This window comes from Oryx dammah, unplaced genomic scaffold (genome assembly GCF_014754425.2).
Source record: "Oryx dammah isolate SB20612 unplaced genomic scaffold, SCBI_Odam_1.1 HiC_scaffold_1, whole genome shotgun sequence".
Lineage (NCBI taxonomy): Eukaryota > Metazoa > Chordata > Mammalia > Artiodactyla > Bovidae > Oryx > Oryx dammah.
This window is the reverse complement of record NW_024070185.1, coordinates 92,064,809-92,136,897: the sequence shown is the minus strand read 5'-3', so window position 1 is coordinate 92,136,897 and position 72,089 is coordinate 92,064,809.

The window sequence follows — 72,089 nt, the reverse complement described above, 5'->3', positions numbered from 1 at the left end:
CTCTTTGCATGAGGTGGCCAAAGTACTGGAGTTTTAGCTTTAGCATCATTCCTTCCAAAGAACACCCAGGGCTGATTTCCTTTAGAATGGACTGGTTGGATCTCCTTGCAGTCCACGGGATTCTCAAGAGTCTTCTCCAACACCACAGTTCAAAACCATCAATTCTTTGGTGCTCAGCTTTCTTCACAGTCCAACTTTCACATCCATACATGACCACAGGAAAAACCATAGCCTTGACTAGACGGACCTTAGTCGGCAAGGTAATGTCTCTGCTTTTGAATATGCTATCTAGGTTGGTCTTAACTTTTCTTCCAAGGAGTAAGCATCTTTTAATTTCATGGCTGCAGTCACCATCTGCAGTGATTTTGGAGCCCCCCAAAATAAAGTCTGTCACTATTTCCACTGTTTTCCCATCTATTTCCCATGAAGTGATGGGACCAGATGCCATGATCTTCATTTTCTGAATGTTGAGCTTTAAGCCAACTTTTTCACTCTTCTCTTTCACTTTCATCTTAGTTCCTCTTCTTAGGGCCAATAAAGAAACCATAGCTCAGTTGGTAAAGAATCTGCCTGCAGTGCAGGAGACCCAGGTTCTATTCCTGGGTTGGGAAGATCCCCTGGAGAAGGAAATGGCAACCCACTCCAGTATCCTTGCCTGGAAAATCTCATGGACAGAGGGCTGCAGTCCATGGGGTCTCAGAGAGTCGGGCACGACTGAGCGATTAACACTAACACTAACACTAAAGAAACCATAATATAGACTGTTGACATTCAGATGTACCATGGTGATGATGCATTTTGAAACCAGCATTTTAAAAGGCTGTGATATTCTCTTCCTTTTTCATTTGGCCCCAACTGTCTATTATTTTGGATACCACTGACTACTTTTAAAAAAATAATTGTATTGCCATTAAATGGGCAGATGTAGCTGTATATGAAAACATAGTCAGAATGTGTTAGATTATGCTTCTGAAATGAACACAAAAGGAATGACCAATCAGGTGCATGCTAAGTCCATTCAGCTGTGTCCAACTCTGTGTGACCCTATAGACTATAGCCCACCAAGCTCCTCTGTCCATGGGATTCTTCAGGCAAGAATACTGGAATGGGTTGCCATTTCCTTCTCATAGAGATCAAATAATTATTTATGTGCACTGTGACTGGCTTTAAGATGCATGCCATTATATGAATTGTGACTCTGATGCTGGGAGGGATTGGTGGCAGGAGGAGAAGGGGATGACAGAGGATGAGATGGCTGGATGGGATCACTGACTCGATGGACATGAGTTTGGGTGAACTCCAGGAGCTGGTGATAGACAGGGAGGCCTGGTGTGCTGCAATTCATGGGGTTGCAGAGTCAGACACGACTGGGTGACTGAACTGAACTGAACTGATCTGATGTCAATTTAAGTGAGCTAAGGTCAAACCCCTACATGTGCACATGTGCTTTCCCACATTTAAACATAAGAATGCATTACTATATCAATCTATGCCTCTACGTTTTTTGCAAACATAATTATTGGGTTTTCAATACATATATTTTTTTAGCATCTAATCCTAGATACTTCAGAATGCTCACTGCATAGAAGCACTTTACTGCCTTGAGTATTCTGTGGGCACCTGATGCTAAAGCCATATTGGAACCATGATATTATCATGTCTCTTCTGGGCCAGTGCAATAGATGGACTGAAGGTTATTATATGAGTCTGGACAAGGAATTAGCAGTGAGGATAGAATGGGTAGAATAGGTTCCAGAAATATTTACTTGATTAATATTGAAAGGAATTGATAATTGATTTGATACAATGAGTGAGAGAACAGGAGTTGTTGAAATGAAATGAGGTTTCTGCCTTGGAAACTAAGGAGTGATCAATCTATTAACCAGGATAAATAAAGGATAAGGCTTAGTATGTCTTTAGATGTCAAGGTACTATTGCCTAGAAAACAGCTGAGCATGGATTCAACTCAGGTGGATTATAAGGATTAGAGCCAAAGTTATGTATTCAGAACCATTAGTTTATAAATATTATGTAAAGTCAGGTATAAATGAGATTAGAAGATATGGGAAGTTTTTCTAAATTATTCTTTATATAATTTTTTCCTTTTTATCATTTATTTGGGTGTTGAAAAGCCCAATCTATTTACCATGTATCCAACTGCTACTGAATATCTTTTTACTTGTAAGACTTGTGGGTACCTCAGAGACAGAATATCTAAAATTCACCTCCTATCTTTACCAACCTCCATCCTGTGTTTCCATTCTTTATTTTCAAACAAATAAAAATGAAGTCATCCTCCTTATCACAGAATTAGTGAGTCATGTAGAACCCTGCTTTTTATTTAGTATTTCATATATAATCTGACATTCTAGTATATCTTCAGTTTATTACATTTTCTCCATTCCTATGATGATTTTAGCTAGTGAATATAGCATTCATTGACTGGATTACAGAGATAGTTTCCAACTTGACTTATGTGCTTCTGGTTTTGACCCCTCCAATTTACTCTCCATCCAAATTGTTGTTGCAGTGGAAAACTTACAGTGTAAAATTAATTGTGAAACCCTCATGCTTAAAATCTCTTAATGATCATATTATTCAGGATAAAACAATTTTCTTAGCTTGTTATACTGACTCCTCACTGTTTTCCACCTGACTACATACTCACCTTTCCTCCCTCTATTTTTCCTATACATGTACAGAAACACACACACATGGGGTCAGACATTCTGGAGTGTGAAGTCAAGTGGGCCTTAGGAAGCCCTGCTGTCATCAAAGCTAGTGGAGGTGATGGAATTCTAGCAGAGCTATTGAAAATCCTGAGATGATGCTATCAGAGTGCTGCATTCAATATGCCAGCAAATTTGGAAGACTCAGTAGTGGCAAAAGGGCTAGAAAAGTTCAATCCTCATCCTAATTCCCAAGAAGGGCAATACTAAATGAAATTAAAAGGTGCTTTCTTCTTGGAAGAAAAGCTGTGCAAACCTAGACAGCATATTAAAAAGCAGAGAGATTACTTTGCTGACCAAGGGCTGTCTAGTCAAAGCTATGGTTTTTCCAGTAGTCATGTATGGATGTGAGAGTTGGACCATAAAGAAAGCTGAGCGCTGAAGAACTGATGCTTTTGAACTGAGGTGTTGGAGAAGACCCTTGAGAGTCCCCTGAACTGCAAGGAGATCCAACCAATCCATCCTAAAGGAAATCAGTCCTCACTATTCATTGGAAGAAGTGATGCTGAAGCTGAAGCTCCAATACTTTGGCCACCTGATGTGAAGAACTGACTCACTTGAAAAGACTCTGATGCTGGGAAAGATTGAAGGCAGGAGGAGAAGGGGATGACAGAGGATGAGATTGTTTGATGGCATCACCACCTCGATGGAAATGAGTTTGAGCAAGCTCTGGGAGTTGGTGGTGGACGGGGAAGCCTGGTGTGCTATAGTCCATGGGGTTGCAAAGAGTCAGACATGAATGAGTGACTGAACTGAACTGATGAAGACCAGTTACTACTCTAGGGTGTCAACCTGACCCTGGTGTTTCAGGTAGCTAATCTTCCTCTATATCCTCTGTTCAACTGTTTGTGACCCCATGGATTGTAGCCCAACAGGCTCCTCCATCCATGGGATTCTCCAGGCTAGAAAACTGGAGTGGGTTGCCATGCCCTTCTCCAGGGGATCTTCCCTACCCAGGGCTCAAACCCACATCTCTTATATCTCCTGCATTGGCAGGTGGGATCTTTACTATTAGTGCCACTTGGGAAGCCTCCACATTCTGCAGGTAATAAGAAGTTTTTTTCTAGAGAAACAGAACCAGAAAGTCTCTGAGCCAGTCAGTATAGGGGATCTCAATGGTGGGTGTAACATAGAAGAGAGTTTAAACCAAGCATCATCAAATGAATTGCCTTCCTCAGTTGTTTAGTAGATACTGGAGCTAATTTTGGCATAGACATGGCTGTTCAGCCCTGTGTAAGCCTGACCCCTTCTCTTTCCTCTAATTTCACCCTAGTGTGCCAGTCAGTTATTGTCCCCAGATGCCTTTCTATTTCCCATCTGTCTTTGGCTTGCAACTATTTTCCTTGTAGAATTAAAGAAAAATGTGAGCAAAGAAAGATTAGTATGAATAACCATTTTTAGTAGAAAAGTTCATTCGGTGAATCTACACACCAATGAGTAATGTCATATACAATTACATTGTAGAGTTAAAACACAAAAACTAAAGGCATCACACTAATTACTAGGACAAAAACTAAAGACATGGTTTTTCAAGCTCTTTCTTCAAACAATCTCATACAAAGTAGATAAATATGGAGAATTTCTGACTGAAATAGAATCATATTTGGAGAGAGGAACATAGCCACACAATATTCAGAAAGAGATGCCTTTCAGCACCAGCAATCATCAAGACAAAAATACATTAGTGTTTGCAGTATGAAATAAGAAATGGAAATACCAATGGTCAGACAATGAGACACTTCGAGAAAGTCCTTCTTCTGTTTGCTCCTTTATCTCTAAAGGCACAAGATTCCTTCAAAGGCTTGCTTTACATGCCTATGGCTCCCCTCACTGTGCTACGGCCCATGAGGAAGCTCTGAGCCTCTGGCTTAAATAATATGCACTCAGTGCTTATTTGTTCTTTTCAAACAAGGCTATAAAACTTCTTCATGTTGATGAAGAAATTTCTTCATGTCGAAGCTTACAGCATTGGGCTTTTGACATTTTAATTTGGGGATGTTGCTTCTTGGCTGGTGAATTCACTTTTGGCAAACCTCATTGATTGGATGGAAGCAGATTTAGGGAAGAATCTAAAGTATTGTAATTTTAAAAAACCTCTTGTTTTACTATCAAGGAAGCTAGATGATAGAATATGAGAGCATAGTTTAAGAGAATGCTTTGGGAAATAGGCTCAATGAATAAATAAAAACAATTGTAATTAGCCTATTACATATAGGTATTTACTTATAAATGTAAATGATGCTTTTAAAGCACTCAAGGTTGCTTGAAAGTAATTTCATCTCTGAATTAGTTATATACTTTAAGCATTCTGTTCACAATGGTTTTCCTCTATTAATTTCCTTAACAAACCTTTTCTTCATCATTAGAGCAAAGGTAAACTTCAACACAATTAAGAATATTTCCAAATTATGGCAATTTGATACAAGCAAATTTCACTGTCAGGGCACAGTAGGTGTAAACTTAAATGTCAGAAACAGACATTGGTTAACACTTGAACCTTTATTATTTATATCTGATCACCCAAGAACTAGAATACGTGTCAGTACTGGAATAATCTTGATTGTAAGACTGACTAACACACAGAGTCAGAGAACAGAGTTCACCTCTGAAGATTTTGCATCCCCAAGTTCCACCCAGCATGTACGGTCAGAGGAGAATCCTGTGATATATTACAGCAGAGGAGTGAGTCCAAGGGAAAGCAGATCCCTGAGTTTCACAGTGATGGTGAGAGGACTACTGAGTAACTGGGAGCTGTCAAGCAGAATCAGCTCCTGTGATAGATGCTCTCAGTTTAAACAAGTAAAGGCAAAATCATAAGAGAAATAACGTTTTAGCACAAAATCCTAGAGGCCCTTGAGGATAGATGATGCCAGAAAAATGTGAGATTATTGTGCCTGCCAGAGTATATTAATGCTGTAAATATAGATAATTTCCTGAGGAAAAAGATCCTTGAAGATGTATCAAATGTATGGTGTTGAATATCAAGTTTAATAGCAAAGACACAGAGTGCCAGCTGAGCATCGATTCCTGCCCTTCCTCCTCCACCGCTGCTGCTGCTAAGTCACTTCAGTCGTGTCCAACTCTGTGCGACCCCAGAGACGGCAGCCCACCAGGGTCCCCCGTCCCTGGGATTCTCCAGGCAAGAACACTGGAGTGGGTTGCCATTTCCTTCTCCATCCTCCTCCACAGGGTACTGAAATAAGGCTGGGATGTCTCCTAGGTACCTTCAATTCAATGGGGTTCCTATCTGAATTCATTAATTCTTTTCTCATATTTTTTTCTCTTTTCAGATTCTCCATCTTCAGTAAATTTAGGGATCAGTTCAGTTCAGTTCAGTCTCTCAGTCATGTCCGACTCTTTGCGACCCCATGAATCACAGCACGCCAGCCTCCCTGTCCATCACCAGCTCCCGGAGTTCACTCAAACTCACGTCCATCGAGTCGGTGATGCCATCCAGCCATCTCATCCTCTGTCATCCCCTTCTCCTCCTGCCCCCAATCCCTCCCAGCATCAGCGTCTTTTCCAGTGAGTCAACTCTTCATATGAGGTGGCTAAAGTACTGGAGTTTTACCTTTAGCATCATTCCTTCCAAAGAACACCCAGGGCTGATTTCCTTTAGAATGGACTGGTTGGATCTCCTTGCAGCCCAAGGGACTCTCAAGAGTCTTCTCCAACACCACAGTTCAAAAGCATCAATTCTTCAGCGCTCAGCTTTCTTCACAGTCCAACTTTCACATCCATACATGACTACCAGAAAAACCATAGCCTTGATGAGACAGTCCTTTGTTGGCAAAATAATGTCTCTGCTTTTCAATATGCTATCTATGTTGGTCATAACTTTCCTTCCAAGGAGTAAGCATCTTTTAATTTCATGGTTGCAATCACCATCTTCAGTGATTTTGGAGCCCCCCAAAATAAAGTCTGCCAGTATTTCCACTGTTTCCCCATCTATTTCCCATGAAGTGATGGGACCAGATGCCATGATCTTAGTTTTCTGAATGTTGAGCTTTAAGCCAACTTTTTCACTCTCCACTTTCACTTTCATCAAGAGGCTTTTTAGTTCCTCTTCACTTTCTCCCATAACGATGGTGTCATCTGCATATCTGAGGTGATTGATATTTCTCCCAGCAATCTTGATTCCAGCTTGTGTTTCTTCCAGTCCAGCGTTTCTCATGATGTACTCTGCATATAAGTTAAATAAGCAGGGTGACAATATACAGCCTTGACGTACTCCTTTTCCTATTTGGAACCAGTCTGTTGTTCCATGTCCACTTCTAACTGTTACTTCCTGACCTGCATATAGGTTTCTGAAGAGGCAGGTCAAGTGGTCTGTTATTCCCATCTCTTTCAGAATTTTCCACAGTTTATTGTGATCTACACAGTCAAAGGCTTTGGCATGGTAAATAAAGCAGAAATAGATGCTTTTCTAGAACTCTCTTGCTTTATCCATGATCCAGTGGATGTTGGCCATTTGATCTCTGGTTCTTCTGCCTTTTCTAAAACCAGCTTGAACAACTGGAAGTTCACGGTTCATGTACTGCTGAAGCCTGGCTTGGAGAATTTTGAGCATTACTTTACTAGCGTGTGAGATAAGTGCAATTGTGCAGTAGTTTGAGCATTCTTTGGCATTGCCTTTCTTTGGGATTTGAATGAAAACTGACCTCTGGTCCACTGGAGAAGGGAATGGCAAACCACTTCAGTATTCTTGCCTTGAGAACGCCATGAACAGTATGAAAACGCAAAATTGTAGGATACTTAAAGAGGAACTCCTCAGGTCAGTAGGTGCCCAATATGCTTTAGGGAGTTCCTTTAGGGAAATCTAAATTCAAAGAGTTCAGCATTTCAGTTCTGAATTCCTTATGGTCTTATTGGATTTTTCTTTATAGTATATTATTTATGGGCATTTGTCTCATTTATTAATCCTAACTTGTTAGTTCCTCAATTTACATCTTAAAAATTCTATATTATTAAATGTAGCTTTTGACTTTTAGTTCAAAATATTATTAAGTTACCAATATATCTAGTTTATAAATTACCTGGGTTCTAAATCTTCATTCTATCATGTAATAACTGTATTCATGGGCAGAATTCTGGGCTTCCAGTTTCTCTTTGGTAAACTGGAGATTAAAATCATCTCCCTCAGATGATTTTTCTGGGGCTAAAATAAAAGAATGTACGCAAAGTTCTTAACATAGTATGTGGCATACATTAGGCACTCAAGTCCTTTCCTGCCTCTCGCTGCCTTTCACTCTCTTGCTTAGTTCAATTTTTTAAAATAAAAAACCATAGCAGGAAAAGAATCTCAAGTCTGTTTGAAATATATTAAACCAGAGGCATTTAATCTGAATAAGAAGTTTAACTATGAACTGATACATTTTTCTATATTTTCCCCACTCCTTTTAATTCAGTGAAGAATTTGACATCATGTATGGCAAGCTTCCCTATATCTCTTTAAAGCGTCTGCTATATATTGCAGAAATACACTGCCAATAAAACAGTTACTTTGGCCAACTGGTTAGCTAGGGCAAATGTGTGAAAACTAAGTATTGCATTATCTGTAGCATGTATTTGCCAATCAAAAAAGAAAAAAACAAAACAAAACATGTTGATCATTAAATACCCATTTTTTTCTATTCTTTATTTTTAAATAGTGATTTGAGCACAAGATAATGATTTAAGTGTGGTGCCTTTCAAATTATAAGAATATATTATTTAACTTGTTATAACTGGAGATAAAGAAATATTTTCAGAACTTCAATTTAAGAAATATTTCCTGCATATGCAAAATTCTGTGTCATGTCAACAGAAAAAAAAAATACAACTTAAGAGCTGTAAGTTGAGAAGCAAGAATCTGGTTTCATAAAAATTTCTCCTGAAATATGTCTAACTATCTGAGGGCCTTATTTTGTATTGTAGGTCAGTGACTACAGCGGTTAATAACTTAATCTTTGTAGAACCAGATGGCAAGTCATATTCCTTTTGACTAAGGCAGTCAGGTGCTTAATACATACAGAGAAGAGTAAGTGTAGGGGTAAGATTTAGAATTGTATATAATACTATAGAATGGGATCAAATCTATGTCATGAGAGAAGTAGGACCTCATTATGACAACATGGATTCAAAACAGTGAAGGATAAGGTTTATTTCAGAAATCAGAAAATCTTTCAGAAGAGATACATTCTGAGATGAGTGGGCCCTGAGGATTTTCATATGCACAAATGAACAGAGAGTGTTTCTGGAATGGGGGGCAGCCTATACAAAGATATGGTCATGGGAAATCAAAGAATGTATCCTAAAAGAGATTGCAGCCTTCCAGTTTGGCTCAAAAGTGAAGTGTATTGAAACAGGATATAGATGGGGGAGGACACAGACATAAGGTGAAGAATCCTGAAAGCCAGAAAAAAAGATTTGTATTTAGCTGGCATCAAATGCAAGTAACTGAAAACTCTGCCTTAATTCATTTAAACAATACGGAAAATTTGTTATCTCACATAAGCAGAAAAATACTCTGCTTTTGTATTCAGGGTATCCTGGGTTTGGTTAATTAAGTATCTCACCAATATTATCAAAGAGCCAAGTTCTTTTCATTTTTCTCTCTGCTAAAGCTAGGATATCAGCTTTGTCCTCTGCCAGCTATCTTGTGATCACAAGTCACCTGCTGTAGTTTCAGGCATCAAATGCAGGTAAGACCTGACCATCAGAGGAAGAAGAACTGTCTTTATATGTGTATAGAAACATCTTTCAGAAATCTCCTTCTCTGAACAGACTACCTCTTACATTTCACAGGCTAAAATTAGATCACATGCTTCTTTCAAATCAATTACTGACAAATCATGTTGGCTAAGACAACTTAATTTGTATCATCTAAAACATGTTGAGAAGGAGTGAATGTCAGGAAAAAAAATGTTTTTCTTTCAGAAAGAAGAAGGGAGGCATGATTATTGAGTAGGCAACCAAAAGTCGCTGGGAAATTCACAGTGACCACAGTCTTCTGAACAGTTCTGGACCATTCCTGCTGTTCCAGTGGATAGAATGATGAGTTCATTTTTGACATGTTGAGTTTGATTCTGTTGGGAATATTGGGTAAGGATATCAAGGGGTTTATCAATAGCTTCTGAGAATTTATTAAGTATATAATCTTTTGGTAGCCTTTCATGGAGCTAAAGCTTATATCCCAACAAAAGTAAACAACTACACAAAAAGCATTTTAGTCATCACTGACTCAGTAAATATTGCTAAGTGCAAGGCATGGTTCTAAAAGCTGAGGAATCAGCAGTAAGCAAAGCCATCCAAGTCTCTTCCTTCTTGGAGCTTAAATTCCAAAGGAGGGAATCACACTAAACACATAAAAGTAATATTAAGGCACACTATGATAAAGACTATAAAAGGAAATAAAAGTATTTGGGGGGTGATCATGGCAGTCTTTTCTGATCAGGTGACGTCTGAGTAAAGAACTGAAGGAAATGAGCCCTGCAGACATCCAAGCAATGAATATTGTAGCCTGATAGAAAAGCAAAGGCTCTTAAAGATTCTTAGAACATAGAGGAATAGTAAAGAGATGAATGTGTCTAGATTCTAGGGAAAGAGAGGCCAGTGACTGGTTAACAAGGTTAGACAGATAGCGAAAGTTTACACTGGATATGATTGGGATCACTTTGGATTTTGCACTGAATGAAACAGAAGGCCATGGGAATTAATGCTGGCAAGGTTGGAATAGGGATACTAGTTAGGAGGCTATTGAATTTTTAAAAATAAGAAATTATAGTACTTTAAACTAGGGAAACAGCAGTGGAGATGGTAGATTCAGAGTGTATTTTGAAAGTAGAAAGAGTTGCTGATGGATTAGGTGTCGGGTGTAGGATCAGAAAAGGGTCAAGACCATGCCAAGATTTTGGCCAGGGACATGGGAAGGACTCATGGAGAGGCATATTTGAGAGAGAGTTTGGCTTCCCTAGTAGCTCAGCTGGTAAAGAATCTGCCTGCAAAGCAGGAGATCCTGGTTTGATTCCTGGGTCGAGAAGATTCCCTGGAGAAGGGTGGGGTACCCACTCCAGTATTCTTGGACTTCCCTTGTGGCTCAGGGGTAAAGAATCTGCCTGCAATGTGGGAGACCTGGGTTCAATCCCTGGGTTGGGAAAATTCCCTGGAGAAGGGAAAGGCTACCCACTCCAGTATTCTAGCCTAGAGAATTCTGCAGACTGTATACTCCATGGGATCACAAAGAGTTGGACATGACTGAACAACAGTCACTTTCACATACTTTGCTTCTGGAATATTAAGTTTGAAATGCTTGGTTAGACACTGGTGTGAAGATGCCAAGGCCAGTGGATAGATGAAATTTGAGATTCTGCAGAACAGTCAAAGCTAGTGATGAACATTCTGTAGTCAACAAAGAGTAGACATAAGTTTTGTAGTCATTAACAACTATGAACCTGGATGAGATCCACTGGAGAGTGAGTATAGCTAAAGAGAGAGAGAGAGAGAGAGCGAGAGAGAGAGAACAGGTCCAAGAACTGATAGCCCTGGGTCACTGGTTGAAAGATCAGGACAATGTTGCAAGGTAGGCAAAGAACTAAAAGTGTAATGTTGTGGAGTCAGTGGTGTGATGGTAAATATTTAACAAATGTGCTTTTACCTTGGCCAAATTTAAGCTATGAACTATTTAATAATAGGTTTGCAAAATTCCAAAAAAATTAACAGTTGTCTTTTGCAAGGAGGGTTCCAGTGTACCACTCCTTGAAGGATAGTAAGATGTTATATGGAAGAGGAAGTGATAAACTGTGCCAAATACTACTGACAGAATGAGCAAGAAGAATATTAAGAAATGAGCATTGGATTGACCACATAAAAGTTAACTGATGAACTTGACCAAAGAAAATGACAAATGTTTAGTCTTTGGACATTTCTAGTAAAGATAAACATTTCTGCCACTTCTCTCTCAAAAAAAAAATTCTACTGTACTCTTCATCCTCATCAAAAGTGAACTTATACTGCATTCTGCTTTAGAATTTCTGAAGGTGGACATCATGTATTAATCTTCCATTTATTAAGTTTATTTTTATCATTTAATTTATTATAAAACTTCCTGGCTTAGTGGCTGGCGCATGAGTTAGGGTTCAAAACCGCTTGTTTGTCTGAACTAAAAATTGGGTATGATACTGCAGTGGGAGTTTAAGTGGTCATGGCTCTGGGCTTAGAGCAGAATTAAATCTGGAGGCTTTGACCTAAAGCCTCAATAATGCCTGATGATTTATGGAGAGGGATGCTGTGGGCAACACTGTCTCCCAGGTTGTTCTAATGACAGTGGGTGCTAGGAAAATGGTGAGCCAGTTGAGTATGGGGTTTTCTTTGACTAACACTTGAGGACAGGTCTTTCTGAGCAGCACAGGCCAATAAAAGTGAGACAGTGATTCTTCTGTGCTTCTGTAGCATGGTGGCTGCACCACCGCTGTGGCTGTTATCTCTCATCATAGGGAGAGAAGGAGACAAGAGATGGCTCACATCCTAAATCTACCTGTCGCTTCCTAGGTCTAGTATAACCTTTAATAAGTGAGCTCTGTGGATTTCACATTATTTACAATGTATTTTCCTTCCAGGGTTGATATGATATTTCAATGGGAAAATAGTTATGTACCTTGTAAAAAAAACCCCTGAAATTCTGTTTATTACTTACAAAATGTTGACTAACTGGTAGTTGTTGATATTGTCACATTTTTAGACTGACTTCTTTAAGTCAGGAGTTACACCTTGTCTACCTCCATGTCCCTGATAACAAACCTGAGCCCAGCTTAGAGTAGTGAATCAATAAGGAGTTAATAAAAGTGATAACACTGACTTTTTGGAAGCTGAAGCTATGCATCAGCAGCTTTTTCTAATCAACTGTTGAAGTCATCAAGAAAACTGCAAGAAATATGTAATTGAATAATTGAAGATGGATATTTATATTTTAATTATTAATAAGATATATTTAGTCAAACTGACTCTTTTTTGTTTGCCACTGTCAGTAAACATAGTAATTCTCATTATAAACTAGTTTAAAAAGTTAATTTCTAATTAATACTTACATACTAATATAAACTGTGTTTTTATGATAAGACAATTATAATAGCTGCTAACAACTTTGGAAAGAAAACAAAGGCATTTGTTAGTGGTAAGAACTAATGAGAAATCTGATGGGCTAAACTAGAAAAATTGACAAGCACAATTCCTCTCCCCGAAGAACAATTTGTTACTGATGATGAAATTGAGAAATAACCAGAATGAAAGTTGTGAAATTCATAGTGAAAGCCCTTGGGGTAAAATTGATTTTTTATAACACAGTTGAAAGGCACACAAAAGGAAATTGCTTGTGCCAGATGGGATAGGAAAGGCATTGTGAATAAAAATTAGCATATCTTTTCTGCTTACAAATATTTGAATTAAGATGATACCAGTGTGTCTAGTTAATGGGATAACAGTATTGGTGGTTGCACAACTTTCAAAGATTTCCTCATTCTTAAATGGACTTTGTCAACACAACCATGCACTTTAAGCAATATATTAAGCCTGACGCTTACCATCATAACACTTTTACTTTCTTTGAATTATTGTTGCAGGCTAAACAGGAAGAACACAATGGCTAAGGGGTTGGATTTAGAGTCAGAAGGACCACCACGTAGCTCTGGTCCTACCACTGAGTGGAAGGAGGCCACACAAGTCCTAGACTCTTACGAACAGTTTCTTCATTAGCAGAATGAAGATAGGAATACCTGTCCTTCAATAAAGTAAGTTCCATGAAGATCAAATGAGAAAGAGAATGAATGTAAATATTTATTGAAAACTATAAAGCATATGCATGTAAACTTTGATTCTGTAGCTTCTTTTTCTGGAAATGGTCTGAAAATGATCTCCAGTGCTGTCCTGTATCTTATCTGAACTGTAGGTTTGCAGCTGCTAGGTTTCTTCTTATAATCTCATGTATCTTTATGCATAACATTTCATGTCTATTCATTGAGGAGGGGAGGCATCTGATGGTGATCACTCTGTTCTATGCACCTATAATTATTATTTAGTATTTATCATTCATCACCATTTATCTTCAAATTCATATGTCTTTTCCACTTGGGTGTAACATAAACTCTTGAATGTTAACACTGCTAATAACAGCTAACATTTATTATTTACTGTATGACAGTCACTGTGCTAAGCATTTTAAATAGATTACCAAATTTAACAAAAAATTGATAATGAATCTTATTTTTCAGTGGGGTCACATTATGCATCTGTTATGTAATGTGAATTAACAGCTCATGCTCAGTAGCTCCCACACTTAAAAATATGAGTTTAAATAGCTATAGAAATTAACATCTATATAGTATAAACGTTTGTCCTGTCATTTCATCCTATGAGCTTATGCTCCAGAGCAAGAGTCAGCTGAGGTCATTTCCCATATAACTTTCATTGAGTGGGTATCTAGCTACAGAAAGGATGATTATAATATCTAAAGACATATCTTTTGGTACAATATGGACTGTGAATATAGGCCATATACTTTATCTGATACTGAACTAAGGAAAGTTTCAATGCTAGAGAGAAAAACTGGTTTTATTAGACTTCTTATGAGAGGATGTCTTAGTCTCCAATGAGGAACATTCCAAGATATTTCAACTCTATGTAGTTTCTGCTGTACATGCTGTGTTATCAATGAAGTGAGAAGTAAGAGCATCTGTTGAAAGGGAGAAGGAGAAATCTTGAGCAAAGAGGGAAGGAAGCATGGGAAAGAGAAGTATGGTAGAGTGGGAGAGTAAATGAATTAGGGAAATGTAGGTTTGTCCAGCAATGGTAAAAATCCCCAAGGGCTTTTTATTTTGAATTTAAGGTATAACAATTAACATGATTGTGCCTTTTTTTCTCATTACATGTAGCTGCTCAAGAACAGAGGAAGAAGAAGTAAATTTTGATTAACAGGAGTAGGGGTTTTACATTGTAAGTTCTTCAGAGGGAAAGAAGGAGAAAAAAATGCAGATACTTGAAAGAGGATTACTTTATGCTGGGTCATGGCATCTAAACTGAGTAAGAAAAAAGTGAGGACATGGGTTGGGAGAGTGAATAATGAAAAAATGATAGTCAATATGTTGAAAGACTTGGGGTAGTCAAATAGTGTTGGAGTGGGAGTACAGAAGGAATATGCTAAGAAGACATGATATATTTGTCCTAGACTAGGATGCTAGAAAATAAAAATTTCAGTGCTGATGATATAATTGATAATAGCAACTTTGAGAGTATGATGATGGGAATGTCTGGTTGAGTTGTGGTAGATAAGAAAAGCCTACGTTTATGACTATTACTTTATTACTCTAATCTTTTCCCTCCAGAGATAAACTGGTGAGTCATAAAATTAAAAAGAAAAAAAGAAAACTTTCTCACCAACTGTCTATTTGAAATCTGGAGCAAAGATTTTGAATTTTGGATCAAAAGATCTTGTTTACTTGCAGTGAACTGCAAGTAAACAATTTTTCTAGACCAACACTGTCCACTAATGGGGTTTGGTGCCTCTTTGCCCACTGGCGTTAAAAAACAGGTAAAAACCAAAGTATGCAGTCTGACTGTCTTTGTTACCCCTAGCCAACACCAAAGACTGATACTGAATCAGTTTGTACATCTGGTCCTCTGCCCACACAGGCAGAACCTGTGGATATGGAGAGCTGCCTGTACTACATCATTTTATATAAGGGACCTGAACATCTGAGAATTTTAGTATTCATTGAAAGTCCTGGAATTAATACCCCTCAGATATGAAGGGACCACTGTAGAGTTGTGAAAGTGAAAGTGAGTTACTCAGTGGTGTCTGACTCTTTGCAACCCCATGGACTATACAGTCCATGGAATTCTCCAGGCCAGAATACTGGAGTGGGTAGCTGTCCCTTTCGCCAGGGGATTTTCCCAACTCAGGGATCAAATCCAGGTCTCCCGCATTTCAGGTAGATTCTTTACAAGCTGAGCCATGAGGGAAGCCCAAGAATACTGGAGTGGGTAGCCTATCCTTTTTCCAGTGGATCTTCCTGTCCCAGGAATTGAACTGGGGTCTCTGGCATTGCAGACAGATTCTTTACCAGTTGAGCTACCATGGAAGCTATGACCATACCAATAGTCAAACTGATGAAATAAATGCAAATAATCTGAAAAATAACTATTTCAAGGCTCCCCCATGCCTACGGGCTTAACTAGCCAAGCTAGTAACTGTGGGAGCACTCTGGACCTCCTCAAGATACAAGGAGAGGTTAAAATTCAGCCCAGAGAGTTTCTAGGACCCAATTCCAACATCTCAGTTGAGGGCTGTCCACTCTAATTGACAGGATCCATGCTCTATCTGGTATTTTTAACATCAACTCAGCCAACATTTAAAATGAAGACCCTCATCTTCTCTTCCTCCTTATTCCACCCACTCTATACAGCTCTGTGCTTCTTTTCCACCAATTCATTTCCTTCTTGTTTTACTTACTGCTGAATCCTTTCTGTCGTACCTTCAATTTTACTGAGAACTTTGAGAGCACCAGGCAGGAATTTCCTCTGCTATCTCCAACAGATGTATGACATTGAGTATTACATTCAACGACTTTCCTTGAATTTCACAGTCTTCCTACTCAAAACAAATATCTCTATATGTAATTTGGATTGTATCCATTCCAAATTCTTTAAGGATCTTGTTAATTCAATGGTTTTCTTTCTTCTAGTTAGTTCTTCCCCCCAGCTCACCACAATCTCTGCTGCAAATACATACACTCTGTTCTAGCATATTAAAACAAAAGACCCCTGCATTTGCCACACAGTCCTCAACAGCTTACTTCTCACCTTGCCTTTACAGTCAAACTTTTTGAAAAGTAATCTCTTTTCACAGAAGAACTGGCTTTCTCACTGCCAATTCCATATCAACCCACTGAAATCTACCTGCTGTATCTGTCACTCAATTGTAACTGCTTTAAAAGTGGTTACCAATAATTTCCTAATTGTCAAATTCAACCTCTTTATTTTCCATTCTGATGTTATTTGAATTTATATTAGCACCTAACACTGTTAACTACTTCCTCTTTCACACACTCTGTCCTCCCTTAGTTTGGGTGTCAGTAGTCTCATCAGCTTTTCTTCACATATTTGAGCCAATTCTTCTCAGTCTCTTCTAGTTCTGTTCAAACCATAACTCTTGGTAGTTTTCAGTTCTGTTCTCATCTTTCTGATCTTCTCAAACTACATACTGATCCTGTATGACACTCTAAAGTTTCCATTGAATGAATACCTTCCATGTGTTGATGATGTTCAAATTTTATTTTCACTCTTCTTGCTCTACTTTGTATCAATCCTTTTGCTTATATGGTTTATTTATTTTTTTCTATTTTATTTTATGTTTTAAATGGAAAGAGACACATGTACCCCAATGTTCATCTCAGCACCGTTTATAATAGCCAGGACATGGAAGACACCTAGATGTCCAGACGAATGGATAAGAAGCTGTGGTACATATATATACACAACGGAGTATTACTCAGCCATTAAAAGGAATACATTTGAATCAGTTCTAATGAGGTGGATGAAACTGGAGCCTATTATATAGAGTGAAATAAGCCAGAAAGAAAAACACCAATACAGTATACCAATGCATATATATGGACTTTAAAAAGATGGTAATGATAACCCTGTATGTGAGACAGCAAAAGAGACAAAAAAAAAAAAGAGAGAGAGAAAAAAAAAGTTCAGTTGCCACAAGGATATCTACCATTGCATTTTCACTACTACCTTGTTTCATACACACACACACACACACATGCACACACACACACATATATATATAATATATATATATAAACTGAATGGTTTATCCACTCCTATAAATTTATGTCTTACAGTTATTTTTTATTTTCAAATAAATGGAACCATCTCTTTCCAACCTCTAAAACAAGAATTATAGGACTTATACTTTATTTCTACAACATACTCACCTCCTTCCACCTCATGGATTCACTCAAATCACTCAATTCGCAAGAATTGTAACTTCTATATTCTGATGTCTCATAGCTATATTATCTAGAATACTCATAGCTTATTTCCTATAAGTCATTACTACCCTAATCTATCCCATTCTAGCATCTACATTATTTCCAAGATGACTTACTAATGAGAAAATTATGCCATGGCTTCCAATGGGTTTCAAGATTATGAGAACATAAGGGTCTTCATGATCTGTTCATTGCCTACCTCTCTATCACTGTCACCTAATTCCCACTCCAAGCTGCACTGCCATCCACCCATTAGTTGCCTCAGACATATGTGAGGTTTCCACAATTAATTCATGATTTATTCTGCTTCTGTTTGGCCTTTCTCATGAAACTGCATCTAAAAACTTCAGTCTTTAATGGATGCCTAGCAGGACTAATTCCCTGCACATTGCTTTTGGAAACTAATCATTTCTTATCATCTTCTATTTTAAAAAGTGACATGTTTTTCTAGTCTCTTAAAATTGATTATGAGGACCCTGAGATAGGGACTGCATATTATGCTTAATTTTATATTTTCTGTAGCACTTAATTGGTTTTAAATACATAGGAGATACAAAAAGTATTTGTTAGAAAATAAATATATAAATAATTGAATAAATGAAAAAAATTTATTAGAAATAAACCTTTACTTTTATTATTTGTTAGTGATTATCTGTTTCTTTTGGATGACTGAGTTTAAAATTTTGAATTCTGGCTCAGTGGGAGAGCATTTTAAAAGTCTGATGAGATTGCATGATTTTTCCGATCATGTATGGACCCGAGATAAAGTCCTTTAAAACATGGGAAGAGCTACAGATTTGGAAGTCCATATTCACTTTAAAAGTTTGGTGCTTTTTTGATGTTATTTCATCAATAATGGAGAGTATCACTTCATTCATTTATTCATAAGCTATCATTGAATCCTTATACTAAACTAGACTGTGAGAGGTGCTAGAGGTTACAATGGTGAGCAAAAGAAACACAGTTCATGCTCCACTGAAATGTACAACCTTGAGGAGAAAACAAATTTAATATCTAACTAATCATATAAATGAATGAAAACTGTAAATGTTATAAGCACTATGAAGGAGAGGAACATGGTATCATAAACACTCATATTAGAGAGATTCGATTTAGTCAGGGTGGTTGCAGAGGAAGTGGGGCTTGAACAGAGATACATTTAGCTGCTCTGAACCTCTTGTTCATCTCTAGTGTAGAAATAGAGAACTATTGTGGAGTCTGAATACAATTATACCTATGAAAGGGCTTTGGAACTACATATTATTATTTCCACTGGATTTAAATCTACTCTGTATGTCGTGTTTCTTTCTCTTCCATAAGAGAGTAGGACTTTGTGCTAAGTAATTAAGTCATTAAGCCTCAAAAAGTCTTTGTTCATTGAACAAAATTCTTTATAAATTTGTATTTTGAAGAAACATATACTGCCTGTGACATTTAAGTCTTTAGTTTTTGACCTATATGTCAAGTTTTCCTGAGATGGATCTCAGATCATTACTGAATAGATTTTAATCAGGTTAATCAGCAAAAATAACTAGCCAGTGAATGGATTTAATAAACTGTCATATACGGTTCCATCTTAGATCATACCTGTTTCTGGAAAAACAGGTGGTTATGTCAAGCCTCTGTGTCACTACCACCACCACGACAGGCTTCTTGGGTATCTTGCTCTGTGTCCATGCAGAATCTCTTCATACTCTCTCCAATATGGTGGCATGACTAGTTGGACTTTCATGTGGCAGCTTGGGGCTACAAACGTTCATGTCATGGAGAAAGAGAGCGCCAGGTAGAAACCATGTCAACTTTTAGATCTAGCCTTGGAAGTCATTCTACTTGTTAGAATGTGATTATGTATTTTAATACTGGTAAATACTACATACAGTAAATATATTTTGTGTGTATTTTTCTCTTTGACATATTATTTTAGAGTCATTCTCTATAAAAGGAATAGCCTTAGCTCCTTAATTCTAAATAGGGGCTTATGGATTTAAAATGACATTTTCTCCTTAGTTATTTATTTGTCATGCAGTGCCTTACAAAGGAATAACAATTTAATTACATTTAATCATTAACCTTTATTGAAAGAATACATGAAACTTGGATGCCTTAACTAACCATATCACTAGAGTCTGACTGTAAATTGGAATTGTGGAAGGAAGAAAATATGAAGGATATGAGCATAGCAAATTAACTAAATAATGTAAAACCTCAAAATAAATTTTAAAATTTTAAGTAATTTCTTTCCACACTTGAAGAAAAATTTCAAAATTTCATGGGGAAGTATAGAAACAGAACAATTGACTCTTCACAAGAACTGGAAAATATTACTTTGTTTATAGCTTCAAAAAAACCGTCTAATTTTTGTGATCCCAGACAAATGAATAAAGGATGGGTTATGGGGAAAATGAGTATTAATTGTCTATAGAAATATCATTCTCTTCTTTTTCCTTAGTAACAGAAACTCCAATTTGAAGCTTGAAATAACATTCACATTTCTGGGACTTCTTTACATCTACATCTAGGTTTGGCCATTTGACTAAGTAAAGTGTACAACTTCAGGGAAACTGACTAATGAAAGAAAGTACGTTTTTCCTTATCCCATACTTCCAAAGAGTGGTTGGAATATGGACTTGGTTGAAGAGCATGTGAGCATCCATCTTGGACTATATGGCACCATATTACGGTGGGTAGGGCAATATGACCAAATGCGCCCGAGTCACTGATGGCTGTGGCTAGAGCTGTCCTGCCTGCTTAGGTTTATATGTGAGAGAGAAATGAATATCTATTTTGTATCAGTTCAGTTCAGTTGCTCAGTCGTGCCCGACTCTTTGCGACCCAATGAATCGCAGCACTCCAGGCCTCCTTGTCCATCACCAACTCCCGGAGTTCACTCAGACTCACGTCCATCGAGTCAGTGATGCCATCCAGCCATCTCATCCTCTGATGTCCCCTTCTCCTCCTGCCCCCAATCCCTTGCAGCATCAGAGTCTTTTCCAATGAGTCAACTCTTCGCATGAGGTGGCCAAAGTACTGGAGTTTCAGCTTTAGCATCATTCCTTCCAAAGAAATCCCAGGGCTGATCTCCTTTAGAATGGACTGGTTGGATCTCCTTGCATCCAAGGGACTCTCAAGAGTCTTCTTCAACACCACAGTTCAAAAGCATCAATTCTTTGGTGCTCAGCTTTCTTCACAGTCCAACTCTCACATCCATCCATGACAACAGGAAAAGCCATAGCCTTGACTAGACGGACCTTAGTTGGCAAAGTAATGTCTCTCCTTTTCAATATGCTATCTAGGTTGGTCATAACTTTTCTTCCAAGGAGTCACTGTTATTTTGGCATTTTCTGTTATCTTCAGTAAAACCTAATCCTAAGGATAACTATATTCTTTCGTGTTTTTAAATACATGGTTCTTTCCTCTCTCTCTTTCCTGCTTCTCAGCTGAATCTCTCCTCTGCCTTGACCTTCATCCTCCTATTTAACTCATCTCTCTTTTTCTTTTGCCTCTGTTTCCCCTCATTCCATTAAAGGTCAGTAAAGTAATGTGTTTATTTGGTTGAATCATCCCATAACAGTGAGAGTTAAAAGATACAGGTTATATATTTCCTGTTCTTATTCTTATAAGCCAGAAAATATAATATTTTGTACTTCTTTTCCTACAAACAAATATAAAAATACCTCATTACATGAAATTTTTTTCTTGGCCATGATATTCTATTGAAGGTTTTTATCTTCCAATAAGTCAGTGTTTCACGATTGACCAGTGTTTCTGCATCCTCAATAAGGTCACACAAAGCTTATATTTCAAAAGTTGCAACAAATTGATGTTTTCTTAAGTTTATGATTTAAAACTCCCTGCCTCAAGGGTCTGTTCTGAAGTGGGAAACTCTTAAATATGAGTCATGGCTTGGGAGTAAAATGTCTGTTAAAAACAAACATAAAACTCTTCACAGCCGAGAGTTGCCTTTTCATTTTTAGAAATTCATTCTAGTTTCCATAATGTTATAAAGATTTAGCCTCTGATCTCTGGTCATATCTCACAGGTTTTCAGTAAAAAGTAGTTGGCAGAAAATACACTCCTTATGATTTCAGCAACATTAAATTGTCATTTTAAAGTATTCAAAATGCAATAAACAGAATGTAATAAACCAGATTACTTAACATCCATCCCTGCTGAACACTTAGCCATTATCCTAGAACTAGCCCAGATTCCTGTTTTGCATCTTTATTAAAAGATGACTCCAACTACACAGTCAGGTCATGCACTAAACCCTAATGCACTGGGACATTTTTATAGAATAGGAATTTATGCTGATTCTCAATTCTCAAAAAATGTTCTTTTTTGTTTCCTCAATAATTAATTTGGTATAAAGTCTCATTTAACAATTTTTTGAAGGCATAAATGAAACTCTTCTGTTATATTTAGAAAAGATTGAAAGCATGGTGTACCTCATTCTTCCAAGCTTATTTCTAAATGCTTACGGATTTTAGTTTGTAACTGAGAAGTCTGTTTAATTCTATAAAACAACTCCAGATTCTGCCTACTAAGGATATAGAAGGTGGATAGGTAGATAGCACTTCATAACTCAACTCTTAAACCTAGGTATTTATAACATTTTATACTAATTATTCCAATTTTTGTGTGTTACAGTACAGATCAGCCTTAATTATTGTACCTGTTAAATGGAGGTTTAAAAAAAATGTATGCCATTCTGAAAGATAAGGTACAACACATTATAACACAGTGTAAGCTCTTTGAAGGCTTATCCCAATCTTCAGTGTCCACTTGATGCCTGGGATATTGGGACATGTCAGATGTGTGCATGCTCAGTCATTCAGTCATATCCAACTCTTTACAACACTATGGACTGTAGCCCACCAGCCTCCTCTGTCCATGGAATTTCCCAGGCAAGAATATTGGAGCAGGTTGCTATTGCCTTCTCCAGGGGTCTTTCTGACCCAGGGATTTAACCCACATCTCCTGCATTGCAGACAAATTCTTTACCACGGAGCCCCTGAGTAAGCCCAACATGTCAAATACCCTACCCCAAATATTTGCTATAGGAAAAGCGTGCTCCTGCTGCTGCTAAGTCGCTTCAGTCGTGTCTGACTCTGCGCGAGCCCGTAGAGGACAGCCCACCAGGCTCCCCCGTCCCTGGGATTCTCCAGGCAAGAACACTGGAGTGGGTTGCCATTTCCTTCTCCAATGCATGAAAGTGAAAAGTGAAAGTGAAGCCACTGAGTCATGTCCACCTCTTAGCGACCCCATGGACTGCAGCCTACGAGGCTCCTCCGTCCATGGGATTTTCCAGGCAAGAGTACTGGAGTGGGGTGCCATTGCCTTCTCCGTAGGAAAAGCATAGGTGACAATATTCTGTAAATACTGAAAACTTCATATGGAACTGTTATCTTTGGATTTCCTTCCTATTATTGTGACACCTTTGTCCTGCTGTTTTTTTTTTTTTTCTGACTCCATGATCTTTGTTCATTTTGTCCAAAGACAATGATAGTAATAATGGGAAAATTATAATTATGGATTTGGGGTAATTTCTTGGCTCAAATGAGTAGGAAATGGAACGCAAAAATACAAACGCAAAAACCACAACAAAATTAAAACTAAAACCCTCCATGAGATAAGATTTTACAAGATTAAACTCCAGTTATCAAGCAAATCCACCACTGACTCAATTAACAGGTGAGTGTTGAGGAATTATAACCCACTCAATCACAATCTCAGGACCTGATGGGGCATGCATTTCTTTATATTTTCTTCCCCTTAGCTTGCTTCTTGGAGTAAAAGGATAAAAGGAGGAGAAGACAGGACTCTGTTCTAAATTTTCTTTTTCTATACTCTCTCGTTAGGTGACAGCATTCACTACTAAGAGCTTAGAAACCATGTACATGCTATTGACTCTACAATGAATGTCTTTCTTTCATATATGAACCTCAGGATTGCTTATCCAATGAACTACTTGGCATCTCTGCTTAGACATACCAGTATTAGTATACCACCAATAGAACCAGTCACCACTTTTCCTACCCTATTCCCACAATGTCTTCCATCTTCCCATCAAATTAAATAACACAATCCATTCAGGTATTCTTACTAAAAACCAGAGAATCACTTTTAGACATTCTATTATATTCATTCTGTCCCCTGATATATATGTCAGTTCTATCTTCAAAGGACATTCAGAATCTAAACCCCTCTCTCCACCTTTGTAGGTACCATCTTAGTCCTCGCCATCATGCTCTCTCAGTTGGAGGGCTGCAACTGACTCCTAAATGTTTCTTCTCTTGCCCACCTTCCTTGTCTCAATACACAGTTTACTGTATACATGGAAGCCAAAGTACTATTTTTAAAACCCAAATCAGATTATGTCACTGCCTTGTTTAAATCCTCCCTGTGTCTGAGTCTTTAACTTAATCTTATATTACTTTTATTCTTGCACCTTATATTTCTGTCACCCTGATTTTGTCTATTATTCAAGTGCATTAAATGTTCTTCCACCTTGAGAGCTTTATCCTCTGCCTGGAATGTTCTGCAAAGACAGTTCCACTACCAATCCTCTTCCTTTCTCTCATGACACCCTTTGTGCTTTCCCTAAAGGAGTTATGAAATTTCAGTGCTGAGACTTCTGTTAGTTTTTTTATAATTTTATTCTAGAGTATTTTTCCATAAAATCTATTCTGTTACCTAATGTTTCCTTCCATAGTTATGTTTTATGAATACTCCAACCAAATACTCTTGGGTATTCACTCTTCCTAAGAAAACATATCTCTTTTTCTGGTTCCATGCAACTAGAATTTTTGAAAGAGAAACAAAATCTCACATAATTGAAGTCAAAATAGTTGCCTGTGAGACAAGCATTATGATCTTATTTGCACAAGTCTATTCATCCATCTTCAATATCCTTTAATAGAGGATTTAAGGTAGACTACAATAATGGTTTAATATTATTTAACTTGTAATAACTTAATATTATTATGATTCAATAATAATAATATTAAAAAGCAGAGACATTACCTTGCCAACAAAGGTCTGTATAGTCAAACCTATGGTTTTTCAAGTAGTCATGTATGGATGTGAGAGTTGGACCATAAAGAAGGCTGAGCACTGAAGGACTGATGCTTTTGAATTGTAGTGTTGGAGAAGACTCTTGAGAATCCCTTGGACATCAAGGAGATCAAACCATTCAATCCTAAAGGAAATACTGAATATTTTATGGAAGGACTGATGCTGAAGCTCTAATAATTTGGCCATTTGATGAGAAGAGCTGATTCACTAGAAAAGACCCTGATGTTGGGAAAGAGTGAAGGCAGGAGGATGAAGGGGTGACAGAAGATGAGATGGCTGGATGGCCTCATGATTCGATGAACATGAGTTTGAGCAAGTTCTGGGAGATGGTGAAGGACAGGGATGCCTGGCACACTGCAGTCTATGGGGCTGCACAGAGTCAGACACAACAGTGACTGAACAACAACAAAAATAACTAGTTCAATAAAATCACAATAAAATAGGGAAAAAATTAGAGGAGTGAGAAACAAAAGATAGATATGGCTACAATGAGGGCCCAACTATTTCATATATTTGTATTCAGGTTGGGCTCTGAGTTTTCTGTCAGAGACGATGCAAGCAGAGCCTAGATGTGTTACACTTCTCTTAATATCAGAGAGAAAAAAACAAACATCTGTGGTTCCTTAGAATGATTAAACCTTTTTCCTGAACTAATTTCATGGTGCTCTTTCTTGGAATGACCCTTTTGCTTAGAGAGAAACATAAAACAACAAACAACAAAAGCTATAACCATAAAACAATAATAACAACAACAATAACAGCAGTAAAACTAAAGCAGTGACACTGATTCTGTGGAAGGCTAAGGTAATAAGTTTAAAATACATAAGCTGCTGAAAATGGTTCATTTGTCCAGGTCACATACAAAGACACATTCAATGATTGCATCCTGTGGTAGTAATCTTTTGACCAACTGTTGGCGATTCGTGCTGTGTGCAGTGGGAGCGCTTATATATGATAAATGCTGAGCCAAGATTTCAAAGCACTCAGGCTGCTCCTGGATGGTACGTATTGCCCTTTTGAAGGCTGCTATCTAATAATCTAGTATTTCATTGCGCTTAGTCTGGTTCAGTGTTGATTAAGTTCTCAGCCCTTCAGAGTTCACCACTCTTTTCTGTCAGTTGAAGATGATTGCCTCCATTTCTGTGCTTTTTCCTGGGAAGTGTATCCCTTTCAAAATGTTGCCTGAACCAATTTCTTAGCATCTGAAGGCAGAGCAAAGCTATGCTATAATGAAAAAAAGGATCATCTACAACACAATTTCTTTGACTCAACAAGAACCTGTGGATTTATAGGTTTTAGATGGAGAAAACCAGCACATAAACTTTTCCATAGAAATATACCTGAAGCCCTGAAGAAAATTCAGTAGCTGTTATCATCCATAATCAGAATTACATAAATCTCTTACTCAACTTCTTACCTTCTACAATGAAAGAGGAAAAGGACAAAACAACTATGTTGTTTTTATTCTAGTTGTAGGATCATTGGATTTAAAATTGGTAAACTCAGATTTTATATAGCTTTGGGTTTTCACATAAATATATTTGCTTTTTACTATGAACCTGCATTTTCACAAAAATAACAGGAAGGATTGAACTAGGTTGGTGTTTTCAGCTTTATTACAGCCAACATCTCCTTTTATAACAAATATTTCTAATGCCCTCTTGATCCCTGAAAAGAAATTCATATAATAGAACTTACTACATATATGATTACCAGCAAAACAGGTTGAAATATCTTTAAATAAAGATAAATTGTAAGAAAGTAACATAATAAATTAACCAATGTATTTCAACAGCAAATGTTCAGGTGTGATTCTACAGAAGGACATATTGGGGAACAACAGACTGGTTCCAAATAGGAAAAGGAGTAAGTCAAGGCTGTATATTGTCACCCTGCTTATTTAACTTCTATGCAGAGTACATCATGAGAAACGTTAGACTGGAAGAAAAACAAGCTGGAATCAAGATTGCTGGGAGAAATATCAATAACCTCAGATATGCAGATGATACCACCCTTATGGCAGAAAGTGAAGAGGAGCTAAAAAGCCTCTTGATGAAAGTGAAAGAGGAGAGCGAAAAATTTGGCTTAAAGCTCAACATTCAGAAAACAAAGATCATGGCATCCGGTCCCATCACTTCATGGGAAATAGATGGGGAAACAGTGGAAACACTGCAGACTTTATTTTTTGGGGCTCCAAAATCACTGCAGATGGTGACTGCAGCCATGAAATTAAAAGACGCTTACTCCTTGGAAGAAAAGTTATGACCAACCTAGATAGCATATTCAAAACCAGCTATGGTTTTTCCAGTGGTCATGTATGGATGTGAGAGTTGGACTGTGAAGAAGGCTGAGCGCCGAAGAATTGATGCTTTTGAACTGTGGTGTTGGAGAAAACTCTTGAGAGTCCCTTGGACGCAAGGAGATCCAACCAGTCCATTCTGAAGGAGATCAGCCCTGGGATTTCTTTGGAAGGAATGATGCTGAAGCTGAAACTCCAGTACTTTGGCCACCTCATGCGAAGAGTTGACTCATTGGAAAAGACTCTGATGCTGGGAGAGATTGGGGGCAGGAGGAGAAAGGGACGACCGAGGATGAGATGGCTGGATGGCATCATGGACTCGATGGACATGAGTCTGAGTGAACTCCAGGAGATGGTGACGAACAGGGAGGCCTGGCATGCTGCAATTCATGGGGTCGCAAAGAGTTGGACACAACTGAGCGACTGAACTGAACTGAACTGAACTGAATAAAATGGTACTTGCTTACAATAAATGTTTGTATTTATCCAAACACCTGGTATATATCAGGTGATCAGAAGCCATTTTATAGAAGACATATAGAAAAGTAAGAGAGAACTGTGCACATTTAAATAAGAAAAATAACTTAGACAGTAAAAGCAGGTCAGACTTATCTGTACATGATAGAAAAAAGAGAGAAGTGAAGTTAACCAAAAATAAGTTAACATGCCAAGGCGAATTAGAAAGGGAGAAATAAATACAATGAGGGAGTGTTTTATAATTGCAAATGAAATTAAACTTATCTTTTAATAAGTACCCAAATAATTCTTTATTTTATGATATAGATAAAGGTACTAACAGAAAAAGTATTCCCTATTTTGAAATCCTTCAATGGGCCTCTAATACTTGAAAGGACCTAGAAACTGTATATTTTGACATGTGGTGGAAAAGAATAGACTGGAAAAATAAACATTAACATAGGATGTACAGGTACATGACAGATCTCTGAGGACAATATTAGATTAAGATTAAAAACCAGCTAGCATACTCAAGTTAATGGTTTCAATACATACTTTGTACATCTCTGCTGTAATAGGGCATATATAAATATTTTGAAATAGTTTACATTAATGAAATGCATATAAATCTCTGATTTTTATATCTCTTTACTAATTTAATAATATTTGGTTCTATATTAAAAGAAGTTTCAAATCTCTTCTGTTACATGTTTACTTGTGAAAGCTGTATTGGTGCTGGCACTGACTCTGGTAATCACTAATTTTTGGTGATAAGATTTTGAGGATAAGATTCTTATGTAGGCTAAGGTTTGGAGAGGTAAGAAAGCCTCCCTATTTGAACAATGCAGAGAAATAGAGGACAACAATAGAATGGGAAAGACTAGAGATCTCTTCAAGAAAATTAGAAATACCAAGGGAACATTTCATGCAAAGATGGGCACAATAAAGGACAGAAATGGTATGGACCTAACAGAAACAGAAGGTGTTAAGAAGAGCTGGCAAGAATACACAGAAGAACTATACAAAAAAGATGACCCAGATAATCACGATGGTATGATCACTCACCTAGAGACAGACATCCTGGAGTGTGAAGTCAAGTGGGCCTTAGGAAGGAAGCATCACTACAAACAAAGCTAGTGGAGGTGATGGAATTCCAGCTGAGCTATTTCAAGTCCTAAAAGATGATGCTGTGAAAGTGCTACACTCATTACACCAGCAAATTTGGAAAACTCAGCAGTGGCCACAGGACTGGAAAAGGTCAATTTTCATTCCAATACTAAAGAAGGGCAATGCTAAGAATGTTCAAAGTACTGTACAACTGCACTCATTTCACATGCTAGTGAGGTCATACTCAAAATATTCCAAGCTAGGCTTCAACAGTGTGTGAACCAAGAAATTCCAGAGGCACAAAATGGATTTGGAAAAGGCAGAAGAACCAGAGTTCAAATTGCCAACATCCATTGGATCATAGAAAAAGAAAGAGAGTTCCAGAAAAACATCTACTTCTGCTTCATTGACTATGCTAAAGCCTTTGACTGTGTTGATCACAACAAACTGTGGAAAATTCTTAAAGAGATGAGAATACCAAAACACCTTATCTGTGTCCTGAGAAACCTGTATGCAGGTCAAAAAGCAACAGTTCAGTTCAGTTCAGTTCAGTTCAGTCGCTCAGTCGTGTCCGACTCTTTGCGACCCCATGAATCGCAGCACACCAGGCCTCCCTGTTCATCACCATCTCCCGGAGTTAACTCAGACTCATGTCCATCGAGTCCGTGATACCATCCAGCCATCTCATCCTCGGTCGTCCCCTTCTCCTTCTGCCCCCAATCCCTCCCAGCATCAGAGTCTTTTCCAATGAGTCAACTCTTTGCATGAGGTGGCCAAAGTACTGGAGTTTCAGCTTTAGCATCATTCCTTCCAAAGAAATCCCAGGGTTGATCTCCTAAACAACGGACTGGTTGAAAATCGGGAAAGGAATGCGTCAAGGCTGCATATTGGCATCCTGCTTATTTAACTTATATGCAGAGTACATCATCAAAATGCCGGGCTGGATAAAGCACAAACTGGAATCAAGATTGTTAGGAGAGATTTCAAAAACCTCAGATATGCAGATGACACCACCCTTATGGGAGAAAGTGAAAAGGAACTAAAGAGTCTCGTGATGAAGGTGATAGAAGAGAGTGAAAAAGCTGGCTTAAAACTCAGCATTTATAAAATGAAGATCGCAGTATCTGGTCTGATCACTTCATGGCAAATAGATGGGGAAACAATGGAAACAGTGACAGACTTTATTTTCTTGGACTCCAAAATCACTGTGAATGGTAACTGTAGGCATGAAGTAAAAAGATGCTTGCTTCTTGGAAGAAAAGCTATGACAAACCTAGACAGTGTATTAAAAAGCATAGGTGTTACTTTGCTGACAAAGGTCTGAACAGGCAAAGCTATGCTTTTTCCAGTAGTCATGTAAGGTGTGTGAGTTGGACCATAAAGAAGGCAGAGTGCCAAAGAATTGATACTTTTGAACTGTGGTGTTGGAGAAGACTCTTGAGAATCTCTTGGACTGCAAGGAGATCAAATCAGTGAATCCTAAAGGAAATCAACCCTAAACATTCATTGAAGGGCTGATGTTGAAGCTGAAGCTCAAATGTTTGGCCACTTGATGCAAAGAGCCAACTTTTTGGAAAAGACCCTGGTCTGGGAAAGCCTGAATGCAGGAGGAGAACGAGATGACAGAGGATGAGATGGTTGGATGGCATCACCGACTCATTGGACATGAGTTTGAGCAAGCTCCAGGAGATGGTGAAGGATAGGGAAGCCAGGAGCACTGCAGTCCATGAGATCGTAAAGAGTTGGATGTGACTGAGCAACTGAACAACAATAACAACGTTTGAGAACCACTGATCTCTAAAGCACAGGTCTGCAACCTCCAGGATCTAATGCCTGATGATCTGAGGTGGAGCTGTTGTAATAATAATAGAAATGAAGTGCACAATAGATGTAATGTGCTTGAATCATCCTGAAACCATCCCCTTATCCCTTACCCTGTTCCGTAAAAAATCTGTCTTCGATGAAGTTTGCTCCTGGTGCCAAAAAGGGTGGGCTCCTGCTGCTTTAAAGGATATTTGCAAGTGACAGATGATGAGCGATGTCTTCATTTTTCACAGCTGTCCCACACATTGTAGGGCATCCAGCACCTCTGATTCCCACCTACAAAATACCAGTCAGATCCCCAGTAATGGCAACATAAAAATTAACCCTAAATTTCTAAAATGTTTCCTGGAAGGTGATATTACTCTTACTGAGAAATGCCAAGTTAACTAATGGCTGAAGTCCCATCTTTGATTCTATCAATATCACTTCCATGTAGGCAATAGGAACCTAAGAGGCAACACAATTCAGAGTTGACAAGTTCAAAAACAAAACATTTAGTAAGACAGCCATAGGTCATCTGCCTGGAGTTGGCTAGAATTGTGTTCAAATGAAGAGGTTGCTTTTTGGTAATTCTGCAGTGTAATTTAGCAGATGGAAGTGGAAAGGCATAAAATGAAGCAGAAATAAATTCTAATTCTAAATGTCCTAGGTTAGTGGTTGTTCTACTTCAGATTTCTCCTGAAGGTTCTAAAACATGGCTGGTTCACACAATTGATTAGTTACAATTGAGCAGACAATTTTTATGACGTGAATTTTGGTGCCATGAAGGAGTGAGAGTTTGTTAACGCTTATTGTTTTGTCAGCCTTCTAGAAACCCAATCTACAGAATTCCTCAGTGCTGACTAGTGCAAGAACTTCAGAAAGTTCTTTAGTATAACTGTAAAAAATACTGAGATACTCAAGATTTTGTAAAGGAGATCCATTAGTAGAAGCTTAAACTAGCAATCAACACACGAGTTTAAAATAGATAAAAGGACTACATATTGAGAAGTGAACTGAAGTGAAGTCACTCAGTCGTGTCTGACTCTTTGCAACCCCATGGACTGCAGCCTACTACGCTCCTCTGTCCATGGGATTTTCCAGGCAAGAGTACTGGAGTGGGTTGCCATTTCCTTCTCCAGAGGATCTTTCTGACCCAGGGATCGAACCCAGGTCTCCCAGACTGTAGGCAGACACTTTACTGTCTGAGACACCAGGGAAGTTCATATTGAGAATAAGAACTAAATCCCAGATTATGTTTATTGTATTAGTCAGGATACAGTCTGATAATTAGAGTTTTGAAGTGAAATATTAATGAAAGCCTAATATGAATTCTTAATAAATGACAGGAATAAATGGAACTTGGAGTTTCAAGTCCAATGAGCGGTGGCTGTGCTAGTGCAGGAGGGCCTAGAGGAGCTACTCCACATTCCAGGTCAGGAGGGGTGGTGGTGAGGAGACACCCCTCATCCAAGGTAAGGAGCAGCAGCTGCACTTTGCTGGAGCAGCCCTGAAGAGATACTCCATGTCCAAGGTAAGAGAAACCCAAGTAAGATGGTAGGCGTTGCAAGAGGGCATCAGAGGGCAGACACACTGAAACCATACTCACAGAAAACTAGTCAATCTAATCACACTAGGACAACAGCCTTGTCTAACTCAATGAAACTAAGCCATGCCCTCTGGGGCCACCCAAGATGGGCAGACATGGTGGAGAGGTCTGACAGAATGTTGTCCACTGGAGAAGGGAATGGGAAACCACTTCAGTATTCTTGCTTGAGAACCCCATGAACAGTATGAAAAGGCAAAATGATAGGGTACTGAAAGAGGAACTCCCCAGGTCAGTAGGTGTCCAATATGCTACTGGAGACCAGTGGAGAAATAACTCCAGAAAGAATGAAGGGATGGAGTCTGTTGGAGATTACAAGTGAAATGACACAAAACAATATACACACAAGAGACAGACGACACACACTCTCCGGCCAGAGGAATGGAACTGCACCCACAATAATGGCGGTTTATTATTATATAGCCCCCCAGGAAGAATTCCAGACTGCATGAATAAGCCTTTTCAGTACAGCACAGATGCATACATGTTATCATACAGCAAGGGAAGTGAAACCTCTGTTTACTGCAGAGTCTGTCCAGAGCCCTCTTCTCTCTTCTTATCAAAAGAAAGGAATGCTCCCTCGTTTGCAAGGGACCATTAAACTCAAGGCTGTGTCCAGACCCCTTGGCAGAATGCCTCGCTTGCAAGCACGTTCAGCCTTGAGCAGAGAGACACGCTTGTAGGCATATCTCCACTCTCCCTATTGTGGCTGCATTAACCCTTCAGAGTCAAAACAAAAACAATACCCAGTTGTGGATGTGACTGGTTATAGAAGCAAGGTCTGATGCTGTAAAGAGCAATATTGCATAGGAACCTGGAATGTTAGGTCCATGAATCAAGGCAAATTGGCAGTGGTCAAACAGGAGATGGCAAGGGTGAACATCGACATTTTAGGAATCAGCGAACTAAAATGGACTGGAATGGATGAACTTAACTCAGATGACCATTATATCTACAACTGTGGGCAGGAATCCCTTAGAAATGGAGTAGCCATCATGGTCAACAAAAGAGTCCGAAATGCAGTACTTGGATGCAATCTGAAAAACGACAGAATGATCTCTGTTTGTTTCCAAGGCAAACCATTCAATATTACAGCAATCCAAGTCTATGCCCCAACCAGTAACGCTGAAGAAGCTGAAGTTGAACGGTTCTATGAAGACCTACAAGACCTTTTAGAAGTAACACCCCAAAATGATGTCCTTTTCATTATAGGGGACTGGAATGCAAAAGTAGGAAGTCAAGAAACACCTGGAGTAACAGGCAAATTTGGCCTTGGAATGTGGAATGAAGCGGGGCAAAGACTAATAGAGTTTTGCCAAGAAAATGCACTGGTCATAGCAAACACCCTCTTCCAACAACACAAGAGAAGACTTTACATATGGACATCACCAGATGGTCAACACCAAAATCAGATTGATTCTATTCTTTGCAGCCAAAGATGGAGAAGCTCTATACAGTCCACAAAAACAAGACCAGGAGCTGACTGTGGCTCAGATCATGAACTCCTTATTGCCAAAACAAGATTGAAATTGAAGAAAGTAGGGAAAACCGCTAGACCAGGTATTACCTAAATCAAATCCCTTATGATGATACAGCAGAAGTGAGAAATAGATTTAAGGGCCTAGATCTGATAGATAGAGTGCCTGATGAACCATGGATGGAGGTTTATGACATTGTACAAGAGACAGGGATCAAGACCATCCCCATGTAAAAGAAATGCAATAAAGCAAAATGGCTCTCTGGGGAGTCCTTACAAATAGCTGTGAAAAGAAGAGAGGCAAAAAGCAAAGGAGAAAAGGAAAGATATAAGCATATGAATGCAGAGTTCCAAACAATAGCAAGAAGAGATAAGAAAGCCTTCCTCAGCAACCAATGCAAAGAAATGGAGGAAAACAACAGAATGGGAAAGACTAGAGATCTCTTCAGGAAAATTAGAGATACTAAGGGAACATTTCATGCAAAGATGGGCTTGAAAAAGGACACAAATCATATGGACCTAACAGAAGCAGAAGATACTAAGAAGAGGTGGCAAGAATACACAGAAGAACTGTACAAAAAAGATTATCATGACCAAGATAATCACTATGGTGTGATCACCTACCTATAGCCAGAAATCCTGGAATGGGAAGTCTAGTGGGCCTTAGAAAGCATCACTACAAACAAAGCTAGTGGAGGTGATGGAAATTCAGTTGAGCTATTTCAAATCCTGAAAGTTGATGCTGTGAAAGTGCTGCACTCAATACACCAGCAAATTTGGTGAAAGGCAATGCCAAAGAATGCTCAAACTACCACACAATTGCACTCATCTCACATGCTAGTAAAGTAATGCTCAAAATTCTCCAAGACAGGCTTCAGCAGTACATGAATCGTGAACTTCCAGATGTTCAAGCTGGTTTTAGAAAAGGCAGAGGAACCAGAGATCAAATTGTCAACATCTGCTGGATCATCGAAAAAGCAAGAGAGTTCTAGAAAAACATCTATTTCTGCTTTATTGACTATGCCAAAGCCTTTGACTGTGTGGATCCCAATAAACTGTGGAAAATTCTGAAAGAGATGGGAATGCCAGACCACCTGACCTGCCTCTTGAGAAACCTGTATGCAGGTCAGGAAGCAACAGTTAGAACTGTACATGGAACAACAGACTGGTTCCAAATAGGAAAAGGAGTATGTCAAGACTGTACATTGTCACCCTGCTTATTTAACTTATATGCATAATACATCATGAGAAACGCTGGGCTGGAAGAAGCACAAGCTGGAATCAAGATTGCTGGGAGAAATATCATTAACCTCAGATATGCAGATGACACCACCCTTATGGCAGAAAGCGAAGAACTAAAGAGCCTTTTGGTGAAAGTGAAAGAGGAGAGTGAAAAAGTTGACTTAAAGCTCAACACTCAGAAAACAAAGATCATGGCATCTGGTCCCATCACTTCATGGGAAATAGACGGGGAAACAGTGGAAACAGTGTCAGACTTTATTTTTTTGGGCTCCAAAATCACTGCAGATGGTGATTGCAGCCATGAAATTAAAAGACGCTTACTCCTTGGAAGGAAAGTTATGACCAACCTAGATAACATATTCAAAACCAGAGACATCACCCTGCTGACTAAGGTCTGTCTAGTCAAGGCTATGGGTTTTCCTGTGGTCATGTATGGATGTGAGAGTTGGACTGTGAAGAAGGCTGAGCGCCGAAGAATTGATGCTTTTGAACTGTGGTGTTGGAGAAGACTCTTGAGAGTTCCTTGGACTGCAAGGAAATCCAACCAGTCCATTCTGAAGGAGATCAGCCCTGGGATTTCTTTGGAAGGAATGATGCTAAAGTTGAAACTGCAGTACTTTGGCCACCTCATGCGAAGAGTTGACTCATTGGAAAAGACCCTGATGCTGGGGCAGGAGGAGAAGGGGATGACAGAGGTTGAGATGGCTGGATGGCATCACTGACTTGATGGATGCGAGTCTGAGTGAAATCCGGGAGTTGGTGATGGACAGGGAGGCCTGGGGTGCTGTGAATCATGGGGTTGAAAACAGTTGGACCTGACTGAGCGACTGAACTGATTGACTGACTGGAGTTTCAATGAATTGTCTCTTTACCCACTTTTTTTTTTTTTTTTTTTGCTTGTTTTGACTAGTTTTCTCCCCTCTAGAAAATTAACAAAGGAAAAATAATTCAAGTGAAATGCAGGTTTGTGACTTTAATGCTAACCAAATAATTGGCAGATAAGAGCAGTTCTGATTTAAGATAAATTTCTAGTGTGACAGCTCTCTAATTAATCAATTGAAGTCTTGACAGTATACAAGAAGGAAAGATACCCTCCTTCAAATCCATGTTCAGAGCTTCCACGGCATTTTCTGAGGTTTCATTTTATAAATGTTCAATAAATTTGTGTACCACTTCTGAAACCAACGTCTATTTTCCTTTTCCTTTGTCTGTTCTTAAGAAGTTTTAATCAATATCAACAATTCCCATTTAAGATGTAAATATCTCAATTAACCAAGAAACTTGTATTGAATATGTGACCTAAAATCAGATCCCTGTCTCTTAATCCTAGTGCTAGTGGTTCCTGATACAAGATAAGGAAGACACAAGATTAGAAATAAGACAATGCTGCAAGTGTAATGAAACCTAAGTGCAAAGCAGAGATGAAGCACAAAGGAGAGTGATTTTGATTCATTCTGACTGATAATCAGTGAAGAGGTGACTTTCATGTATTGAGAAGGAATAAATATACTTGACCTAGATAAGTAAGACATATATCTTCGCACGTAAAAGTAGCAGTTCACAGCTTTACAGAGCATATTATGTTGAACATTCTACTATAGTGCCAGACTGACGTACCTGAGAGGTTTTTTCCACTGTTAAACTTTTTTTTTGAAGTTCTGAGTTTTAATAACTGATAATTCACAATTTCATAATTTACTTCATTATTCCTCTGTATTTGAATGGTTAGGGTGTTTCTATTTTTTCATTTTAGAAAATCTACTGTGTATCAGTTCAGTTCAATTCAGTCGCTCAGTGGTGTCCAACTCTTTGCAACCCCATGAATCGCAGCACGCCAGGCCTCCCTGTCCATCACCAAATCCTGGAGTTCACTCAAACTCATGTCCATCGAGTTGGAGATGCCATCCAGCCATCTCCTCCTCTGTTGTCCCCTTCTCCTCCTGCCCACAATCCCTCCCAGCATCAGAGTCTTTTCCAATGAGTCAACTCTTTGCATGAGGTGGCCAAAGTATTAGAGTTTCAGCTTTAGCATCAGTCCTTCCAGTGAACACCCAGGACTGATCTCCTTTAGAATGGACTGGTTGGATCTCCTTGCAGTCCAAGGGACTCTCATGAGTCTTCTCCAACAGTTCAGTTCAGTCACTCAGTCGTGTCTGACTCTTTGCGACCCCATGAATCACAGCACTCCAGGCCTCCCTGTCCATCACCAACTCCCGGAGTTCACTCAAACTCACGTCCATCGAGTGAGTGATGCCATCCAGCCATCTCATCCTCTGTCATCCCCTTCTCCTCCTGCCCCCAATCCCACCACAGTTCAAAAGTATCAGTTCTTCTGCGCTCAGCCTTCTTCACAGTCCAACTCTCACATCCATACATGACCACAGGAAAAACCACAGCCTTGACTAGATGGACCTTTGTTGGGAAAGTAATGTCTCTGCTTTTGAATATGCTATCTAGGTTGGTCATAACTTTCCTTCCAAGGAGTAAGTGTCTTTTAATTTCATGGCTGCAATCACCATCTGCAGTGATTTTGGAGCCCCCAAAAATAAAGTCTGACACTGTTTCCACTGTTTCCTCATCTATTTCCCATGAAGTGATGTGACCAGATGCCATGATCTTTGTTTTCTGAATGTTGAACTTTAAACCAGCTTTTTCACTCTCCTCTTTCACTTTCATCAAGAGGCTTTTTAGCTCCTCTTCACTTTCTGCCATAAGGGTGCTGTCATCTGCATATTTGAGGTTATTGATATTTCTCCCAGCAATCTTGATTCCAGCTTGTGCTTCATCCAGCCCAGCATTTCTCATGGTGTATTCTGTGTATAAGTTAAATAAACAGGGTGACAGTATACAGCCTTGACATACTCCTTTTCCTGTTTGGAACCAGTCTGTTGTTCCATGTCCACTTCTAACTGTTGCTTCCTGACCTACATACAGGTTTCTCAAAGGGCAGGTCAGGTGGTCTGGTATTCCCATCTCTTTCAGAATTTTCCACAGTTTATTGTGATCCACACAGTCAAAGGCTTTGGCATAGTCAATAAAGCAGAAATAGATGTTTTTCTGGAACTCTCTTGCTTTTTCCATGATCCAGCAGATGTTGGTAATTTGATCTCTGGTTCCTCCTCTGCCTTTTCTAAAACCAGCTTGAACATCTGGAAGTTCACGATTCATGTACTGCTGAAGCCTGTCTTGGAGAATTTTGAGCATTACTTTACTAGCATGTGAGATGAGTGCAATTGTGTGGTAGTTTGAGCATTCTTTGGCATGGCCTTTCTTAGCGATTGGAATGAAAACTGACCTTTTCCAGTCCTGTGGCCACTGCTGAGTTTTCCAAACTTGCTGGCATATTGAGTGCAGCACTTTCACATCATCATCTTTCAGGATTCGAAATAGCTCAACTGGAATTCCATCACCTCCACTAGCTTTGTTCGTAGTGATGCTTTCTAAGGCCCACTTAACTTCCCATTCTAGGATTTCTAGCTCTAGGTGAGTGATCACACCATCGTGATTATTTTGGTTATGAAGAATTTTTTTTGTACAGTTCTTCTGTGTATTCTTGCCACCTCTTCTTAGTATCTTCTGCTTCTATTAGGTCCATATCATTTCTGTCCTTTTTCGAGCCCATCTTTGCATGAAATGTTCCCTTGGTATCTCTAATTTTCTTGAAGAGACTTCTAGTCTTTCCCATTCTGTTGTTTTCCTCCATTCTTTGCATTGGTTGCTGAGGAAGGCTTTCTTATCTCTCCTTGCTACTGTGTACAGCTTTCTTAAAGTTCTGCTTGCAAGGATACCACCTTGGGAAGTGAAGAAAAGAAAACAAGTGTTAGTCTTAGCTTAAAGACATTGTATGTACTCATCACAAATTGGAAAATAGGTAAAAATGTACAGTATATGGACTCTTAGAGGCTATACAGAGATTCAGAGTTACTTTCTATACCCCATTTTATAGTTGGGCAGGACTATTGCAAATATATTTGTTTTTATTACAACTAATTAATTTTGAATCTGTGTGTATTTTGTTGTATGGTAACATAATTAAGAAGTCTACAGACTGCACATCAAAATAGGAGGGTTAGGCATCATATCTGTAATTAAATTTAATCTCTACTTTAAGCTATTGTTTAACTTGATGGCAGAGAAACTTAATTTCGGCACTTCTAGGTAAAATCAGTAAATTTAGTTGCTTTAGTGTTATTCCATTAAATTGGTATTTTTCCCCTTTCACTTTTCCCTGTAGTTGGGGGAGGGCATGGCCCCCACTCTAGTATTCTTGCCTAGAGAATCCCATGGATGAGGAGCCTGGTGGGCTGCAGTCCATGGGGTCACAAAGAGTTGGACACAACTAAAACAAGTGAACACGTATCTCAATGCAGGGAGAATGTTAGGTATAGGAAGAGGTGGTTATATAGCATCAGGACATGAGAAGTTAACATGAAATAGACTCATATCCAGTGAAACGCGGAGTTCCAAGTGGCCTTTGGCCATTATCATCTCTTCATCTAGTATCAGTCCAGGTGTCCATGTTTGCAGTTGGGTTGAACACTCTGTATCTGGGAAACCTCTATCATAGGATAGAGGGTCTAAGGCTCTCTCCCTGCAATTAACTTCTTGTCTGTCTCTGAGGCCTGGGGGAGGGCTGTGGGAAATCACTGTGGTTGCTTCAGGCACTTCAAGCCCTTAAGTTCCAGATAACCAGTCCTATTGTGCCTACTTGGGGTGACATGGGGAACTGCTATGGTTTCTCAGGGTCTCAGCTTTATTATAATTAATTATATTTAGAGGGGCTTATATAATTCTCCATTATCGAGTCACCACATATCTTGTAGGGCTCCTGTACCCTCTCTCATAATCCTGTACCCTTTCTCATGCCACTAGCTGGAGGTGCATTCAGGGCTCCATCTTGGAAACGATCTTCAGTGCTGTAACTGGCTAGTCTTCAACTCACCTTTCGCCCACAGCCCAGAGAGATTTTCATTAAAACTTATTTTTTTTTAATGAGAAATAATATCTCACCCATCATTGTCCCATATTTCCCTTATGACTTAACCATTAGTTTTTGTGATAGTTTTCTTTGTTTAAATTAAAGACTGGGGATTTGATACCTTTCTTGCTGTTTCTGTCTGAGGAAAGTGGAAGCTTAAGGTCTAAAAGCCTAAAAAAAAAAAAAAAAAAAAAACACACACAGATAATTTCTGCCTATTTCTCTCCACTAAGAACAACTATAAATCTGGAAATGCTGCTGCTGCTCCTGCTGCTAAGTCACTTCAGTTGTGTCCGACTCTGTGTGATCCCATAGACGGCAGCCCACCAGGCTCCCCCGTCCCTGGGATTCTCCAGGCAAGAACACTGGAGTGGGTGGAAATGCTGCAAGAGGCAACAGAAAGAGAAATCTGAAAAGTGATGAGGAAGGTACGTTGGTTAGGGAATCTAGGACCAGAGGAACAGAGCACCAGGGCCTCTTAGGGCTCCCATCTAGCTGAAGGAGGCATGTCATACCTAGCATTTCCCACCCTCAATTTGGCAACAGAAGACAGCCCATGTAGGCTCATTCCCCACCCAGACTGATGATTCCAGAGGACAATATCAGTAGAACAGGCAGCATCCACAGATGATGAATCCACTGGGATCCCTGCTGAAAATAAGTGGCCAGGGAAGCTTTCTTTTCCCACTGGGCCTGAGACTCTCTTCTCCCACTCAGAGATACCAGGAGCTGGGTGGCACTGGCCAGGAGTTTTGACACAACCAGTGGCTGGACAAATAAGTCTCTTCATCCCAGGACTGAGATTCCTCTCCCCCAGTGAGAGATGTGGGAGCAGCCAGGGGGCACTGGTGATGGAGGTCCTGCTGTAACAGTGGCTGCCATGAGAATGCTCTGTGGACCTCTGGTCTTTTCTCCAAACCTAGAGACTTCCATGACAGCTCAGTTGATAAAGAGTCTTCCTACAATGCAGGAGACCCTGGTTTGATTCCTGGGTTGGGAAGATCTGCTGGAGAAGGGATAGGGTACCCACTCCAGTGTTCTTGGGCTTTTTGGTGGCTCAGCTGGTAAAGAATCCACCTGCAATGTGGGAGACTTGGGTTTGATCCCTGGGTTGGGAAGATCCCCTGGAGAAGGGAAAGACTACCCACTCCAGTATTCTGGCCTAGAGAATTCCATGGACTGTATAGTCCATGGGGTCACAAAGAGTCAGACGCGACTGAACGACTTTCACTTTTTTTCACAGTGGCACCAGAGGAAGCTCTTTTTCTTATGAGAGTAACAGAAGGGACCAGTGAGCAATCTAGAGGCACCAAATCAACCAAGCCCATCAAAATGACACTGCAGAGCCTCTGGGAATTTTGTGGTTAGTGGAACTACAACCTACACAAATAGGCCAGGACTTGTGTGTTAAACAGGGCAACTGCCTGCTAAGATAAAAGAGTTAACTAAGATCACAGTCTCCCAATATAATAGATAAAATATCCAGTATGTAATAGAAAATCAACTGTCACCCCTCAGACAGACATATCTCAGTCCCTCCTGCTGTTTCCTGACTGCCGCAGCCAACTCATTGACTCTGGCAACTGTTATGCTCTCTTTAGAGGATCATCGTTTGCACAGTAGTGGTCATTCAAGCAGGGAGAAGTCAAGCTTTTCAAAAGCACCTTGTCTAAGGTGATCAAAGAGCCTTCTCATATCCCAAAGCATAATTAAAACTAAATTGTAACATGAAACAGAATGGAAAGTTGTTGTATTCATTTTCTAGGCCTTCATAACATATTACTTTAAACTTGGTGGATTAAGCAACAGACATGTATTCCCTCATAGTTCTGAAGTCTGGAAGCCCACAATCTGAGGGCCAGCAGGGCCACATCCTTAGGAAGGCTTCTTCCAGCTTCTAGTGTTCTTTTGCTTATAGACCCAGAACTCAAACCTTGACCTCTGGAAACCAATTCTGCATTTTCCTCTCTGTGTATTTCTGTGTCCTTTTCTGTCTCATACAAGGACACTCTCAATGGATTTCAGGCCCACCCTAATACTGTTAGATTTCCTTATTCCTTACCTTGATCATAACCTGCAAACTTCCTATTTCCAAATAAAGTTACATTCTGAGGTTATGAGTGTACATAAATTTTTGGAGGACACTATTCAACCCACGTAGAGAAGAGAATTACAATGTATAGGAAAAGAAGGAGAAGGAGGAGAGGAATAGAGGGAGGGGGGAGGGGAAGAAGGAGAAGAAACTAAATATATCAGTTTTGAGAATCTAAATATTTTATGTACAATGAAAACAAAATAACTTTCTTGCCAAAATATCTTCAGGCTCAATTAAGATATGGATTTGACTTATTAAATAATATAAACAACAATAAAAACATGAAAGGGGAGAAATAAAATATAAGTAAGATTACCAGGCATTGCCTATATTTTTTTGTTCATAATACTGCTGCTGCTACTAAGTCGCCTCAGTCGTCTCCAACTCTGTGCGACCCCATAGACGGCAGCCCACCAGGCTCCCCCGTCCCTGGGATTCTCCAGGCAAGAACACTGGAGTGGGTTGCCATTTCCTTCTCCAATACATGAAAGTGAAAAGTGAAAGTGAAGTTTCTCAGTTGTGTCTGACTCTTCGTGATCCAGCCTACCAGGCTCCTCTGTCCAGGGGATTTTCCAGGCAAGAGTACTGGAGTGGGGTGCCATTGCCTTCTCTGTTCATAATACATGCATATTCTGTTTTAGATAACTGGTATTTATATATTTCATTTAGTCCCTTTTATATTTGTATGCTCCTCTAGTGAAAAGACCACACCTCATTCATCTTTCCCCAACATAAAATTTTACACTCTTAAGATACCTCTGATACTTGTATTAGTAAGTCCAGAATACATTAGAACACACACAATATAGCAATACTTTATGTTAAAACAGAAAATAAGAACACATGAATTATTTCATCTGCAAATTGAAAAATCCACTTCAATCAGCTTAGAAATGCCTTTAAAATTTTTTATTACAGAAAGCGGAGAAGTAGAACCAGCTTTGATATTGACTGATACAAAGGTTCAATAATTTCATTAAGGTTTGTATCTTATGGCTGATTCCCTTTGTGGTTGGCAGGTAACTGCCAGGAGCAATTGGTAAAGACCTCTTAGAAATCTCTTTCAGCCTTCTCTTCTGAAAGATGAAGGAACTTGTCCCCAAGGAAATTAACTATTTGGCCCAGAGTAACAGTGACACAAATCTGCTCATGTTCAGTTCAGTTCAGTTTGGTTCAGTTCAGTTGCTCAGTTGTTTCTGACTCTTTGCAACCCCATGAATTGTAGCACGCCAGGCCTCCCTGTCCATCACCAACTCCCAGAGTTCACTCAGACTCATGTCCATTGAGTCAGTGATGCCATCCAACCATCTCATCCTCTGTCGTTCCCTTTTCCTCCTGCCCTCAATCTTTCCCAGAATCAGGGTCTTTTCAAATGAGTCAGCTCTTCGCATCAGGTGGCCAAAATATTGCAGTTTCAGCTTCAACATCAGTCCTTCCAATGAACACCCAGGACTGATCTCCTTTAGGATGGACTGGTTGGATCTCCTTGCAGTGCAAGGGACTCTCATGAGTCTTCTCCAGCACCACAGTTCAAAAGCATCAATTCTTTGGCACTCAGATTTCTTCACAGTCCAACAACTCTCACATCCATACATGACTACTGGAAAAACCATAGCCTTGACTAGACAGACCTTTGTTGGCAAAGTAATGTCTCTGCTTTTGAATATGCTATCGAGGTTGGTCATAACTTTCCTTTCAAGGAGTAAATGTCTTTTAATTTCATGGCTGCAATCACCATCTGCAGTGATTTTGGAGCCCCCCAAATAGTAACCATTATACCCATAATGGTTAATTTGGCAGGAAAACAAGCTTATTCATCAATGCATCATCACATGGCCAACTTAAGTTCTCCACTGAACAAAAGAAAACAAAAACAACAAATGCATTATCAGGTAACAAACATAAAGCAATGAGCTGCTCTGTTGTTTGCTCTGTTTGTTTTCATAGCAGCATCTATTCACTTGTACATCTGTGATCCTATGTGAGCACCTCATTTCTATCTTCAGTGAAGAAAGCACCATAAAAACATGAATGGAAATAGGACAAATAGAATAAAAATCAGGAGACAACTTCTAGTCTCAGAAAGGCCATTTTCTATTTATGTGCCAGTGGGAGGAGGGCCTGGCAAAACACTTTCCCATCTAAAACCTTTCTAAATCTCTGCCTAGTCCATTCTTCCTTCTGTTTTTTTTTTTTTTTCTTTTGCTCAGGTTCCCAATGATCTCTGTGGTTTCAATTTCAATGTCTCTTTTTCAGAGGAAGATTTCCTGAACTTCTTATCTAAATTAAACCATCCTGCTGTGATCTCTGATTACAACATTTTATTTTCTTCCACAATTTGTGATACTTACTAACAGATCATATTTATCCCTGTCTCTGCTATTAGATTTAAGACTCATGAGGACAAAATCCATGTCTGTTTTATTCATAGCCATATCCTTGACACCTCTCTTGTCCAACACTCAGAAAGCTCTCAATAAGAATTGATAAATAAATTAAAGTCTGAAGGTCTTGATTTCCTTCCCTATAAATTATGAATAATGATCACAGGGTTGTTATAATCAATGTGAATTAATACATATTTTACAGATAGTAATCCAGTATAAGGTGTTCTTATTTAAATAAAACTAACTTTCATCAGTAATAGTGTGTCTCAGTATAAATGCTTACAGACAACATTTTATAAACATACTTCTCTATCATAATAAACACATTTTAAAACATGCTGGACGATATGCAATTCAAAGCTTTTGGATTTGACATGGACCTGCTAAAATATGCAAATTTCCTGGGGGAATGTTATTTGTTTTCCAATTATGATCCTGATTGAGAATGTTGTAGTTTGAAGAAGCGATTTACAATAACAAGAGAATGCTAGTTGAACTGTGATGGGTGGACTTATCATGTGGGGCAAGAACTAAAGTTACCTGTGTCCAGGAAACAGATGGCATTCCAATTCAACAATGCAAATCCATAGATTGCTTATGAAAGATATGAATTCAGGAGATTATAAAGCCAAACTAGTTACTTTTGAGGGGAAATTATTGGCTGAGTTTCCAATAATTTGGCTTGTCATCCCCAACATCTGTTGCTTTTGCTGTTATACCACTTAGCTCCTGATGACAAATTGAACAAGATCAGAGCTGGTGCATGATAACTAATAAGCATCTTCATGGGTAGAATCAGTTAACATCAAGCACAGGACACTCGCATCATAGTGTGAAATTTCCTGGTAGAAGACTCTCCATTTTTATTGTCCTTACATAATTCTTGCATTCCTTATGAATACCTAATTTTACTCATCCCTCCCAGAAAAGATCTTAATTATACTATCCTACTTGCAAAAGTAGCCCTAAAAGAAACACATATGTAATATAATTATGAGAATATCAGATACATGTTTTCTGATGTAGGATTATCTATCACAGTTCTATCTAAAATGAAACTGAAAAAAACAAACAAGAAAAAAAACCTACATTGAAAGAATACAAAATGATTTGGCTCTGCCTTCTGCTTGGCCCATCTGCTGTTATTTTTTTCCCCCTACTGGCAAAATGTTAGACAATATTTCAACTTAGCATCTCATAGACAGTTACACAACAGAATAGATACACTATATTAATGTTTCATTTACTTAATTCTAAACTGTTTTGTTTCTCCCCTCAGTTAACAGCAAGGCTAAGTAGATCATCATGCTTTATCTGATACAGATATTTTCACCATGTCTTCTTAAGAAATAACATTACATATCTATCTTTCCTTTATGCTATATAATGGATAAACTGGAGTTCATTGGTACTATTGCTCCACAGATGAAAAAACTGCTGTATAATGTTTTAAAAGACATTGATTTTAGGTAAGGATGACAGTCTCAGGAATGAAACCTAGAATGGGTGCCACCCATTGAATTAAATTTTTAAAATAACTCCTATCTGAAATAGACCTTCAATGATGTAAGTTCATAATTGCCTACTAAGGGTAGACTTGATACTGTAAATAAAATCTTCATTTTGCTAAAAGTGAAAAAACACTGACTTTAATTTCATCATACATTTACTATTCAGTCATTCTTTACATTTTTTATTTAATCTGCATGACCTCAGGCCTTACCAGGTTTGGATAAGTATGAGGTTACATGACTTTTAACACTCAGTTTTCCATAACTATTAGCTCTAATTTTTATGGTGGCAGAACCTCAACTTCCCCAGTAGACATAATTATTTCTGGGAATCCCCAAAAGAGAGTTTATATGATCTTTGAATAAATTATTTCATATTCTTCTGCTCTTACATATTTGCCAAAAATCTGATGTCCAAAAGCCGCTTAAGGGAAGACCCTCTGCTCCTGTATGACTCGGGGACTTCCTGTAAGTGTGAACTTTTGCTGGGAGCCATGTCCTCCTCTATTACTTGGTCAAAATAGAGATTTTTTTCGTGGGTCACCATCTAAACCCTCTTATCCTGCAGGCTGGGGTAGGGTAGGACAATTACTTTGCACCTACCTCTGTGAAATTCTGCCATAAGGACCTCTAAATTAGCATTTCTTTCTCAAAGTTTTACAATATCCCTTTTTATGATCCCTTTAGTGTCTTCCCATTGTTGCTCTTTCTACCCAGGACAAATTATCTCTTAGGCTGGATCAGAACAGGTGTATCTTGTCTTTCATTTCCTCATCTTATCTCCCCAATAATCAGTACAAAAAGAAAAAGAAAAAAGTGAAAGTAACAAACCCCATTCTCTTTTTCTGTATTACAGTTCATTCCAAATAAAACTGAAAATGCATATCAAAACTAGTGAAATGATTTTCAGGTTTTCCTAATCCACTGTTCTGCAAAGAACTAGCCTGAGTCCCAGCTTTACTCAGAACAAAAAGTTATTGAGCACCTACTTGATCCAGACCTGTATTAAGCACTGGATCAGAAATAAAAATGAGGCTCCATCTCCATCTTTTTCAATGAGCTTTTAGTTCAAGAACTGACATACAATGATACAAATATAAACTAATTAAATGCAGTGTCATAAATGTAATATTAAAGATAACTAGGTATTGTGTTCATACATGAGAATGAGTACTTTGGCAGGGTACAGCATTTAGAGAAAAGATTCTCAGAGATACTGACAAGGTGCATTTGAGTCGTATCTTGGTGGGTGTATGAAAAGGCCGATTTGGATCTCATTAGCTAGAGAAAAAGAACAAGGGCACCCAGCAATACAATGAGTAAAATCAAAGTGTTCTCAAATGCTTACAGACTTCTTTGGGAAATAGAAGTTCTGTGAGGCTGGTGTGCAAGGTAGAACAAAGGGAACTGGAAGGAGAAGAAGTTTGCAGTAAGATTGCCATACTGAGGTATATGGACTTTACCCTGTTAGATGATGAGTGGCTTTTGGAGTCCTTAAACTGACCTACAATTATGTGTGGTCATAATACTCGAAAAACTTTGCAAAATTGATTGGAAGTGAAGTGAAGTGAAGTTGTTCAGTCGTGTCTGACTCTTTGCGACCCCATGGACTGTAGCCTACTAGGCTCCTCAGTCCATGGGATTTTCCAGGCAAGAATACTAGAATGGGTTGCCATTTCCTTCTCCAGGGGATCTTTCTGACCCGGGGATTAAACCCGGGTCTCCCACATTGTAGGCAGACGCTTTATCGTCTGAGCTTTCTGTGTTGTCATAATATTAGAAAAACTTTGCAAAATTGATTGGAGCAGGGAGAAATTGTTGAAATGAGGATGAATTTGGGTGCTTTTGAAAAAAATCCAGGGTATATGTAAAAAGAGCTGGAATTAAGGACAGAGATGGGATAGAGAGAGAAAAAATTTGAGATGGTTTAGAGTCTGGATGTGGGAAGGAAAGAGAGAGAGGAGTTGCTGCTGGTTTTGGAATTTCTAACATGGTCTATAAGAAGAAAGGTGCTACAAGAGGTAAACACAAACAGAGGAATAGGTTTTTTAAAACCTCATATCACCAAAAAAATGAATAAGTGTTTGGTAGATAGAATAACTCTCCTCAAAGATGTCTATGTTCTAATCTCTAGAACCTGTGAATATGCTGCTGTTGCTGCTAAGTTTCTTCAGTCATGTCCGACTCTGTGTGACCTCATAGACGGCAGCCCCTAGCTTAGAGTAAAAGGGGCTTTCCAGTTGTTGTTAGGCAAGGATTTTGACTTGGGAGATTATCCTGAATTACTCAGCTGGAGTCAGTATAATCACGAAGCTACTTACGAATAGGAAAACAATAAAATCAAAGTCAGAGAAAGATGTGATGATGGAAGCATAGGTTAGAGGGATGTCTTTGAAGACGGATGAAGAGACAATAAGGCAAAGGGATGCTGGTAGCCCCTAGCAACTAGAAAAGGTAAGGAAACAGATTATCCCTGAGAGCCTCCAGAGACAATGCAGTTCTGTAGACATCCTGATTATAGACCCATGTCTGCATCCTGATGTACAGAATCATAAGAGAACTCATATTGTTTTAAGTCAGGAAGTTTTGGTATTAATCTGATATATCCAGATGATCTCTGTGCATGTTAACTAAAAGTACTTCAGCATTTTTTCCTCAGTGGAAAAATATAGAATTCTTCAGTATCATTAATATTTGTATTTATATTTCAGATCACTTAAGAGTTGGGAGTGATCCAGGAAGAGTAAACAATTGGGCAAAGGCTGCTATTCTAAATGCCTAAGAGGAGATCTCTGCTTAGGGTCTGCTTGACCTGCATTTCGCCAGTGTCACTGGCATTCTTCATGTTGGTTCTTAACTCTAGCAGCCTTAGAGAAGTGAAAGCCCTTTTCAGGCAATGGTTGCCACATGTTTCTGGGTGGTTTGATTCTAGTTCCTGGACTTTTCTCTGCAACCCTTGCTCTGAAGACCTAGTCTGGACTCCCTTTTCTTGAAAATATGCCCTTGCAGACTTTGTCACTTGTAAGCTGTATGAATTTGTGCAATATATAAATCTCTGGGTTGGACAGTCAGTCACTCATCCATAAAATGGGGACAATTGACACTATGGCTCAGATGGTAAAGCGTCTGTCTACAATGCGGCAGACCAGGGTTCGATCCCTGGGTTGGGAAGATCCCCTGGAGAAGGAAATGGCAATCCACTCCAGGACTATTGCCTGGAAAATCCCATGGACAGAGGAGCCTGGTAGGCTACAGTCCATGGGGTCTCAAAGAGTCAGACACGACTGAGCAACTTCACTTCACTTCAATGGCAACTCAATCCTTGATTGAGTTAGGATTTTGAGGTTGTCATTTGGCTTTCTGATGCAAAGCAGCAACAGGTCAAAGGCACTCAAGCTCAGAGTAAGCAGAACAAGAGCCACATTTAACCTGCTTGCCAGCAGGACCCAGTCCACATGGCTTCTTCCTGCCATTTTCTTTCCCATGAGCCTTCATATCTGACTGCAGGATGAGAGACCCGTATTTCTTCTGGATTCATAAGTGAGCTGAGTGAGGGCATGAAATAAGTTTCCCTTAGGCTTGGTGGTACAGTTGGTGTTTGAAAGACTTTCCAGCAGAAAGTCTTATCATAAATTACAAGTAATGAGAGGGGCTGCAATAGTTGGTCCTAGAATTAACCTATATATTTTCTGTTTTTCCTATTCACTTGTGAGCAGGTGCAACTTCTTTAGATACACCCTTTTCACTCTCCTGTTTACTCCTCCTTCCTATGCCAGTCCACACCACTGACTTGAAGATCTGAGCAGATGGATAATGTGGTTTGTAGAGAGTAGAAATATTTCTTCCTCCCATTTCCAATTAATGGAATTTTGGCAATGCATATCCTAAGGAATATGAATATTTTGATCTGGACATAGAGGAAAATAGGCCCAATTAGCATCTATTAAGTATGTGAGAAGCACAGTGCTAGGTATTTTATATATATTCTTATGTAAAACATATCAACTTTAGAACTTTGGTGTTAACATGTCCATTTTATGGATGATTAGCTGATAATAAAGCTTCCCTGGTAGCTCAGCTGGTAAAGAATCTGCCTACAATGCAGGAGACCCTGCTTCAATTACTGGATTGGGAATATCCCCTGGAGAAGGGAATGGAAACCTACTCCAGTATTCTTGCCTGGAGAATCCCCATGGACAGAGAAGCCTGGTTCTCTGGGTCCATGGGGTTGCAAAGGGTCAGACACAACTGCATGACTAAGCACAGCACTGTGGGATCTGGTGCAGAAATCCTACAACCTGAAATGAGAAGACTTGGATGTGTACACAATTTTGTACACACTAGCCATGTGACTTATGACAAATTTCAAGTCTTTCTGAGATTCATTATTACTAGTGGCATCACATATGTAATGATGAGTAGAAACAGGACTTGAATAAAAACTGGGTGTTTCAATTTTGGGTTCCAGCTCTGCAATTATTGGGCTTTATGATTTGGGGGATATCACTTATCCTGTCTAGATTTTAGTGTTTTGTTTATTTATTTTTTAATTTTTTATCTGTAAAATCAGAAGACTATGGAAGACTTATTCTTTGTAGGTCTGAAATTTTATTAGACTTAGTATTGCAGCTTCAATAATAATTCCACTCAGGCAGCTAGTGGGAGCAATTCTAATTGCTCACTGAAACAGACTTCATCTTCCTCGAACAATGAAATACTACCCTGACCAGTCTCGGCTCCAGCCAGATACATTTGCAAAACATCCTTCAACTTGAAATAGAAATTTATTGCTCAACCATCTGTTACAATTAAGAAAAGGTTTGCAAATGTTTTCTATGTGTTTGACTAATCATGTTTTAGGGCCCTGTGGGTACTTTACAAATTACATGCTGTCTCTTCTTGGCATCATTAAAAATCTGGGATCTGTTTCCAAAATTTACCAGCTCTCTATCTCTCTCTTATTGTTTTCCCTATTTTTTTTTTTCCAAAGAAACTTGTTTAGAGTCTCAAATGGAACAGAGGAAGCAAATATGCTCCAATGTGAAGTTGGTCCATAGCTAAGTATTTGTAATTTGTGTTTGATGATAAGGACTTGGCTAGTATCATCCATGACAAGTTAAGCCATTAAGACCTAATGACAGAACTGGTGGAATTTCTGGTTGCTCCCTATGCCGTTTAAAAAAATAGCGGTGCTGGAAAAACTGGTCAACCACTTGTAAAAGAATGAAACTAGATCACTTTCTAACACCACACACAAAAATAAACTCAAAATGGATTAAAGATCTAAACGTAAGACCAGAAACTATAAAAATTCTAGAGAAGAACATAGGCAAAACACTCTCCGACATAAGTCACAGCAGGATCCTCTATGACCCACCTCCCAGAATACTGGAAATAAAAGCAAAAATAAACAAATGGGATCTAATTAAAATTAAAAGCTTCTGCACAACAAAGGAAACTATAAGCAAGTTGAAAAGACAGCCTTCGGAATGGGAGAAAATAACAGCAAGTGAAGCCACTGATAAACAACTAATCTCAAAAATACACAAGCAACTCCTACAGCTCAATTCCAAAAAAATTAACGACCCAATCAAAAAATGGGCCAAAGAACTAAACAGACATTTCTCCAAAGAAGACATACGGATGGCTAACAAACACAATGAAAGATGCTCAACATCACTCATTATCAGAGAAATGCAAATCAAAACCACAATGAGGTACCATCTCACACCAGTCAGAATGGCAGTGATCCAAAAGTCTACAAGCAATAAATGCTGGAGAGGGTGTGGAGAAAAGGGAACCCTTTTACACTGTTGGTGGGAATGCAAACTAGTACAGCCACTATGGAGAACAGTGTGGAGATTCCTTAAAAAATTGCAAATAGAACTGCCTTATGACCCAGCAATCCCACTGCTGGGTATACACACCGAGGAAACCAGAATTGAAAGAGACACATGTACCCCAATATTCATCGCAGCACTGTTTATAATAGCCAGGACATGGAAACAACCTAGATGTCCATCAGTAGATGAATGGATAAGAAAGCTGTGATACATATACACAATGGAGTATTACTCAGCCATTAAAAAGAAAACATTTGAATCAGTTCTAATGAGGTGGATGAAACTGGAGCCGATTATACAGAGTGAAGTAAGCCAGAAAGAAAAACACCAATACAGTATACTAACACATATATATGGAATTTAGAAAGATGGTAATGATGACCCTGTATGCGAGACAGCAAAAGAGACACAGATGTGTAGAGCAGACTTTTTGGACTCTGTGGGAGAGGGAGAGAGTGGGATGTTGGGAGAATGACATTGAAACACGTATACTATCATGTAAGAAACGAATCGCCAGTCTATGTTCGATACAGGATACAGGATGCTTGGAGCTGGTGCATGGGGATGATCCAGAGAGATGATATAGGGTGGGAGGTGGGAGGGGGGTTCAGGATTGGGAACTCATGTACACTCGTGGCTGATTCATGTCAATGTATGGCAAAACCAATACAGCATTGTAAAGTAAAATAAAGTAAAAATAAAAATTAAAAAAAAAAGAAAAGAAAATAGTGATACAGTATGATTCCGTTCAGTCCTAAATTACAAATGACCCACCCATGTAGTTAATCTCAGGCGGAAGCGCTGGAAACCTCTCATCTCACTTTACCTTTCCACACTTCTCAGCACTCTTACTTTTTATCTCTGTGTTTCATCTTATCCTTACACTTAGGGAGGTAAGAGGTAAAAATTAGCGTTTGGACTCTGTTTCATTATACTTCATAATGTGGGGAATGATCTTTCCTTTCTGTAATGGGAGAGGTGAACTCCCCTTAAAGGTACTGCCCTTAGTGACATTTTCAAGTGCTTCTGTCAGATTTGTTATGGTGGGATGGTGAGGCTCTTTCTTCCTACCTTTATCTCCATGCATGTCTGTCTCCTGGGTCCATAGTTTCTGCTCTTGTAAGAGGGAAGCTTGCCTTGTAGCTGAAGGGCTGGCTGTCTATCAGTGATGATTTGAGGATGATGAGAGGGGAGCCTGGTCACTGACAGCTGGGTCTTTTCCACACTATTTTCACAATCTCTGGAGCAGCCTTTCTCAATATTCCTACCCGAGGGGAACCATTGAAATAATACTGCGATGTCAGGGAACCTCTGCATCAAAACTATTATAGCAATAGTTCATGGTGCCTAGGGATTACCAGTAAGTAAATAAAATAATCCTGCAATAATTGCCAATGTTCTCTTAAATAGAGAATGATATTTTTCTGTGGATCTATTTATTTGACCAAATTATGAGCCTATCTTTTGTAGTTCCTCTTCCCCACAGAGGAAATAAACTCTATGCAAGTCAGTAATATTGATAAAGAAAAGTTCAGGGCTTCTTTTTCTTAAATTTTGTACTTGATTTTTAAAAATCTTAAGTAGGTTTAAAAGTCTTTGCACAAATTTCCATTATACAAGCTGCTGATCAGGCTTTTCTCTATTCAAAGAATAACATTACAGTCCAACTTCTTGGGAAAAAAAAATTCAACTAGAATTTTTTTTTTAAGAAAAAGGCAGATTTTATTGGGTTTATTTTCATCACTATGTTTGCAGTTTTTTTTTAATTTTAATTTTTATTTTATTTTACTTTACAATACTGTATTAGTTTTGCCATACATTGACATGAATCCACCACAGGTGTACTTGCGTTCCCAAACATAAACCCCCCTCCCACCTCCCTCCCCATAACATCTCTCTGGGTCATCCCCGTGCACCAGCCCCAAGCATCCTGTATCCTGCATCGGACATAGACTGGCGATTCATTTCTTACATGATAGTATACATGTTTCAATGCCATTCTCCCAAATCATCCTATCCTCTCCCTCTCCCTCAGAGTCCAAAAGTCTGCTCTACACATCTGTGTCTCTTTTGCTGTCTCGCATACAGGGTCATCATTACCATCTTTCTAAATTCCATATATATGTGTTAGTATACTGTATTGGTGTTTTTCTTTCTGGCTTACTTCACTCTGTATAATCGGCTCCAGTTTCATCCATCTCATTAGAACTGATTCAAATGTATTCTTTTTAATGGCTGAGTAATACTCCATTGTGTATATGTACCACAGCTTTCTTATCCATTCATCTGCTGATGGACATCTAGGTTGTTTCCATGTCCTGGCTATTATAAACAGTGCTGCGATGAACATTGGGGTACATGTGTCTCTTTCTATTTTGGTTTCCTCGGTGTGTATGCCCAGCAGTGGGATTGCTGGGTCATAAGGCAGTTCTATTTGCAATTTTTTAAGGAATCTCCACACTGTTCTCCATAGTGGCTGTACTAGTTTGCATTCCCACCAACAGTGTAAAAGGGTTCCCTTTTCTCCACACCCTCTCCAGCATTTATTGCTTGTAGACTTTTGGATCGCTGCCACTCTGACTGGTGTGAAATGGTACCTCATTGTGGTTTTGATTTGCATTTCTCTGATAATGAGTGATTTTGAGCATCTTTTCATGTGTTGGCTACCTGAGCATCAACTAGAATTTTAAGACTAGCTTAGATTTGTCTTTATTTTTCAAACATTTTAAAACTCGAAGGCAAACAAAGTATGCTTCTGTTAAAAAAGGGCCAAATCATCCTGTAAAGGGCTAGATGGTCAATACATTAGACTTTGCAAATCTTATGGTTTCTGTACAACTATTCAATTCTGTTGTTGTAGAAAAACAGCTGAGGAAAAACAGCTTTGGATGCTACATAAAGAAATGGACATGGCTGTGTTTAAAACACATGGCTGTGTTTGTGAAAACATGTTTTCACGCAAACTGGATTTGGCCTGTGGGCTATAGTTTGCCTGTGCTGAACAACTAGTTTAAGTCAAAGTAAGATTTAATTTTCTAAAGGTAGGCTTGGTATATTTAATTTAAATAAAGATGCTAATTTTAGTAATGTGAATTACAACATGAAAATTTATTGACAGGGTTGAATACAGTCAAGTTACTAAAATCATAAGGGAAGATAATATAAAATATATACCCTAAATACAATTTCATGCAAGGCTTTGATATATTTTTTAAAACCAAGTGATATGTGATTTTGTCAATTTTAATCAACTCTATTATAACTGTAGCAGTTGAAAAATTATTATATATATATGTATATATTGGTTTCTTATTCTCTTTTATAAGCTCATATATACACAGAAGTGTTGCTTTTGAGACTAGAGATAAAGAATGCTTTTACCTTTAAATGTGGAATCTGTGTTTCATTTTTTACTGTACAAATTCTTAATTCTGGATGAAACTTAACCACACAAAAATTTTCTTTTCAATAGAAATAAGATAATTTCTGTCTTCTTAATGACTGCTAAATGGAAAAGGTGGATCAACCACCAAGATTTGAGCACTTCTGCATGGTGTTCATTGCTTTCCAATGAATGGCTGGGTGCTTTTTATTCACAGAAATCTAGAACTTGTCTAAACCAAGTGAACAAATATCATCTTGAGTATCAGATCAGTTTGCAGCTCATAAAGTTATTATTTCTTCTCAAAGTCAAGTTCTCAGGTTGAGCAGAAGTTTCAGAGAAAGGGGCATGTTTAGTCAAACATACATGATACAGGAAAGAAAAAATGCTCATTTTCCCCCCCTGCATTTTCAATATAACTTGATTCCCTTCCTACGTTCTCAACACCAGAAGCAGTGGCAACATTAAAAAAATTTTTTTTCTATCACATGAAATTCCCACCCCCTGCAAAAATTCATCTTCCTTTTACATCTAAAAATCTTTCACTTGTGTTTAATGAGTTCATGTGAAGCAAAATCTCTCTTAAATAGGCTAGTTTCTGTATCATTCCTCTTCTTTAAAGCACTCAGCAAAATCAGCAGCTATGTTTTTAAGTACTAACATCCCTACAATATATATTTTAGTTTAAACACCATATTGAGAACTCTTCTCTGCTAAGCCAACAGATGTCTGCATTTAGAGGAAATTTACATGCCATTCCCTAGGTTTTTACAGTTTTAAAAACACTCTCAAGTAAACTGACTTTTGCTGAACAAAGCTTGATTTCTGCCGCATTAAGCAGAATGCAATCCATCTCATCAACACCTCTCTGTGCAGAAATCAGTGTGCTGAGACAACGTTAGCATATTCTTTAAAAAAAAAAAAAAAGATATGAACTCTCCCATGGAGCCAACCATCAGTGGGATACCATCAGGACAAATGCCAATGTAATCTCTCCAAGATACACCTTTATTTTTTTTCCAACTATGAAAACAAAACATTAAATGCATTTGACCTTTGTTACCTTGGGCAACTTATTGTGGCAGTGAAATCTTTCTTGAATTCCTCCAATAGTCACCCATCTTACACATGCTATAGTGTAAGTACATTTATTGGTGAGGTCCTTTTCTCTCATCAATCTGGATAGAAAAGCTTTTGCTTTTCAGTTCATTACATAAAACCTGTTCAATATTATGTGACATGCCATCGTTGTTTTGACATATATTTTCAAGAGTGGAACATTTTCAATTTCTCCTACTTTTACTCAGTATATGCTGGCATTTTTAGTTTCCCACCAACTATGTAACTTTTTTTCTTCTAGGCAATATATTTTGTTGCTCAGTGACATGATTTTGAGACTTTTCACTGAATATGACCTTTTATTGACAAAAGCTTTACTCTATTTTGAAATTCCAGCAGATGTTTAAAATAATCAGCACCTTTTCTTGTCAAATGGATGTGATTTTCAGCTAGGTGTCATTCCAAGTTTTCTGGAGGTATTGCTGCATTTTAATGTGCATGCCACAGATAACACACAATGCATCAATACAACTTGTATTACTAGTCCATGTAAAATCCAGGGATAAATTAATATTTATATAAAAATCCCATGTAGTAAAAGAAATTTTTTCTGTCTTTTTGTCTCCCTTGATGTATTAGTGCAGTGAAATAACCAAAATCATAATCCTTCATCACTAAACATGTGGGAATTGCTTATAAATCTAACTCTAGAATCTTCTTTCCTCTTCCATTCTGTCCTCAAAAATTGCCACACTGGATCATCAGACTTGTTTATAAAATAAAAATAACTTATAAAATATTTTAAGGGGTATAAAAATTAATGAGGCTTAACAAAAATAGTTACCTCAGATTGATTATATTCTTCACAGATGAAGATGGAGAAGCTCTATACAGTCAGCCAAAAAAAAAAAAAAGATCTGGAACTGACTGTGGCTCAGATCATCAGTTCCTTATTGCAAAATTCAGGCTCAAATTGAAGAAAGTAGGGAAAACCACTAGGCCATTCAGGTATGACCTAAATCAAATCCCTTATGATTATACAGTGGAGGTGACAAATAGATTCAAGGGACTAGATCTGGTAGAGAGAGTAGCTGAAGAACTATGGACAGAGGTTCATAACATTGTACAGAAGGTGGTAACTAAAATCATCCCAAAGAACATGAAATTTAGGAAGGCAAAGTGGTTGTCTGAAGATACCTTACAAACAGCCAAGAAAAGAAGAGAAACAAAAGGCAAAGGAGAATGGGAAAGATATACCCGACTGAATGAAGAGTTCCTGAAGCAGAAAGGAGAGATAAGGAAGCCTTCTTAATTGAAAACCGCAAAGAAATAGAGGAAAACAATAGAATGGGAAAGACTACAGATCTCTTTAAGAAAATTGGAGATACCAAGGGAAAATTGCATGCAGTGATATTTACAATAAAAGACAGAAACAGCAAAGATCTAACAGAAACAGGAGAAATTTAAGAAGAGATGGCAAAATACACAGAACTGTACAAAAAAAGGTCTTAATGACCCAGATAATCACAATGGTGTGGTCACTCACCTAGAGCTAGACGCCCTGGAGTGTGAAGTCAAGTGGGTCTTAGAAAGCATCACTGCAAACAAAGCCAATGGAGGTGATGGAATTCCAATTGAGCTATTTCAAATCCTAAACTATGATGCTCTGAAAGTGCAACACAATACATCAGCAAATTTGGAAAACTCAGCAGTGCTCATAGGACTAGAAAATGTCAGTTTTCGTTTCAATCCAAAAGAAAAGCAATGCCAAAAAATGCTTAAATTAATGTACAATTGCACTCATTTCACATACTAGCAAGATTATGCTCAAAATCCTTCAAGGTAGGCTTTAGCAGTATGTGAACTGAGAAATTCCAGATGTACAATCAGGGTGTAGAAAAAGTAGAGGAACCAGAGATCGAATTGCCAACCTGCATTGGATCATAGAAAAAGCAAGGGAATTGCAAAAATACTATCTACTTGTGCTTCGTTGACTACTAGGAAGCCTTTGACTGTGTGTATCCCAACAAATTGTGGAAAATTCTTAAAGAGATGGGAATACCAGACCACCTGATCTGCGTCCTGAGAAACCTGTATGCAGGATAGGAATCAACAGTTAGAACCAGACATGGGACAATGGACTGGTTCAAAATTGTGAAAGGAATGCATCAAGGCTGTATTTTTTCACCTTGCTTTTTTAACTTATATGACGAATACAACATGAGAAATGCTAGGCTGGATGAAGCACAAGTTGGAATCAAGATTGCCAGGAGAAATATCAATAACCTCAGCTATGCAGATGACACCACCCTAATGGCAGAAAGCAAAGAGGAACTAAAGAGTCTCTTGATGAAGATAAAAGAGGAGAGTGAAAAAGTTGGCTTAGAACTCAACTTATAAAAAACTAAGATTATGGCATCTAATACCATCACTTCAAGGCAAATAAATGGAGAAAAAGTAGAAACAGTGACAGATTTTATTTTCTTGGGCTAAAAATCATTGCAGACAGTGACTGCAGCCACAACATTAAAAGATGTTTGCTTCTTGGAGGAAAAGATATGACAAACCTAGACAGCATACGACAAAGCAGAGACATCACTTGGCCGACAAAAGTCCATGTAGTCAAGCTATGGTTTTTTTCCAGTAGTCACGTACAGATGTGAGATTTGGGTCATAGAGAAGGTTGAGCACTGAAGAGTTGATGCTTTCAAGCTGTGGTGCTGGAGAAGACTTTTGAGAGTTCCTTGGACAGCAAGGAGATCAAACCAGTCAATCCTAAAGGAAATCAACCCTGACTATTCATTGTGAGGCTAATAGAGTTTTGCCAAGAGAACACACTGGTCATAGAAAATACCCTCTTCCAACAACACAAGACAAGACTCTACACATGGACATCACCAGATGGTCAACACTGATATTAGATTGATTATATTCTTTGGAGCCAAAGATGGAGAATCTCTATACGGTCAGCAAAAACAAGAACTGACTGTGGCTCAGATCATGAAATACTGATTGCAAAATTCAGACATAAAGTGAAGAAAGTAGGGAAAACCACTAGACCATTCAGGTATAACCTAAATCAAATCCCTTATGATTATACAGTGGAAGTGAGAAATAGACTCAAGGGACTAGATCTGACAGAGTGCCTGAAGAACTATGAATGGAGGTTCATGCTATTGCACAGGAGGCAGGGATCAAGAACATCCCCAAGAAAAAGAAATGCAAAAAGGTAAAATGGTTGTCTGAGGAGGCCTTACAAATAGCTGTGAAAAGAAGAGAAGTGAGAGGCAACGGAGAAAGGAAAGATATACCCACTTGAATGCAGAGTTCCAAAGAATAGCAAGGAGAGATAAGAAAGCTTTCCTCAGTGATCAATGCAAAGAAATAGAGGAAAACAATAGAATGGAAAAAACTAGAGATCTCTTCAAGAAAATTAGAGATACCAACGGAATATTTCATGCAAATATGGGCACAATAAAGGACAGAAATGTTGTGGACCTAACAGAAACTGAAGATATTAAGAAGAGGGGGTAAGAATACACAGAAAAACTATACAAAAAAGATCTTCATGACCCAGGTAACTATGATGGTGTGATCACTCACCTAGAGCCAGACATCCTGGAATGTGAAGTCAAGTGAACCTCAGGAAGCATCACTACAAACAAAGCTAGTGGAGGTGATGAAATTCTAGCTGAGCTATTTCAAATGCTGAAAGATGATGCTGTGAAAGTACTGCACTCAATATGCCAGCAAATTTGGAAAACTCAACAGTGGCCACAGGACTAGAAAAGGTCAGTTTTCATTCCAATCCCAAAGAAAGGCAATGCCAAACAATGCTCAAACTACTGCACAATTGCACTCATCTCACATGCTAGCAAAGTAATACTCAAAATTCTCCAAGCCAGGCTTCAACAGTACGTGAACAGTGAACTTCCAGATGTTCAAGCTGGTTTTAGAAAAGGCAGAGGAACCAGAGATCAAATTGCCAACATCTGCTGGATCATGGAAAAAGCAAGAGAGTTCCAGAAAAACCTCTATTTCTGCTTTATTGACCATGCCAGAGCCTTTGACTGTGTGGATCACAATAAACTGTGGAAAATTCTGAAAGAGATCAGAGTACCAGACCACCTGACCTGCTTCTTGAGGAAATCTGTATGCAGGTCAAGAAGCAGCAGTTAGAACTGGACATGGAACAACAGACTGGTTCCAAATTGGCAAAGGAGTACATCAAGGCTGTATATTGTCACCCTGCTTATTTAACTTCTATGCAGAGTACATCATGAGAAACACTGGGCTGGAAGAAGCACAAGTTGGAATCAAGATTGCTGGGAGAAATATCAATAACCTCAGATATGCAGATTGACACCACCCTTATGGCAGAAAGTGAAGAACTAAAGAGCCTCTTGATGAAAGTGAAAGAGGAAAGTGAAAATGTTGGCTTAAAACTCAACATTCAGAAAACGAAGATCATGGCATCTGGTCCCATCAGTTCATAGCAAATAGATGGGAAAATAATGGAAACAGTGACAGACTTTATTGATATGGGCTCCAAAATCACTGCAGATGGTGACTGCAGCCATGAAATTAAAAGACTCTTGCTCCTTGAAAGAAAAGTGATGACCAATCTAGACAGAATATTAAAAAGCAGAGATATTACTTTGCCAACAAAATGTCCATATAGTCAAGGTTATGGTTTTTCTGGTAGTCATGTATGGATGTGAGAGTTGGACTATAAAGAAATCTGAGCACCAAGGAATTTATGCTTTTGAACTGTAGTGTTGGAGAAGACTCTTGAGAGTCCCTTGGACTGAAAGGAGATCCAAGCAGTCCATCCTAAAGGAAATAAGTCTGAAATATTCATTGGAAGGACTAATGCTGAAGCTGAAACTCCAATACTTTGGCCAACTGATGTGAAGAACTGACTCAAGTGAAGAGACCCTGATGCTGGGGAAGATTGAAGGCAGGAGGGTAAGGGGATGATAGAGGATGAGATGATTGGATGCCATCACCAAGTCAATGGATATGAGTTTGAGCAAACTCTGGGAGTTGGTGATGGACAGGAAGGCCTGGCATGCTGCAGTCCATTGGGTTGCAAAGAGTTGGACATGACTAAGTGACTGAACTGATTCATTGTAAGGACTGATGCTGAAGCTGCAGCTCTAATACTTTGACCACCTGAGGTGAAGAGCCAACTCATTGGAAAAGACCCTGATGCTGGGAAAGATTGAGTATAGGAAGAGAAGGAGGCAACAGAGGATTAGATGGTTGGGTGACATAATTGACTCAATGGACATGAATTTGAGCAAACTCAGGGATGTAGTGAAGCCTGGCATCCTGCAGTTCATGGAGGCCCAATGAAATGGACATGACTTAACAACTGAACAACAAGAAATCCTAGAGTAATTCACTTTTAATCTATGCAATTTATGGTTTACACTGATTATTTTTAACAGCAGCAAAGCAACAGAAAGACAGTTAAGTTATGGGACATAATTCTTTTTTATAGTGAAAATATCCCTCTGATTGTCTGTTACTTCAGAAAAGTTGTTTTCTAGGAAACCAGTTGAAAGCCTATGGGACCAACAGTGCTGAAAGGGATTAAAAGGCTCAGTGATGTGGACAAGGTGGTGAAGAAAAATTATGCAAGGCTACAAGTCATACCAGAGGTTTCAGTGGGAAACCTTAGGGAACAAACCCTTCACCAAGACCTTTAGGAATGCACTCGATGGATGGGCATCACCATCTCTATTCGCTGGTCACAGCTTGGCTAGTTAATAATAATGCGGTTGAGTAGGTCCCAAAGCTGCAGCAAGAAGACAGCAATCACTGATAAGCTCTAAAGGACAGCCAAGGAAGCTTTAGTTCAGTTCAGTTCAATTGCTCAGTCATGTCCTACTCTTTGCAACCCCATGGACTGCAGCATGCCAGGCCTCCCTGTCCGTTACCAACTTAAACTCATGTCCATTGAGTCAGTGATGCCATCCAACCATCCCATCCTCTGTCATCACCTTTTCTTGCCTTCAATCTTTCCCAGCATCAGGGTCTTTTCAAATCAGTCAGCTCTTCACATCAGGGGATCAAAGTATTGGAGTTTCAGCTTCAACATCAGTCCTTCCAATGAACACCCAGGACTGATCTCTTTTAGGATGGACTGGTTGGATCTCCTTGCAGTTTAAGGGACTCTCAAGAGTCTTCTCCAACACCACAGTTCAAAAGCACCAATTCTTTGGCACTCAGCTTTCTTATAGTCCAACTCTCACATCCATCCATGACTACTGGAAAAACCATAGCCTTGACTAGATGGACCTTTGTTGGTAAAGTAATGTCTCTGCTTTTTAATATGTTGTCTATGTTGGTTATAACTTTCCTTCCAAGGAGTAAGCATCTTTTAATTTCATGGCTGTAGTCACCATCTGCAGTGATTTTGGAGCCTCACAAAATAAAGTCAACCACTGTTTCCACTGTTTCCCCATCTAGTTCCCATGAAGTGATGCGACCGGATACCATGATCTTAGTTTTTTGAATGTTGAGCTTTATGCCAAATTGTTCAAACTCCTCTTTCACTTTCATCAGAGGCTCTTTAGTTCTTCTTCACTTTCTGCCATAAGGGTGGTGTCATCTGCATATCTGAGGTTATTGAGATTTTTCCCCGGCAATCTTGATTCCAGCTTGTGCTTCATATAGCCCAGCATTTCTCATGATGTACTCTGCATGAAAGTTAAATAAGCAGGGTGACAATATACAGCCTTGACGTACTCCTTTTCCTATTTGGAGGGGGATGATTAATAGAATACCGTATCTATAGTGATAATATAGGTTAGCAGTCAACACGTGTGCTGCTTAATACATACATATATATACACACACACACATAAACAAAAGAAAATAAATATGCATATGCAAGATTGTAGGTGGGCCTTCTTATTGCAAGTCACATGCTTTGCAAAGATTCTCAACTTGATTTAGTTTTCAGACTCAGAACATTTTAATTGAATGGGCAGTAAAAACCCCAGGAGAAAGAACCATGCAAAACCATGGCAGGTATAGACTATAATGCTCTCCCCAAAGATACTTAGGGCCATTTACTCAGGTGACTGGTTGAAAGATGTAGTGATATACAGACATTTTGAAGGTTATCAGATGCAGGGTCTGAGTTGACATTGATATCTGGAGTCTCAAAGTATTATTACAGGCCTGTTAGAGTCTGTTCAATGTAACTAGTCCTGTAAAGATGAAACCCTTTGATCACAGACTTTCAAGGAACCCCTACTGACATCTTGCAGAGTCCTAGGATTCCAGAGAACCCTACTTAACAAACTCTGCTATAGACGTTTCTTCTTCCTCCCACTCATTTCCCCTATTTTTTTTAAAAATGAATCTCTTTTCCTGTTTAAATTGCTATTTTTTCCTCCTCTCTTCTCTCTGTGAGGCCTAACCTTATATAGTTTCTGTGGGGGAAAAGACAACCCTCTAAGTTACTTACTCCAAGTAAGCCTGTGAGTTTTGAACATTTATTTCTGTTTTGGAGTATACTGGAGGCGAAAGAATGTCATTCAATGTTCTGTTAAGAAAGAACAGGAGAAAACAATTCCATAAGATTACTATGGGATGTAATCCTGTCACATATCTTTTCAGCAAAGAATTTTGGAGCTTTCAAAAAGTCTAGAATGCATTAATTACAATATTTAAATTTAAATAAAAGATTTCTGTATAACCCTGTCAAACTTCCACCAACTCCCTTTCTTTCCCCTACATTCCCATGACTCATAAATTCTATACTTTTTTCAACTGGCTTATTTTTTTCCTGATAGGCAGGTAATAGTTCATCCTATAGAACAAAAACCAAAACACAACACATGACCATTTGCTTGGTTCTTCCAGCATCTCTAATTCCTAATTTGTTGATTTAATGTAAATTTTAATTCTTATCTCTAATGCTTTCCATTTGTTTTATATCAATTTATGATTTTAAAGTTTTTTTTGCTATAAATTATTAAACATCTCTATCAGTAGGTTGAAAGAAAAGGCAAAAAGCACACCCTGGCAAAAAAAGGGGGTGAATATTTGATGACAGACACAGACTTCCAGGGGAGACACAGTCTTGTAATTAGGTTAGAAGATTGTCAGTTGATGATTTTTTTCAGTGAGCCTACCTGCTTCCCAAGAGCTTAAACATATTTTTATGTCAAAATGAGGACCATGCAGATCTGAATGTCAAAAACCTGAGGTGGAGGATATCAAAGATCTTTTCTTATTAGTCTTTTACCTATGTCTACAGTATATCATAGAATTAGATTTTCCACAAAACATATTTCCCAGTACATGTAACAACTCCTTTTAAATGACAGTTAAAAATATATTCTACTCATTTTGGTGAAAATATATCAAATGATCATTACACGTTTCACGGACTTTCTAAACTGTTCACTCTTGAATTTTGAGGGGGTTCTTATCAAATGAAGAAGGTCCTTAATGCCCACCATCACGTTTGCGAACTCATTTCCCTGTAATACCACTGGTGTGGGAAGTTTCTCACTTCAGCTAGAGCTTTTGTTCATGGCAGAGTCTCTGCTCTGTGTTTCTGACTTCTTTCATGTCCTGATGGGCTAGAATTAACAACAGGAAGGAAGTCCCAAGTCCTATTTTTCCTTCTCTCCTGAAGCCAAATTCCAAGCTCAGCGAAAGTGGGCAAGCCTTCTTCTCCTTCAACTTCAAACCTGTTTGCACTTTCTCTTTTCTCAGGGGGAAATTCCCTAAGAAAATTTTAGTCCTTAGGAAACTGAGATATCCCTCTTGTGAGATTATTAAAGGAATTCTCAGCCTTTCTTGTAAACAACATTTTAGATCTAAACTTTCAGACTTACAGACTGATAGGAACTTGTCTGACTTCTATGTTGAAACGATTAGGCTACACATGGGATTCTTGACTTAAATGCATTCATAAATAAAGAGCCTCAAGAGACTACTTCTTTCACTTACATTCTTTTTTCTTCCATATGTGTACAATGCATATGAGGAGCTTTCAAAACAGAGGCATAAAGTTCCTCGGGCCACTAGAACCAGTTATCTGGAGAGGCTCAAAAATGTCACCAGGGATGGCCATCTGAAATTTGGGAACACTGTAGAGGTATTTCTATGTTTAGCCTACTGTGACCAGAGTTGAACACCACCTGTGATGGTCATTACAAGTATGCTTTGTTGCAAATTACTAGGTTGAAAATACAGTTTCACATTCAGAAGACCTGGGAACGTTCCTGGTTCTGCAACTCATTAGCTCTGTATAACCAGGGTTAATTATTTTACATTTATCATCCTCAAATTTCTTACCTGTAAAAAGAGATATTAATTCTTAATGTCTTCAACAAAATTCAACTGAGTTCTGTTGAAGATTATATGATAGAATGGGGCTTCCCAGGTGGTGCTAGTGGTAAGAACCCGCTTGCCAATGCAAGAGACTTAAGAGACATGAATTCAATCCCTGGATAGGGAAGATCCCCTGGAGGAGGGCACAACAACCCACTCCAGCATTCTTGCCGGGAGAATCCCATGGACAGAGGATCCTGGCGGGCTATAGTCCGTAGGGTGGCAAAGAGTGGGACACGACTGAAGCAACTTAGCACAGCATGGCACAGTATATGATATAATGTGAAACCTTGAATATTGCAAATTGTTACACAAATATAAGGATGCATTATTAGTAGGGAGCACAAAAATAAGGAATTATAGAAGAAGAAGCAAGAAGGAATATATGTCATCACTTTGTCTAACCATCTTTCTAGAGCCTTTGCAAGGGACAAGAATTACTAGACTGTTCATAGCCCGAGTCATTCACTGGGACTCATTCAAGTGGAGGGAGGGGTAAACTATACGCAAAATATAGAGTCTTAAGTTCTACTTCCTCTCTTGTAGTCTGTGAATCTATGTGGCTAGAGTATCTGGCAAGGCTTACTTCAGCAGGCCCAGCTTTCATGTGGTTCCGTGTTCTGACAGTGGCTAAGTAGATAAGGTAGGTTCCACCCTCATCCACAAAAACAAGAAAGTCAACAATGGCCCAGGTTCAGAGAAACTGAGCAAAGGGAGTGCCATATGTTCTTCAAGGCTTAATAAATCCTTTCACATCAACAGTATTTATCAGAAGATCCTTGTACCTGGAAGAATAAAAAAAATTACCTTACATTAAAAAAGCTTATTCTTCATTACCTATCATGGTATTACTACTTTTGTATTTGGCTCTATTGGCAGAAACATCTAGAGTGAGGGAGAGTATTTGTATTCCAGCACCAAAACTATATCTCAAGCTTCTAACATGAGGCAGGGGATATAGAGGAAAAAAAATATTATCATGAGCTCTGGGAGGTCAATTTCTAGTAAGGGATATAAACGCCTAAATAAATAGTTACAACAGCACTAAAATAAAGTGGCAAGAATGTGCAAACTGTATTTGGCTGCAACCAGGTCTGGAGAGCTCAGGAAGGATTCCAGGATGCTGTGAAGCCTGAGTTGAATCTTAAAGGGTAAGCAAATGTCAGCTCAGGGAAGATAATTAGAAGTTGCTTGAGGTAGAGAAAGAAGCATGAGTAAATGCACAGGGTTGTTTGAGTAGAAAATTGTTATCAGTGTGAAACTGTTGAAGCATCAAGTTCAAGGTAGAGTGAAGTAATGAGAGATACAGCTGGAACACCAAGCAGGGGATGTGTAATGAAGGGTTTATGCCACATCAGAGACTTGAATTTTATCCTGGAGTCAAAAGGCGAGTGTTGAAGGGTTTTGAGTAGACAGGGTGGCGTGGCCATATTTGCATTTATGAAAACAAATTTTGGCAGCCCTGCACTTGGTACATTTGAGGGGAATATGACTAGAAACTTGTTAGGAGGCTCTTTCAGAAATAAATTAGGTCAGAAATATAATGTAGGTCTTTAGCATTATGCACATAAATATGTATATGTAAAGCACCTACGTGTTTACAATAAGTATTATATGTGTTTTAAGCAGAGACTTAAAAAACTATAATATTTAATGCTTTCTCCCATTTTACATATGTACTGAGCATATATGTAGTGTTTTCAAAATAGAGGCATATCTGAGTGCCTTGGGAAATTGGATTAGGACATGTGGATGAGCTCAGAATGGCTTCAGGGATAAGCATATGAATTTTGAGGATGTTGCAGGGATATTTCTAACATATTTAGTCATTCTGTCATCCACTTTAAAATCACTCATGCACGGGCATTTGCAGTATGTGTGGTTGAAAATTGCTTCGTTGATAATATCACAGCATTTTATACTAAAAGTCTACCTTGCTGTTACTGACATCTTGGAATATGATATGTTTTTATTATGATGACAAATAATGGTTTGCTTTTCTTCTATTAGAGAAAATGAATTGAAACCTTCAGGACAATATTTGCGTGAGCTCTGTTCACAAGCTTCTCTGAAGTGAATTCATCAATTAAATGATTAATAATTTCAGTTGCTAGTCATCCAAGAAACATCATGCTTGACTACACTTTTAGTGTGATATAATCATTACTTATGACTAGGGCTTCCTCCTTCACCAAATAAAATTTATGATGTTTACTCAGGTGAACTCCAGCATGCAGGTTAAGTCACAGAATGCACCAAGGTAAGTGAGAAAGTCAAGTATCTACTGTCTTCAAAGTGTTCCTCTGGGAAATCTGATATTTCTTGAGGTATAACATTTCACATTTTACTGCCTGGTACTTTTGTATATGTGATTGTATCATAGTAACTGAAAAAAAAAATCAATATGATTGTTAAAGGATAACAAAGCATCATCACATATTCAGAATACATAGATATTAAGCACCTATCTCAGGAATGGTTTATTGGAAAGAATGATATTCTGATCTAGATTCAACTCCTAGTCCCACCACTTCTTGGAAATGTGACCAAGTACTTAGCCTCTAAGTGGTTTTCTCCTACAAATTGTGAGTAATAAAACCTACCTATGGTGCTAGCAGTAAAGAAGCCACCTGCTAATGCAGGAGATGCAAGAGATGTGGGTTCAATCCCTAGATCAGGAAGATCCCCTGGAGGAGGGCATGGCAACCCACTCCAGTATTCTTTCCTGGGAAATCTCACGGACAGAGGAGCCTGGTGGGCTACAGTTCATGGGTCTCAAAGAGTCAAACACAACTGAGCAACAGCACGCACAGAGTTATTTTGAAAACTGGATGTGGCAAAGTATTTAAAGTGCCCAGATTGGCAAATAGCAGGCATTCTATAAGTGAAAAGTGAAGTTGCTCAGTCGTGTCCGTCTCTTTGCGACGCCATGGACTGTAGCCTACCAGGCTCCTCCCTCCATGGGATTCTCCAGGCAAGAGTACTGGAGTGGGTTGCCATTTCCTTCTCCAGGGGATCTTCCCAACCCAGAGATCGAACCCAGGTCTCCCAAATTTCAGGCAGACGCTTTAACCTCTGAGCCACCAGGGAAGCCCATATTTTCTTTTTATTCTTTGTTGTCACTTTCTGATAATTGATAATTTTCTCCCTGTACCATTTGCTGCTCTTTTTCAGTACTTTTGTCATCTCTTTTTTGCTAATTGTTGGAGTACTATAGAAGTGCGGCCTGCAACACTCTTTTTTTGTAACTATAGTGCCAGGTGGCATCATTCATTTTCAAGAACATTTCTCAGTGTGCTTATGACTCCCACATCTTTATCCAGGCCACAGCTTCCTTCAGTAACTCTGGATTTGTGTATCCAATTGCATACTTGAAATTACTACTTAGATGCTTAATGGACATATTGTTTATCAAATAGTGTTCATTATGTTATTATTACTATAAATATTATTACTGTAATTGTAATGCTGATGATATATCAGCAGGAAAAACAGATGGAATTCTCTCTCCATATGCTTATACTCTACAAATGACAAGTTTATAATAATCAAAATGAATAATATATAGTATGATAGCAATAGGTGCTTTGGATAAAAATAAAGCAAGTTAAATAGATATTCATTACTGTATAACAAACTATCCCCAAATTTAGTAGCTTAAAGCAATTCATATTTATTATCTCCCATTTTTGTGAGTTAGGAATATAGGCACTGCTTAGCTGGATAGTTTCAGCTCAGGGTCTTTCGTGAAATTTCAGTTGAGATATTGACCAGGGGTGTTATTTGTGTCTGGAGGATCTGCTTCCAAGATGGCTCATTCATGTGGGTGTTGGTAGGAAATCTAAGTTCCTCACCGCATGAACCTCTCCTTGGGAATTTTTGCATGACCTCACAATAGGGAGGTTGTCTTCTCTCAAAACAAATGATCTGAGAGAATGAAAGCACAATTCTTTGCCTGGCCTCTCATATTTATAGTTAATCTGACACTTCACTTTAGCTTCATTCCTAAAAGTTATCTTTTAGGTAATTTCTGCCTCCAGGTGATACAGCCTACATCTATACCAGTCTGTCCTATCCTAGCCCTGCATTCTAGAACTCCAGCTTAGATTTTTTGAACAATCAGATCATTTGTTTTAAAGTGTTCATTTTGTTATTATTACTATAAATATTATTACTGCAACTGTAAATGCTGATGATATATCAGTACGAAAAACAGATGCAATTCTCTCTCCATATGCTTATACTCTACAAATGATGTTTACAATAATCAAAATAAATAGTATATAGTATGATAGCAATAAGTGCTTTGGATAAAAATAAAGCAGGTTAAATAGTTAAATAATACCATTTTAAATGTTAAATGATACATTTTAAAAAACCTAACCACTGAAACAATGGAAAGTAATAAGCTGAAATAAGGTAATCATTGTGCAAGAAGTACTAGCTACACGTTTCTAAATAAACAGATATACTAGGCTGGAACCAGTGGAGCTGTGGAGGGAATTTCATGAGTTCTGTGTATTTAATTATGAAGACTATTTCCTGTTCTTCCTTATTGCCCTGATGAAAGAGAACATGTCTTAAGTGAAGAGAGACCCATTCAAAGAAGCTGTTAACAGGAACTCCAGGGGAAGGTCCACCCTAAACATTGCAGTATGTTTTCTCTCCATGGTGTATATTGATTAATCACTAGAAAAACTTAAAGTCAGTATCCAATTAAGGGATGGTATCACAAGAGGGACTTCCCTGGTGGCTCAGAGGTTAAAGCATTTGCCTGCAAGGCAGGAGACCCGGGTTCAATCCCTGGGTCAGGAAGATTCCCTGGAGAAGGAAATGGCAACCCACTCCAGTATTCTTGCCTGGAGAATCCCATGGACAGAGGAGCCTGGTAGGTTACAGTCCTCGGGGTCGCAAAGAGTCAGATACGACTGAGCAACTTCACTTTCATCACAAGAGGAATGAAAAGTGAAAGTGAAACAAATTCACTGGTAAGTTCAGTTCAGTTCAGTCGCTCAGTCGTGTCCGACTCTTTGCGACCCCATGAATCGCAGCACGCCAGGCCTCTCTGTCCATCACCATCTCCAGGAGTTCACTCAGACTCACGTCCATCGAGTCCGTGATGCCATCCAGCCATCTCATCCTCTGTCGTCCCCTTCTACTCCTGCCCCCAATCTCTCCCACCATCAGAATCTTTTCCAATGAGTCAACTCTAACTCTTCACATGAGGTGACCAAAGTACTGGAGCTTCAGCTTTAGCATCATTCCTTTCAAAGAAATCCCAGGGTTGATCTCCTTCAGGATGGACTGGCTGGATCTCCTTGCAGTCCAAGGGACCCTCAAGAGTCTTCTCCAACACCACAGTTCAGATACATCAATTCTTCGGTGCTCAGCCTTCTTCACAGTCCAACTCTCACATCCATACATGACCACTGGAAAAACCATAGTCATGACTAGATGGACCTTAGTCGGCAAAGTAATGTCTCTGCTTTTGAATATGCTATCTAGGTTGGTCATAACTTTTCTTCCAAGGAGTAAGCGTCTTTTAATTTCATGGCTGCAGTCACCATCTGCAGTGATTTTGAAGCCCCCCAAAATAAAGTCTGCAGTGTTTCTACTGTTTCCCCATCTATTTCCCATGAAGTGATGGGACCAGATGCCATGATCTTCGTTTTCTGAATGTTGGGCTTTAAGCCAACTTTTTGACTCTCCTCTTTCACTTTCATCAAGAGGCTCTTTAGTTCTTCTTCACTTTCTGCCATAAGGGTGGTGTCATCTACATATCTGAGGTTATTGATATTTCTCCCGGCAATCTTGATTCCAGCTTGTGCTTCTTCCAGCCCAGCATTTCTCATGATGTACTCTACATAGAAGTTAAATAAGCAGGGTGACAATATACAGCCTTGACGCACTCCTTTTCCTATTTGGAACCAGTCTCTTGTTCCATGTCCAGTTCTAACATGTTGCTTCCTGACCTGCATACAGATTTCTCACGAGGCAGGTCAGGTGGTCTGGTATTCCCATCTCTTTCAGAATTTTCCACAGTTTATTGGGATCCACACAGTCAAAGGCTTTGGCATGGTCAATAAAGCAGAAATAGAGGTTTTTCTGGAACTCTCTTGCTTTTTTGATGATCCAGCAGATGTTGGCAATTTGATCTCTGGTTCCTCTGCCTTTTCTAAAACCAGCTTGAACATCAGGGAGTTCACGGTTCACGTATTGCTGAAGTCTGGCTTGGAGAATTTTGAGCATTACTTTACTAGCATGTGAGATGAGTGCAATTGTACAATAGTTTGAGCATTCTTTGGCATTGCCTTTCTTTGGAATTGGAATGAAAACTGACCTTTTCCAGTCCTGTGGCCACTGCTGAGTTTTCCAAACTTGCTGGCATATTGAGTACAGCACTTTCACAGCATCATCTTTCAGGATTTGAAACAGTTCAACTGGAATTCCATCTAGCTTTGTTCGTAGTGATGCTTTCTAAGGCCCACTTGACTTCACGTTCCAAGATGTCTGACTCTAGATTAGTGATCACATCATCATGATTATCTGGGTCATGAAGATCTTTGTTGTACAGTTCTTCTGTGTATTCTTGCCACTTCTTCTTAATATCTTCTGCTTCTGTTAGGTCCATACCATTTCTGTCCTTATT